Source organism: Aquarana catesbeiana, linkage group LG04, assembly GCF_042186555.1.
Source record: "Aquarana catesbeiana isolate 2022-GZ linkage group LG04, ASM4218655v1, whole genome shotgun sequence".
Lineage (NCBI taxonomy): Eukaryota > Metazoa > Chordata > Amphibia > Anura > Ranidae > Aquarana > Aquarana catesbeiana.
Window position 1 is genome coordinate 224,871,182 of NC_133327.1, and position 72,089 is coordinate 224,943,270.

Genomic DNA, 72,089 nt, shown 5'->3' on the forward strand with positions numbered 1-72,089 from the left:
CAGTACCATTTATCAACAGATCCTAATACCTCACCACAAAGAACCTCTCCAGTACTGTTTTCCTGGAAAACAAACTCATTTTAGTACATGTATCTTTCAATTCACTAGTACAGATAATTATCTTGGCTCAGGTCATTTGCATGTCAATACTGTTTGCTGTACCTTTTCACAGACCTGGTGAGAAAGAAGGGGGGTCATTTGGGTGGGCTGTCAGCAGCTGAGAACAAACGTCACACAACACGACATTGCATACTCCACACACACACTCACACAATTAGCTAGGTTAAAGGTGACCTCTAGACCTCACACATATCAGCATGTTTTCTATAATACCCTGTACTTCTTCTGAAACCCATAACATCTGTTTGGTAAGGTTGAAATTCTTTCAGAGATCCATCCCATTTCGTTTGCCCCTTCTCTGCCTGAATGGACGCATTCTTAGGAGTTTGGAATGGGACCCCTGACCCAGGTGGTCCGTACTTCCTACACCTAGGCCATGTGGCGAAGCGTGCAGAGTACACTTCAAAATCACATCTTGTGGTCCTATATGGATTATGCTTACCGACTTTTTGACTGGAACTGGATAGACAGAATCTCGAGATATGGCCAAATAGGCCACATAAGTGACATTTTATCTTAATTAAAGTGGTACAACATCTCTTAACAAAAGGCTTTGTTTTAGACGACTGAGAATATGGGATGGCCTCTTCTGAATTAGTAGTTTTTACCTGCGGCTTACAAAATACAGGGGCAATTTTTAAAGAGCTCTTACCTTCCTGGGATTTATTCTTGTTGATACATACCTTAGGTGTGGAGGACGTCCCCCTGAATTCAGACCTACCCAAATCCGTTACTTGGTTATCTTCTCTATCTGAAAACTGATCCAACGGCTCCTGGCAGCTGACAGATAATGGTTTCACCCCACCTTCTGCATCCTTCAGTCTCTTTCCCAACTGATGAACGTCCTCCTGTAATCTTTTGTTTTCTAGTACTAATTGCTGGTGGATAGCCTCAGAATTTGACATAGAAGCTTCTAAAGTACTGATGTTACTTTTGGTTATTTCTAGGGCTTCTTTTAGGGATGTGTTTTGCACTTTCAAATGTTCATACTGTTTCGCTAACCACCTGGCCGTAAAGAGTAGCGGCGGTATTCCCGTGCTCTTACTACAGCTTCTTTTAGTAAGATTTAATTTCACATCCTCTCCCATCAGTGGGACAGAAAGTGTCCCTTCTGCCTGGAGACCTTCCTCCCTTAATGCCAGCATGGCCATTTCGTCTCCTTGTCCTGCTACTCTGCCTTCTTCCTGTACCTCCCAATCCCCCTGTAATCCACATTTTACTAAGGTATCAGACTTGTGTTGTGGCTCTACCTTTTTGTCCACCACTGAAAGGTGACAATTCATGTCAGCCCATGAGCACTCAGCTGACAAGGACTGGGCAACTGCATAAGGCCCAAGTCTTGACAACTGCTCCTTGTCTCCCTGAAAATCACTTTCACCCCTTGTTGGGGGTTGTGATGGTTTCCGCTTGTCCCTACGTTCAAGCATTGTTTGGAATGCATTCATTTCCTCTGTTTTATTCGCTGACTCCAGCATCCATATAAATAACGTATCTTTTTCATATGGCCGTGTCCTCTTTCTGTGGTGAGCACGGTACAGATCTTCCCAAGCTTTTGGCTTAAAAGTACCTCTTTTAAAATACTTCTTCCCAGTCCAGCGAGCCCAATCTTGAATATATTTCACAACCCAAGGTCCGTATTTATCTATCATCTCTTCCCTTGGGGTCATTTGATAGGGTTTACCCCATTCAGTCCTCCTCTTTGAAGCGATTAGATTACCCATCCTTTATGAACTCCGGACCTTGAACTGATTCCCCCAACCTTTTTACAGGTTGCCTTTACTTCAGAGGTAGCTACTCTCTGGCCAAGAATTTGGGTGACAGGTCCCGCCCCTGCCAATGTTGCTGCTTTTTTTTTTTTCCACTACTTGCCAGAACAATATTTTCCCTGTCCTGGCTATAGTCCTTCAAAAAAATTAGCCTGGAGATTTCCCAAACTAAATAATAGTTTAATCGCCTCCGTGGACTTTTCTGAAGTATTCCAAAAGAAATGCTTACCGAAAGGCTATTACTAATGATTAGCACAAACTTAGATAATCAGGACCCTATGCGTGCTTGTAGTACAGGAGGTAGTTAACTGATGCACACCTAATTGTGATATGATTTGTAGGAGTTACAACATTACAGATCTAATCACAAAGCTTACGATCCCCAGTTAGTAGTTTACACAGAAAGATAGATACATACATCGAAGATCATTCAGTGTGTCCTAGGCCCACAGGTGCAATTCGATCTCAAAGACCGGGAAGTGTCTTGACCCAGACTCATGCAAGGATCAACCAGAAGCGCTTGTTGGCAGAAAGGCCTATATCCTAATTTTTTCCACTGCCTTCAAGCGTCCAATCAGAGCCCCTTATTCACGCAGACACCCTCCTGCAGTTTTGGCCCAACCGAGCAGGATGCTGCCTTCCACTCTCAGTACAATTTTATTTCACTTATACTGTTCATATCAGTCTCATCAAAGTATTAGTACAGACAAAAGGTTATATATATATACATATACATATATATATATATATATATATATATATATATATATATATATATATATATATATATATACACATATATACACACAATGTTCAAAGAAGCTTGCTAGTTTGGGTGTTCATACAGGGGAGACAGACATACAAGCAAGGACATAAAAGTGCTTACCGTTTTTGGAGTTAGACTTGTCCTCCACCCGCAAAACCACAAATCACTCAAACGTGAAGCGTCCTCACACAGGGCACCATATGTTTTGGAAATATTTATACCTCACTTAAACGATTAACGATACAAATATAAATGATTAAACCTTTGTCTATATAAGAATAAAAACGAACGATAGCAGGGAAAAAAGATAAACAATTACATTTATTTACACAGAAAAGAAAGTTAGAATAATTAGAATTTATCATATATCTCAAGTGATGCCACAAGTACAGTGATGCTTTAGGCTGCCAAGATAATCTAGGCCAAACTCAGAAATGGTTACAATGGACATACACAGGCTATACAATATTCTAATGCCGCGTACACATGAGCGGACCTTCCGGCATACCTGGTCCGACGGACTACAATCCGATTGTGTGTAGGCTTCGGCGGACTTTTTTTTCCCCAAAAGTCGTAGATTTGAAGCATGTTTTAAATCTTTCCGTCAGACGCAGTTCCTGACGGAAAGTCCGTTCGTCTGTATGCTGGTCCGACGGAAAGCCAGCTCGTCTGTATGCTGGTCCGACAGACCAGATACGACACAAGGGCAGGGTATTGCATCTCACGCTCGCTGCAATAGGAAAAACAAATTTTCCTATTGCGGCGAGCGTGGGGCATACCAGGCCCTTAGGTCTGGTATGGATTTTAAAGGGAACCCCCTACACCGAAAAAAACGGCGTGGGGTCCCCCCTAAAATCCATACCAGACCCCAATCCGAGCATGCGGCCCGGCCGGTCAGGAAAGGGGGTGGGGACAAGCGAGAGTCCCCCCTGAACCATACCAGGCCGCATGCCCTCAACATAGGGGGGTGGGTGCTTTGGGGGAGGGGGGTGCCCTGAGGGGCCACCCAAAGCACCTTGTCCCCATGTTGATGAGGACAAGAGCCTCATCCCGACAACCCTGGCCGTTGGTTGTCAGGGTTTGCGGGTGGGGGGCTTATCGGAATCCGGGAGCCCCCTATAATAAGAGGGCCCCCAGATCCCGGCCCCCCCACCCTATGTGAATGAGTATGGGGTACATGGTACCCCTACCCATTTACCTAGGGAAAAAGTGTCAATAATAAAACACACTACACAGGTTTTTAAAATAATTTATTAGACAGCTCCGGGGGATCTTCCTCCGGCTTTGGGGGTCTTCTTCCGGCTTTGGGGGTCCCTCCGATTCCTCTTCTCTTGGCGTCCGGTTGGTTCTTCTCCGCTCTCTCTGGCCTCTTCTCCCGGTGTTCCAGTTCTTCTGCCGGCTCCTCCGCTGTCTTCATGCCACTCTTTTGCCAGCGGAGGCCCGGACTTCTGGCTTTTCGGCGTAGGGGGTTCCCTTTATAATCCATACAAGACTTAAGGGCCTGGTATGCCCCGCGACGGGGCTCGCAAGGTGTCAATCTCGCCGATAAAAGTGGCGAGATTGACTTCCTTTTCTAGTCCCGTCGTACCCGAGTCACGTTCAAAATGAATGGACTTGTCCGTGTGTGGGCAAGTCCATTCATGTGAAAGTCCGCCGTAACTCTGGCAAAAGTCCGTTGGAAAGATGGGCGGACTTAGCCTGCCGGAAAGTCCGGTCGTGTGTAGGCAAGTCCGTCAGTTCAGGTAGTCCGCCGGAAAGTCCGGCGGAAAGACCGTCAGACCAAGTCTGCTGGAAAGTCCGCTCATGTGTATGAGGCATTAGGCAGTTCCTAGGATAAAAAAAGGTTGGAAAGAAACAGGAAGAGATACCAGTATACATTACTCAGACAGTATATCCCCTAGATGGTCTCGGGCTGGACAGAGAAAAACCATTTAGCTCTCTCTCTCTTTTATATGCATTCTTCACCAATCAACAGATGCAACATATTGATTGGGTCAGAGTTGTCTCAAAGTCTGGTTGGCTACATTTGAAGCTTCTTTGCTAATTTGGCTTATAGTTGCCTCCAATTCTAATTGGTCGCATCTGAAGCTGTCCAGAAGTTCATGGTAAGATTTTGCTGGAACATTAAATCCTCCGGTGCCTCACAGTCTATGAATTAATGAACAATCTCCTTTGATCTCCCAGCCCAAACAGTCCCGACAGTAGCATGTTAATGGCCCCCTGGTGAGTTGATTCAATTAACACCTGGGGACCTTTCCTGATTCCCACCAGTGTACTGGAAGCATGTTAATGGCCCCCTGAAGAATTGATGCCTTATGGTCTGCCAATACTCTATGATTCAAATACGGAATTCAATATCTCCATCACACTGTACCCGTAAGATATGCTCACTATGTCAGGATTTGGGCTATTTGGCTAAGGATTGTACCGAAATTCGTTGTAATTTGTGCCAAAAACTCGGTCATCCTTATAGTCAGTGCCCAGAGGCATTACATAACTTGCCAGGATTGGAGGCTGAGTTCCAGAGGCTTGATAAGGAGGATGAGGCCTCTAAAACTGTTGTTGCTCCTCCTGTTGTTTCAGATTCTGTTTCCCCTAGTGATGTGGTCCCCAAGTCTGTCCCTCCTGTGTCTGTTACATCTGTTGCTTCAGATTCTGTTTCCCCTAGTAATGTGGTCCCTGAGTCTGTCCCTCCTGTGGTGGCCCCTAATCCTTCTGTACGTAGATCCTCCTCCAGACTAGCAGAAGCTGCTGGGGGGCAGGTTTAGCGGATCTTCCATCTCAGTCTCCAGTCCCTGTCCCATGAAAGCGCAAACGTGGTCAGGGGAATGTGGGGGTGCTGGATGGGGGTGGGGCTGATGGAAGGGTGTCCATATCCCATGTCTCACCCTTTGTTGAGGGGGATTCGGATGATGAGGGGTGGGAGAAGTTTAGGAGGAAGAAAAAGAAGAAGAGGAAGACAAGAAGAGTCGTCAATTCTTCCTCAGAGTCGGACCCAGGAGGGGTTCCTCTTGGTAATACCTTTTCAGTTTTGTCGGGTGATGAGATGTCTGATCTATCTTTCTCTTTATCATCCATGGATGAGGGGGAGTCGCGTAGTCTGAAGAGAGCTGTTTCTGGTGATGAGAGTGTGGTAAAGGTTAAGAATTGACTACCCCAATCACCATGATGGCAGTTCCCACTATGATAAAGGTGGTGACCATTAATGTCGCCAGCATTAAATCTGCAAGAGCTCGTGATATTGCCTTATTTTTGCTCAGCGAGTTTGATGCCGAGATTTTATTTTTGCAAGAGACCTGGCTCAATACTTTGGCCGATGTCCATCTAGCAAAAAGGGAGTGGAGATGCGGTCCCTTCTTTTGGTCTCTTGCGGCTGAGCCCAGCAGCGGAGTTGCGGTCCTTTTTAAAACCGATATGGTAACATGCCGGCGGGTAATTGAGGTAGAAATGGGGAGATGCATGGTCTTAGACGTCTCTGTTAGGGGGCAGGACCTGCGCCTGATCAATATCTATGGACCGCAGTCAAAATGGGGCAGGAAATGCCTCCTCACAGAGATCAAGCCCTTCCTTTTTTACGTTCCAGCAGGTTGTCTTTGGAGGTGATTTTAACACCATAATTAGGCCTGAAGACAGGAGAGGCTCCATAGACAGGCTGGGTTATGATAGCGTTTTTTTTAGAGATATGGTGAGACAAGCAGGCTTGGTAGATGTGCATATTAAGCACTGCCCTGGCAGCACGGGATTCACATTTCTGAGAGGGAATAGTCAGAGTAGGATAGATAGTGTTTTTTTTTTTTTTTTTTTTTTAAAGGAGAACTCTGCTTTCTCGGTTCCTGAGTTGAGGGCGGTGGAGTTCTCTGACCACTGTATGCTGTCTGTGACTCTGAATGCCTCGGACATTCCACCCAGGGGAAGGGGTACCCGGAAACTGAATTTGGCTCTCCTGGAAGATGTAGAGGTAAGACAATCCTTTGAGGATTTTTTCAGGCACAGGTTTCTATTCTGGACTTTTGCAGCAGTAAGTCAGAGTGGTGGGAGCTTGTGAAACAAAGGGCAATTGGACTTTTCAAGACCATAAGTAAGAAGCAGCTTGGTATGTACATTGCCTACCAGCATTTGCGGAATAAGCTTGATTGTCTTGTTTCGTATAGAGGAGATCCAGGGGAGATCTCTGAGGTGAAGTTTCTTCTTAGGAAGTGTCAATACGACCGGCATGCCTCCTTGGTTCTGGACAGGGACTATGGAAAATATCACTCGCCTGATCCTTACCAGAACTGTAAGCAAGGCATAGCAGTTAAGACAGTCATAGGCCTGAGGGATAGTACGGGTTCCCTGGTGAAGTCCAGATCAGGGATTCTGGAGATCTTCAGATCATATTACGCAGACCTTCTGGGAAGAAAGGACCTTTGTCGGGACAGGATGGAAAGCTTTCTGGATTCTACTCCAGGATTGGTAAATGGTACGTTGCCTTTGATGGATTTGACAGAACCAATTTCAGTGGATGAGGTAGTTCATGCTGTAGAGAAGCTGGCTACCAAAAAATCGCCTGGGCCAGATGGGTTGACAGCTGAATTCTACAAGTGTTTTAAGTCCATTCTGGCTCCCTTTTTAGCAGAGGTTTATAACAGTTGTCTAGAAGAGGGTTCGCTCCCTCCCTCCATGAGGCAATCCGCTGTGATTCTTCTGTCAAAAGGTAAAGACCCCTCAATGATTGAGAACTGGTGCCCCATCAGTCTTCTCAATGTTGATAGAAAGATCCTGGCGAAGATTCTTTTTAGGTGCTTGTCGTCAGTAGCAAGCGATTTGTTGTCCAGTCATCAGCACTGCTCGGTCCAAGGTAGAAGTGCCTTTTCATCGGTTTTAGCTGTCCGGGAGGCTTTGGAACCATGCAGGGCTGCTGGATGGAGAAGGTACTTGCTGGCATTGGATCAGGCGAAGGCTTTTGATAGAGTCAATCACGGGTACCTGTATTTGCTACTTGGTAGATATGGCCTGCAGGGGAGGTTTATAGATTGGCTGAAGACATTATATAGAGGGGCTGAGAGCTTCCCACTGGTTAATGGTTGGGTTGGACGGCCTTTTGAGGTTGGCTCTGGTGTGCGCCAGGGATGTCCTCTGAGCCCCCTGTTATATGTATTCGCAATCGACCCCTTCATAAGAAGGCTAGAGAGTGGATCTTTGTGTGGAGTGCCTTTGGGCATTGCTGGTGTGCTGCCTCTGAAGGTCATGGCCTATGCCGATGATGTGTCTGTTATTGTCTCTGGGACGGAGGAGGCGCAGGAGGTGGTCTCTATGATAGAGCAGTACACGGAGGCTTCTGGTTCTAAAGTCAACCATGAAAAGAGTGAAGTTTTATGGATGGGTGAGGAGGGTGAAAGCTTCGAACTTCCGGATGCCTTCCCAGAGCCCCAGCAGGAAATTAAAGTGTTGGGCATCAAATTTGGTCCTGGTGACTATGGTCATCGAAATTGAGAAAGCAGGTTGGTGTGTGCCAATACCAAAGTAGCAAGCTGGAAGAAATGGAAGCTTTCCTTGAGGGAGAGGGTTGACTTGATCAAAACGTACCTGGTCCCAATCTTTTTATATGTCAGCTTCGTCTGTATCTTGCCAGCATCTCTCTATGCAAGGGTGTACAGCTGTTTTTTTCCAACTGTTATGGGGAAGTAGGCTGAACCTGATCAAACGCAATGTAACTTACCTGTCTAGGCGGGAAGGTGGCCTAGGAATGGTCAACCCAATAGTTTTCTTTTCTCTGCTCTTTTAAAAGTACAATCTTGGTAACATGCTAGCAGAGAACCCGCCGGGATGGGTGGGCATTTTTCAATCTTGTTTTAGGCCTTTTCTGCGATGCTGGGAAGATGGCGGGCCAGTGAAAAGTCTGAGAGTCCGACATGGCAAGCTCCCGGCTTATGTTGCCCCGTGTCTGAAAATACTTCGGCAGTGGCAGGTGACAGTGGAGGATATCAAGTCCCTCCCCAGGAAGCTTCTGGAGAAGAGGATTTTGAGCTCTGCTTTCAGTGTGTCACTGGCCTTAAGGGATTGCCCAGGCTCTGTAATGAGGGAGGGGTTGCATTTAATCAATTTAGAAAGAATCCCCTTGAAGTTTAGGGTTCAAGCCTGGCTCGCTTTCCATGGAAGGCTCTATGTCAGAGGGAACTTGAAGCATCACCCTGTGGATGATCAGGATTGTCCTAGAGTGGAGTGTGTTGGTAAAGTGGAGTCTATGGACCACTTTTTGCTGCAGTGTCCCTTTAACATAGAGGTGTATAAAAGGGCGGGGAGGGCTGTAGGCATCCCTTTTTCTATCGCATGAGTTATGCAGAGTGGGTGTACGGGCATTCCCGACTCGCTGGGATTTTGATTTGGATACACTGTTTTTAGTTAGTATAGTTGTCCGTTACTTCGCATGGAATGCACGGTGCCAGATTACCCTGCGGAAAAAAGGCCTCTCTGTTGTGATGGTGGTGCACGATATTCTGGGTGAGGTTGGGAAAATTCGGGGTCTTGAGAAGGGCAGGGAGCTTCGGGCGGTCTGGAAAAGGGCGTGGAGGAATATCAGACCTGCCTTTGGTGAACTGCCCATCTCTGGGTGAGGAGCTCTTTTCTTTTTCTGTTTCTTTCACTTCCTTCTGTTCCTTTTGTTGGTTAGTATCTTCTTTTTGAAGAAGGGCTGCATGCATAATGGGTGCGGGTTTGTTTCTTGAACTCAGTTTAGATGTCTGGTGTAGTGGTGTGAGGCGTAGTGAGATTATCCCCAATAATTATATTTTTTGTTTGAGAGCAGATTTGCTATATTTTCATTTATGTAAATATTTATGTATATTATATATAGTGATTTTATGCTTATTGATTGCAAGACTTTTAATGAAGAAAAATTGGGATTGCTGGTCAGTAGGATGCATGCCCTTACATTTTGGTCAGAGGTGGGATACAAGCCCTGACATTGGTGGTCAGAGGTGGGATGCAAATTCACTAAAAAATACAAAACATAACGTAAACAAATCCAATATGGATTAACAACATGAAAGTGGCAGTGCCATTCAACAGGTAGGTATCTATAAATTCAAATATGTTGTAACACTCTGTTGCTCAGGCATTGCTTGCCTCAAAGGCACAGGCTGGGATATCACTCTATCTGGTGGTTCACTCTGGGGCCCATATTGTGCATTTGTTGGAGGCACGATTAAATTAACTTCAAGTGATTGATTTCTATATGGATAAGGACTTGGAATGATTGGTTTGAGCTGTTCCATAGGTCTTGACACAGGTGGATAGTGGTTTGGCATGGATGGCATTTGATTGTAGAGGGGGTTCTAGTTGGAGGGCGCATTAGGGAAACAATTGTTGAAGGAATGGGATATGGTATTCTTGATCTGGGGGTCTCATATATGCTTGAGTGGTCAGAAAAACTAGAAGGATAAGGTTTTGGTGCAGGGTTTGAGGTAGAAGAAATGGGAGTAATTATTTGAGTACTAGTACTCTCGTGCGTTGGCTCTGAAACATGGCGTGGCATAGTGAAGGAATGTATGCAATGTTGCACTGCAATCCTCATGTTGAAGTAATGGTCTGGCAAGACCTCTTTGAGAAGAGGAACCAAACTTAGGCCAAACATAGTATGAGGGCATCGTTGGACATCGATTTGTTCAGTGATCCCTGACACTATGTGGAGTAATTTATTTGTCTCGTCTGGGTCTTCCACCTGTTCTGCTGCCCTGCTGCTTCGCTTCCTGCGTGAGGTAGATGTTTGCCTTTGCCTTCTGTTGGAAGGTGTAGAAATGTCAGTATCCTCATTATCTTGCTCCTGAGTAGATGTACCTCGATTGTGTCACCCTCTACCTCCATAGATGATGAATCCTCTATGTTTGTGCAAGCAAATGATACTCCCTCATCTACGTCAACAATAGCAGCATGCTCCTCTCCCTCTTCCTCCTCCTCTTCCCAACTTGCTTCTGTGCTGAAATACAAAAGTTAATACTTGAAATTCTAACTAAAGATGATAGCAGTAGAAGTGAAGGTTAGGGGGAGGACAGGTAAATTAGAGAGGGAGGGTAGAGAGAGGTATTCTTGTATGTAAACTTACTTCCTTAATTCTGAAACTGGCTTGAGAAAATCCAGGTATCTGGCAAAGGCATAGGGACGCTTTGGGGCGGCACCAGACTCACTTCGCGCTTCACGCTCCAGTCTCTGGTGTCTTTGAAGTGTATCCTTGAGGCTTCACCACCTAGTACGTATGAGTTCTTCTGTAATCAAATAAAACATAAACAATTAATTGGTGGTGAGTGGGAACAATGCTCATTACACAGCTGGTCAGTGGGATTTGTGGTCAGTGGGATGCATGCCCTTACATTGGTCATCAGTGGGATACATGCCCTTACCATGTTGGTCAGCAGGATGCATGCCCTTACATTGGTGGTCAGTGGGATACATGGCCTTACATTGGTGGTCAGAGGGATTGGTGGTCAGTGGGATGCATAACCTTACATGGGTGGTCAGCGGGATGCATGCCCTTACATTGGTGGTCAGTGGGATACATGCCCTTACATTGGTGGTCAGAGGGATTGGTGGTCAGTGGGATACATACCCTTACATTGGTGGTCAGTGGGATACATGCCCTTACATTGGTGGTCAGTGGGATACATGCCCATACATTGGTGGTCAGCGGGATGCATGCCCTTACATTGATTGGTGGTCAGAGGGATGTATGCCCTTACATTGGTGATCAGTGGGAAGGAGGAGGAGGACACACCCAAAGAGCTCTCTGTGAGAACCAGCCCTTTTCAAGCCTGGCCCTTGCCTGCTAGCCTGGCCCAGGAATAATGCCTGATCCTGGGGGAGGCCCTGGGAGGGATTCCCCTGATGATATGGGGCCTAGTGAGGAGGAGGAGGAGGAGGATCTGACTGTGGGTCCAGGCCCTGGTATGAATGTGGATGTCTACAGACAGAAGATCATTGATCGCTTTCAAGCAATTAGAAGAGCTGAGGAGAAACTGAAATGTTTAAAACCTGAACATAAAAACTTCAGGGCCAAGTATTTCCAGGCCTGGAGTAAGAATCGTTTGGCCATGAAGCCAGAGTTACAGCAGCTGGAGGAGAAGGTAAAGAAACAATCTTTATTTTTGGAGCAATTGAAAGACAGAAGTGGAGCTTTTGCAGAAAAGTTTAACAATGAGAGGAGATTTACCAGCCAGACATCGGTGAGTTCTGTGGATCAGCAGTCGCAGGTAACAGACAACCCGGCTTCATCTGCCTCTGCATCTCTCCCCCCATGTCAGGCTGGGGGATCGCCAGCGGCAACCAGCCAGGGAGTTGAGAGTGAACATGGCATCCTAAAGTTCATCAAGCAGATGGAGTCACCCCTAAGGGCAGACAGGTCTGTTTATGAACCGGCAGAAGTCCCTGAGAATGAGCAGAGGGGTTACAGACCGGCAGAGCCAGCACTGGTGGAGAAACCCCAGTGCACCATGCTGCCTCCTTCCAACATGTCTGCCGCACCGGCTGTAATGGATGGTGTCCCGGCTGAGGAACAGAAAGGAAAGGAGCTCTGCAAGCAGCTGCCTGTTGGAGTCTCTGCTGTGGAGAAACCCTCTGCAGACATGGAGGGAAAACTCCTGGCAGAGGTGTCATCAGCTCACCAGAGCAATGTGGATGGATCTGCATCATACACCCTTGACATGGATTTTGCTGCTACTGCTGAGACCTGTAGTTCTACAAGCAAGATGGCTGCCAGCTCCAAAGAGACTGTTTCACCTGCACCTGGGCTGATTGATGCAGGTGGGGGAGGGGATCAGCCTAGTGCAGCATGTGAAGTGGAGACAGGCATGGAGGTCTCCTGCAATGATTCACCTGTTGCTGCATTAGAACAACCTTCACTCTGCTCAGCTGATAGTCCTGTCCTGATGGGGGAGAAGAGTCTGCCTGGCGGTGATGTGTGTATGGGGACAGCAGTGAGTGAGGACACGGCAGGAACTATGAATGTGACAAAAAATAATGACAGCAATAATACTGATAAAGCAAAGGATGTATTGGTGGTGGTGGTGAAGGGGTTAATGTGGCTGCTATAGGTAAAAATTACATTTCTCCTGCTCAGCAGAGGAAAGATTCATCAGGTGTGCAATCCAATCTCGTATCTGTGCAATCGTTATCTGCCAAAGTTGTTTTAGATGTTTCTAATTTCAAAGATTGATCCTCTGCAAGGAGGAATATGGGGAGTTATGCGTCTGTTTTGGGGAGTCGCACTAAGGAGGGTGGAGGGAATTTTGTAAATATTAGTGGTCACAATTTGGGGAGGCTTGGTGGTGGGATGGTTGGTGGGTACAGAAGGAGGAATGTGGTTCAGTTGAAGTGGGAGGGGGAGGGGACCCCAACAGTAAGGGGAAGGGTGGCTGAGCTGGTTTTGGAAATGGGGTTTAAAGCCTTGCCTATATATGCTTTGATTTGCCCAGTGGGGAGTTATGAGTATGATTTGTCCTTTGTAAAGCCTGAGGGTCTGGATTTATTTTGGGAGAGGTATAGTAGATGCAAGGGCCTTCGGCAGTGGAGTGGTTTGGTGCCAAAGGTGATTTCGAGACAGCCTCTGATAAAAACGGTGACGATCCTGGTGCGTAACGAATCCATACCAGAGGCTGATTTGATAGTATGGCTACACCGATATGGTGAGGTCCTCGCTCCACTGCGGAAGGTCCTGGATGAACATGGGATATGGACAGGGGCTTGGACTGTGTCACTAAAATTGGGGGTGCTGGGCAATGTAGTTCAACACCTGCCCTGTTCAGCTTTTCTGGGGAGGGATAGGCTGACCATTTTCTACCAGGGTCAGCCTAAGGTCTAAATGTGGTGACAAAGGCCATTTTGCATCCACCTGTACCCGTAAGAAGTGCTCACTATGCCAGGATTTGGGCCATTTGGCCAAAGATTGTACCGAGATTCGGTACAATTTGTGCCAGAAGCTCGGTCATGCTTATAGTCAGTGCCCGGAGGCATTACATAACTTGCCAGGATTGGCGGCTGAGCTACAGAGGCTCGATAAAGAGGATGAGGCCACTAAAGTTAGGGAGGAAACTGTTATAGCCCCTCCTGTGTCTGTTACATCTGTTCCAGATTCTGTTTCCCCTAGTGATGTGGTCCCTGAGTCTGTCCCCCATGTGGTGGTCCCTAAGTCTACTGTATGTAGATCCTCCAGACTAGCAGAAGCTGCTGGGGGGGCAGGTTTAGCGGATCTTCCCTCTCAGCCTCCAGTCCCTGTCCCTCAACAGCGCAAACGTAGTCAGGGGAGTGTGGGGGTGTTGGACGGGGGAGGGGGTGAGGGAAAGATGTCCATATCTCATGTCTCACCCTCTGTTGAGGGGGACTCGGATGATGAGGGGTGGGAGAAGTTTAGGAGGAAGAAAAAGAAGACGACAAGTAAAGTGGTCATTTCTTCCTCAGAGTCGGACCCAGAAGGGGTTCCTCTTGGTAATACTTTTTCAGTTTTTTGTCGGGTGATGAGATGTCAGATCTATCTTTCTCTTTTATCATCCATGGATGAGGGGGAGTCGCGTAATCTGAAGAGAGCGGTTTCTGGTGATGAGAGTGTGGCAAAGGTTAAGAAACGACTACCCCAATCATCCTGATGGCAGTTCCCGCTCCGATAAAGGTGGCGACCATTAATGTCGCCAGCATTAAATCTGCAAGAGCTTGTGATATTGCCTTATTTTTGCTCAGCGAGTTTGATGCCGAGATTTTATTTTTGCAAGAGACCTGGCTCAATACTTTGGCCGATGTCCATCTAGCAAAAAGGGAGTGGAGATGCGGTCCCTCCTTTTGGTCTCTTGCGGCTGAGCCCTGCAGCGGAGTTGCGGTCCTTTTTAAAACCGATATGGTAACATGCCAGCGGGTAATTGAGGTAGAAATGGGGAGATGCATGGTCTTAGATGTCTCTGTTAGGGGGCAGGACCTACGCCTGATCAATATCTATGCACCGCAGTCAAAATGGGGCAGGAAATGCCTCCTCACAGAGATCAAGCCCTTCCTTTTTACGTCCCAGCAGGTTGTCTTTGGAGGTGATTTTAACACCATAATTAGGCCTGAAGACAGGAGAGGCTCCATAGACAGGCTGGGTTACGATAGCATTTTTCTTAGAGATATGGTGAGACAAGCAGGCTTGGTAGATGTGCATATTAAGCACTACCCTGACAGCACGGGATTCACATTTCAGAGAGGGAATAGTCAGAGTAGGATGGATAGGTTTTTTTTAAAGGAGAACTCTGCTTTCTCGGCTCCTGAGTTAAGGGCGGTGGAGTTCTTTAACCACTGTATGCTGTCTGTGACTCTGAATGCCTCGGACACTCCACCCAGGGGAAGGGGTACCTGGAAACTGAATTCGACTCTCCTGGAAGATGTAGAGGTAAGACAATCCTTTGAGGATTTTTTTCAGGCACAGGTTTCTATTCTGGACTTTTGCAGCAGTAAGTCAGAGTGGTGGGAACTTGTGAAACAAAGGGCAATTGGACTTTTCAAGAACATAAGTAAGAAGAAGCAGCTTGGTATATACATTGCCTACCAGCATTTGCAGAGGAAGCTTGATTGTCTTGTCTCGTATAGAGGAGATCCAGGGGAGATCTCTGAGGTGAAGTTTCTTCTTAGGAAGTGTCAATACGACCGGCATGCCTTCTTGGTTCTGGAGAGGGATTATGGAAAATATCACTCGCCTGATCCTTACCAGAACTGTAAGCAGGGCATAGCAGTTAAGACGGTCATAGGCCTGAGAGATAGTACAGGTTCCTTGGTGAAGTCCAGATCAGGGATCCTGGAGATCTTCAGATCATATTACGCAGACCTTCTGGGAAGAAAGGCCCTTTGTCGGGACAGGATGGAAAGCTTTCTGGATTCTACTCCAGGACTGGGAAATGGTACGTTGCCTTTGATGGATTTGACAGAACCAATTTCAGTGGATGAGGTAGTTCATGCTATAGAGAAGCTGGCTACCAAAAAATCGCCTGGGCCAGATGGGTTGACAGCTGAATTCTACAACTGTTTTAAGTCCATTCTGGCTCCCTTTTTAGCAGAGGTTTATAACAGCTGTCTAGAAGAGGATTCGCTCCCTCCCTCCATGAGGCAATCCGCTGTGACTCTTCTGTCAAAAGGTAAAGACCCCTCAATGATTGATAGAAAGATCCTGGCGAAGATTCTTTTTTGGCGCTTGTCGTCAGTAGCAGGCGATTTGTTGTCCAGTCATCAGCACTGCTCGGTCCAAGGTAGAAGTACCTTTTCAGCGGTTTTAGCTGTCCGGGAGGCTTTGGAACGATGCAGGGCTACTGGATAGAGAAAGTACTTGCTGGCATTGGATCAGGCGAAGGCTTTTGATAGTCAATCACGAGTAACTGTATTTGCTACTTGGTAGATACGGCCTGCAGGTGAGGTTTATAGATTGGCTGAAGACATTATATAGAGGGGCTGAGAGCTTCCCACTGGTTAATGGTTGGGTTGGATGGCCTTTTGAGGTTTGCTCTGGTGTGCGCCAGGGATGTCCTCTGAGCCCCCTGTTATATGTATTTGCAATCGACCCCTTCATAAGAAGGCTAGAGAGTGGATCTTTGCGCAGGGTGCCTTTGGGCATTGATGGTGTGCCACCTTTGAAGGTCATGGCCTATGCCGATGATGTGTCTGTTATTGTCTCTGGGACAGAGGAGGCGCAGGAGGTGGTCTCTATGATAGAGCAGTACACGGAGGCTTCTGGTTCTAAAGTCAACCATGAAAAGAGTGAAGTTTTCTGGATGGGTGAGGAGGGTAAAAGCTTCGAACTTCCGGATGCCTTCCCAGAGCCCCAGCAGGAAATTAAAGTGTTGGGCATCAAATTTGGTCCTGGTGACTATGGTCATCGAAATTGAGAAAGCAGGTTGGTGTGTGCCAATACCAAAGTAGCAAGCTGGAAGAAATGGAAGCTTTCCTTGAGGGAGAGGGTTGACTTGATCAAAACGTACCTGGTCCCAATCTTTTTATATGTCAGCTTCGTCTGTATCTTGCCAGCATCTATCTATGCAAGGGTGTACAGCTCTTTTTTCCAACTGTTATGGGGAAGTAGGCTGAACCTGATCAAACGCAATGTAACTTACCTGTCTAGGCGGGAGGGTGGCCTAGGAATGGTCAACCCAATAGTTTTCTTTTCTCTGCTCTTTTAAAAGTACAATCTTGGTAACATGCTAGCAGAGAACCCGCCGGGATGGGTGGGCATTTTTCAATCTTGTTTTAGGCCTTTTCTGCGATGCTGGGAAGACGGCGGGCCAGTGAAAAGTCTGAGAGTCCGACATGGCAAGCTCCCGGCTTATGTTGCCCCGTGTCTGAAAATACTTCGGCAGTGGCAGGTGACAGTGGAGGATATCAAGTCCCTCCCCAGGAAGCTTCTGGAGAAGTTCATTTTGAGCTCGGCTTTCAGTGTGTCACTGGCCTTAAGGGATTGCCCAGGCTCTGTAATGAGGGAGGGGTTGCGTCTAATCAATTTTAGAAAGAATCCCCTTGAAGTTTAGGGATCAAGCCTGGCTTGCTTTCCATGGAAGGCTCAATGTCAGAGGGAACTTGAAGCATCTCCCTGTGGATGTTCAGGATTGTCCAAGAGCTGAGTGTGTTGGTAAAGTGGAGTCTATGGACCACTTTTTGCTGCAGTGTCCCTTTTAACATAGAGGTGTATAAAAGGGTGGGGAGGGCTCTTGGCATCCCCTTTTCTATCACATGAGTTATGCGGAGTGGGTGTACGGGGCATTTCCGACTCGCTGGGATTTTGATTTGGATACACTGTTTTTAGTTAGTATAGTTGTCCGTTACTTCACATGGAATGCACGGTGCCAGATTACCCTGCTGAAGAAAGTCCTCTCTGTTGAGGTGGTGGAGCACGATATTCTGGGTGAGATGGGAAAATTTGGGGTCTTGAGAAGGGCAGGGAGCCTTGGGCGGTCTGGAAAAGGGCGTGGAGGAATATCAAACCTGCCTTTGGTGAACTGCCCATCTCTGGGTGAGGAGCTCTTTTCTTTTTCTGTTTCTTTCACTTCCTTAGCTTTTGTTGGTTAGTATCTTCTTTTTGAAGAAGGGTTACATGCATAATGGGTGCGGGTTTGTTTCTTGACCTCACAGTTTTGATGTCTGGTGTAGTGGTGTGAGTTGTAGTAAGATTTTCCCCAATAATGACATGTTCATGATGAGTTTTGTTTTTGCTGTAAAGTCATTTTTTGTTTGAGAGCAGATTTGCTATATTTATTTTCATTTATGTAAATATGTATATATTTATGTATATTATATATAGTGATTTTATGCTTATTGATTGCAAGACTTTTAATGAAGAAAAATTGCCCTTACATTGGTAGTCAGCAGGATGCATGCCCTTACATTGGTGGTCAGTGGGATACATGCCCTAACATTGGTGGTCAGAGGGATTGGTGGTCAGTGGGATGCATACCCTTACATGGGTGGTTAGCGGGATGCATGCTCTTACATTGGTCAGCGGGATGCATGCCCTTACATTGATGGTCAGCGGGATGCATGCCCTTACATTGATGGTCAGAGGGATGCATGCCCTTACATTGGTGGTCAGTGGGATACATGACCTTACATTGGTGGTCAGAGGGATTGGTGGTCAGTGGCATGCATGCCCTTACATGAGTGGTCAGCGGGATGCATGCTCTTACATTGATGGTCAGTGGGATACATGGCCTTACATTGGTGGTCAGAGGGATTGGTGGTAAGCGGGATGCATGCCCTTACATAAGTGGTCAGCGGGATGCATGCCCTTACATTGGTGGTCAGCGGGATGCATGCCCTTACATTGGTGGTCAGCGGGATGCATGCCCTTACATTGGTGGTCAGCGGGATGCATGGCCTTACATTGGTGGTCAGTGGGATGCATGGCCTTACATTGGTGGTCAGTGGGATGCATGGCCTTACATTGGTGGTCAGTGGGATGCATGGCCTTACATTGATGGTCAGTGGGATGCATGGCCTTACATTGATGGTCAGAGGGATTGGTGGTCAGTGGGATGCATGCCCTTACATGGGTGGTCAGAGGGATGCATGCCCTTACATGGGTGGTCAGAGGGATGCATGCCCTTACATTGGTGGTCAGAGGGATTGGTGGTCAGTGGGATGAATAAATATGTACTTAAGTTTATGTTTGCAAACTTGTGGTGTGAAAGCTTCCCAGTCTGAATACAAAGTTTTACAAATTTCTTCCCAGCCTCTGCCCTTCTGGGCATTATTTTTATATTTGGGTATACAGTTGTCCCATATATATGGCTTGTCACGGACAAGTCTGATGAGCTCCTCATTGTCGATGCTGTTCGGACGCCTGGGGGCCATCTTATCTGTTTGCTTATGGACATGAGACAGGAAACAGGAAGTGAGAGGGCAGTACTGGGAGGAGGAGCTGGAGGTGATGAATTAGCACATATGTGAACCATCAATGCGATTCAAGAACGATTTACATTGATGTCTATAGAGATTAAATTCGCAACGCAGTAAACTCGCACAAGACCCTTTTTTTATCGCATTCGTAGAGGAATCACAACGCATGTATGTAAACGACCGACATTGAAAACAATGACTTTAGGGATGACCTACGAATGTAAAGTGTTTTTGACGCATCGCTTTCATTATGAACTCGCATCACTGTGAACCGGCCTTAAGGACAGATGTCTGAGTCTGGATGCAGCTGATTGTGTCCAGGCTTGGACATTCATTCATGCCACATGAAACCAGCAATGTGAATGTGGCTTTAGACTCTATAACCACAGAGAGTCAAGAATCTCTACTTCAGTAAATCAGTTCAGAACACAAACCACTAAATGTGATTATACAGGGTAACTCTGGAAAAAAAAGTGAGTAGCTGGAGAAATCCATGGCCCAAGGATGAAGCAATGCCGACTAGGGCTAGAGTACTCTGGTAGCAATCAGCGAGGAGCGTCCCCCAGTAACTGGGTCTTTAGAAGAAGCTGCATGCTATTAGGCTCTGGTCTGGCTGCCTGCACTAAAGCACTGACAGATGAGGGACATATACCTGGCTGCAGCCTATTTGTCCAGCTACCTTTGCCTCAGCAGATGTTGTCTCTGCAACAGAGGAATTTATACTCCCTGGATGTGTCTGGGAACCCAAGGAAAATGAGTTTAAGGACCTTGAGCCTGCATCTGAGCATGGTGAGTAAATGGGCACTCCAGTACAAACACCTTACACAATCATGGTCCACTGTTGTGACCATCAGCAAATCTTCTCTGTGATAGTCTATGCTGACAGCGCTAGACTGCATGCATATAGACATGAAGTGGTCAGAAAGAGGCTACAAGGAATCAGCAGCACTGAGATGTAATGAGGGATGAAAAAGGGGGAAAAAGTATTTTATTAAAATGGCAATCGTTTTATAATGATGCTTTAGCAAACTAAGTGTCATTCATGTAGGGTTTACATGCACTTTTAATAACAGGCTGAAAAGACTTTTGTCTGAGAAACTTGTGGGTTTTGGATTCTTAAATGAGATTTGATACACTATATTGTTAAAAGTATTGAGACGCCTGCCTTTACATGCACATGAATATTGAGTTGGCCCACCCTTTGCAGCTATAACAGCTTCAACTCTTCTGGGAAGGCTGTCCACAAGGTTTAGGAGTGTGTCTATGGGACTGTTTGACCATCCTTCCAGAAGCACATTTGTGAGGTCAGGCACTGAATGATGTTGGATAAGAAGGCCTGGCTTGCAGTTTCTGCTCTAATTCATCCCAAAGGTGTTCTATCAGGTAGAGGTCAGGACTCAGCAGGCCATTAAAGTTCCTCCACCCCAAACTCGCTCATCCGTATCTTTATGGACCTTGCAGTCATGTTGGAAGAGGAAGGGCCCACCCCCAAACTGTTCCCACAAAGTTGGGAGCATGATATTGTCCAAAATGTGTTGTTATGCTGACGCCTTAGCCTCCCGGATGGTATTCCCGAGTGTGGCTCGAGGTTAAATTTTCAGCAACATTAACGGTAACCCCGAGCCACAATCGGGATTGCATTGTAAGACCCTGGTGCGGTATACTTACCTTGTCACCAGGATCCTCCGATGCCCCCCCGCGGTGCCTGTGGGCTCTGTCCTCCTCCCGAAGCCTCTCCGTGCCAGGCTCCGTTCCCTGCGAGTATCGTGACGCATGGGGGCAGAGCTTGGCGGCAAATTAAAAAAAAAAGTAAAATTCATAACAAATACAGAACACTGCAATCTTACAGATTACAGTACTGTATGAAATCATTTCACATCCCTTTTGTCCCCAATGCTTTGTCCAAGGCCTTGCATGCAGTTTTATATGATATATACTGTTCTTTCTGCCTGGAAACCCGAGATTGTCCATAACAACCAAAAAGTGTCCCTTACGTCAAAAGTGGTTTTAGACCAGCTAGAAAACAGTGATAGTAAATTAGAACACTTGCAGAATTGAGCGATAGTAAATCGTGGGGAGATTTATTTTATTATTATTATATTATTATTTTTACTAATTATTTATTATATTATAATTTATGATTTTGTGTTTCAAACTTCATCATGCCCAGGATATCTACTAGACTTGTTTGGACCGATTTAAGTGTGTTATTGCTAAGAATTACAGGCCTACAATATAAAACGCCAAATTTCTATGCAAAATAATGGTACCGCTTTCGGACGCAAAAATCTGAAATAATCATACCACCGGGGAGGTTAAGAGTTCCCTTCACTGGAACTAATGGGCCAAGCCCAACCCCTGAAAACAATTCCATATCATAATCCCCAAATGATTTGGACCAGTGCACAAAGCAAGGTCCATAAAGACATGGATGAGCGAGTTTGGGGTGGAGGAACTTGACTGGCCTGCGCAGAGTTCTGACTTTAACCCAATAGAACACCTTTGGGATGAATTAGAGTGGAGACTGCAAGCCAGCCCTTCTCATCCAACATCAGTGCCTGACATCACAAATGAGCTTCTGGAAGTTTGGTCAAACATTCCCATACACACACTCCTAAACCTTGTGGACAGTCTTCCCAGAAGAGTTGAATCTGTTATAGCTGCAAATGGTGGGCCAACTCAATATTGAACCCTACGGTCTTATGCCCCGTACACACGGTCGGACTTTGTTCGGACATTCCGACAACAAAATCCTAGGATTTTTTCCGACGTATGTTGGCTCAAACTTGTCTTGCATACACACGGTCACACAAAGTTGTCGGAAAATCCGATCGTTCTTAACGCGGTGACGTAAAACACGTACGTCGGGACTATAAACGGGGCAGTGGCCAATAGCTTTCATCTCTTTATTTATTCTGAGCATGCGTGGCACTTTGTCCGTCGGATTTGTGTACACACGATCGGAATTTCCGACAATGGATTTTGTTGTTGGAAAATTTTATATCCTGCTCTCAAACGTGTGTTGGAAAATGTGTGATGGAGCCTATACATGGTCGGAATTTCCGACAACAAGGTCCTATCACACATTTTCCATCGGAAAATCCGACCGTGTGTACGGGGCATAAGACTGGGATGCCATTAACCACTTCAGCCCCGGAAGGTTTTACCCCCTTCCTGACCAGAGCACTTTTTACAAATCGGCACTGCGTCGCTTTAACTGCTAATTGCGCGGTCATGCAATGCTGTACCCAAACAAAATTTGCGTCCTTTTCTTCCCACAAATAGAGATTTCTTTTCATGGTATTTGATCACCTCTGCCGTTTTTATTTTTTGCGCTATAAACGGAAAAAGACCGAAAACTTTGAAAAAAAATGATATTTTCTACTTTTTGTTATAAAAAAAATCCAATAAACTCAATTTTAGTCATACATTTAGGCCAAAATGTATTCGGCCACATGTCTTTGGTAAAAAAAATGTCAATAAGCGTATATTTATTGGTTTGCGCAAAAGTTATAGCGTCTACAAACTAGGGTACATTTTTTGGAATTTGCACAGCTTTTAGTTTATGACTGCCTATGTCATTTCTTGAGGTGCTAAAATGGCAGGGCAGTACAAAACCCCCCCAAATGACCCCATTTTGGAAAGTAGACACCCCAAGGAAATTGCTGAGAGGCATGTTGAGCCCATTGAATATTTATTTTTTTGTCCCAAGTGATTGAATAATGACAAAAAAAAAAAATTTACAAAAAGTTGTCACTGAATGATATATTGCTCACACAGGCCATGGGCATATGTGGAATTTCACCCCAAAATACATTCAGCTGCTTCTCCTGAGTACGGGGATACCACATGTGTGGGACTTTTTGGGAGCCTAGCCGCGTACGGGGCCCCAAAAACCAAGCACCGCCTTCAGGATTTCTAAGGGCATAAATTTTTGATTTCACTCTTCGCTGCCTATCACAGTTTTGAAGGCCATAAAATGCCATGATGGCACAAACCCCCCCCCAAATGACCCCATTTTGGAAAGTAGACACCCCAAGCTATTTGCTAAGAGGCATGCTGAGTATTTTGCAGCTCTCATTTGTTTTTGAAAATGAAGAAAGACCAGAAATAATTTTTTTTTTTTTTTCTTTTTTCTTTTTTCTTTTTTTCAATTTTCAAAACTTTGACAAAAAGTGAGGTCTGCAAAATACTCACTATACCTCTCAGCAAATAGCTTGGGGTGTCTACTTTCCAAAATGGGGTCATTTGGGGGGGTTTTGTGCCACCTGGGCATTCCATGGCCTCAAACTGTGATAGGCAGTGAAGAGTGAAATCAAAAATTTACGCCCTTAGAAAGCCTGAAGGCGGTGCTTGGTTTTCGGGGTCCCGTGCGTGGCTAGGCTCCCAAAAAGTCCCACACATGTGGTATCCCCATACTCAGGAGAAGCAACAGAATTTATTTTGGGGTGTAATTTCACATATCCCCATGGCATGTTTGAGCAATATATCATTTAGTGACAACTTTGTGCAAAAAAAAAAAAAAAAATTTGTCTCTTTCCTGCAACTTGTGTCACAATATAAAATATTCCATGGACTCGACATGCCTCTCAGCAAATAGCTTGGGGTGTCTGCTTTCCAAAATGGGGTCATTTGGGGGGACTTTGAACTGTCCTGGCATTTTATGCACAACATTTAGAAGCTTATGTCACACATCACCCACTCTTCTAACCACTTGAAGACAAAGCCCTTTCTGACACTTTTTGATTACATGAAAAAATTATTTTTTTTTGCAAGAAAATTACTTTGAACCCCCAAACATTATATATTTTTTTTAAAGCAAATGCCCTACAGATTAAAATGGTGGGTGTTTCATTTTTTTTTTTTCACACAGTATTTGCGCAGCGATTTTTCAAACGCATTTTATGTGGAAAAAACACACTTTTTTTAAATTTTAATGCACTAAAACACACTATATTGCCCAAATGTTTGATGAAATAAAAAAGATGATCTTAGGCCGAGTACATGGATACCAAACATGACATGCTTTAAAATTGCGCACAAACGTGCAGTGGCAACAAAATTAATACATTTTTAAAAGCCTTTACAGGTTACCACTTTAGATTTACAGAGGAGGTCTACTGCTAAAATTACTGCCCTCGATCTGACGTTCGCGGTGACACCTCACATGCATGGTGCAATTGCTGTTTACATTTGACGCCAGACCGACGCTTGCGTTCGCCTTAGCGCGAGAGCAGGGGGGACAGGGGTGCTTTTTTTTTTTTTTTTTTTTTTTTCTTATTTTTTTTCTTTTTTATCTTATTTTTAAACTGTTCCTTTCATTTTTTTTTTTTTTTTTTTTAATCATTTTTATTGTTATCTCAGGGAATGTAAATATCCCCTATGATAGCAATAGGTAGTGACAGGTACTCTTTTTTGAAAAAATTGGGGTCTATTAGACCCTAGATCTCTCCTCTGCCCTCAAAGCATCTGACCACACCAAGATCGGTGTGAAAAAATGCTTCCCCAATTTCCCAATGGCGCTGTTTACATTCAGTGAAATCTAAGTCATAAAATGCTCGTAGCTTCCGGTTTCTTAGGCCATAGAGATGTTTGGAGCCACTCTGGTCTCTGATCAGCTCTATGGTCAGCTGGCTGAATCAGCGGCTGCATTCTCAGGTTCCCTGTTGAGACAGGAGAGCCAGAGAAAAACACGGAAGACGGTGGGGGGGGGGGCATTCCCTCCCACTGCTTGTAAAAGCAGTCTAGAGGCTAATTAGCCGCTAGGATTGCTTTTACATGAAAGCCGACCGCTGGCTGAAAAGAATGATACCAAGATGATACCTAAACCTGCAGGCATCATTCTGGTATAACCACTCAAAGTCGTGAATGGCGTACCTGAAGACAAAAAAATGGTTAACAATAAAGCACAGTGAACAGTAAAGTATAAAAAATTGCATACTTGAAAAGCAAACATGATAAAACATAATAACAATAAAACATTGCAGAATGGAATACAGTAAAAAAGAGCAGAACAATAGAGAGAGAATAGAGAGAGAGAGAGAACAATAAAACGACAACTATTTTTTTTTATTTTTGTTTGTGTTTTTTTTTTTTTTTTTTTTTACACTTTTTTTTGTAACTGTAACTTTTATAACTGTAACCGGTTCCAGGTTCGGGTCTCTCAAAATGCGATGGCATCTTGGGAGACCCTGTGAAAGTGTGCCTAGTCTGTGCAATGCTGTACCCTACGCTAATACTCAACTAGTGAATGGTAGCGTTCAAAACATTCACCAATGCAAAGACCAGGATTGTCAGGACAGGAGGGACAATAATAGCGGGTGTCACGCCTATATCCGCGCTTGCTGTAGACACAACATCTTTTTTGGGGGGGTTCGTTGGGTAGGGGTACTCGGGAGGACATAAAGAAAATGCCTCTCATGCAGCCGACTGCATTTGGTTGGGGTTGTGAATGGGGGAAGTACGGGTGCTGCAGAAGCAGAGGGTTCCCAATTAGGATTGGCAAATGCAGCAGGAAGGGCACTATGGGCACGACGGGCCTGTTTTTGTCTTCTTGGTGGCAGCGGGACACTACTTGTGCTTGCCACCTCACCAGCTTGAACTGCACTTATGGGACTCGCCACATCACCAAGTGTTACTGCAGTGCTGGTTTGACTACGACCAGGGTGTACTAGGCCACTGGTGCTTGCCAGTTCACCAAAACACTACAAAAAAAACTGTTAGCGATCGCAGGGATCAGGCCTGACTCTGCGAACGCTGCAGTTATGCGTTTAGTGTTTTGTAAGTGACAGTGATCGATCGATACTGCACTTGGGTCGGCTGGGCTGGGCCGGGCGGAGGGGCAAAACGCAGGTGCTAGCAGGTATCTGGGCTGATCCCGCTAACACTGCGTTTTTGGGAATCCTAAATTGCTGGGGACGCTAGTATAGATCTGATCGGATCAGATATTGATGCGTTCAGATACTATACCACTAAGGGAGGTGTACCGTGCGTGCGTGGGTGTTAGCGCTACTGGCACTAACCTGACGCTGCCTGGGGCTGGTGCTTGCCATTTCACCAAAACGCTACCAAAAAAACTGTTAGCGATCGCAGGGATCAGGCCTGACTCTGCAAACGCTGCAGTTATGCGTTTAGTAAGTGACAGTGATCGATCGATACTGCACTTGGGTGGGCTGGGCCGAGCCGGGCGGAGGGGCAAAATGCAGGTGCTAGCAGGTATCTGGGCTGATCCCGCTAACACTGCGTTTTTGGGAATCCTAAACTGCTGAGGACGCTAGTATAGATCTGATCGGATCAGATATTGATCCGTTCAGATACTATACCACTAAGAGAGGTGTACGGTGCGTGCGTGGGTGTTAGCGGTACTGGCGCTAATCTGACGCTGCCTGGGGCGACGCATATCACCGCTGGGCGATCGGGGGGCTAAACCTTTATTCGGTAATAAATGGCGGGTGCCCTGACACTATAAAATAAACAAACTAACCAGCGTCACCCGTAACGGTTATACGGTGATCAGTGGTGAAAGGGTTAACTAGGGGGCAATCAACGGGTTAAAACATTTATTAGGTAGTATATGGGGGTCCCTGTCGCTATAAAACGCTGACGGCGAACCTAAATATTTACCTCCCTAACTAGCGTCACCAGCGACACTAATACAGCGATCAGAAAAATGATCGCTTAGCGACACTGGTGACGGGGGGTGATCAAGGGGTTAAAACTTTATTAGGGGGGGTTAGGGGGGTACCCTAGACCTACAGGGGGCTAACACTCACTGCCCTACCACTTCTAACTGTCACAAACTGACACCATGCAGTAATCAGGGAAAAAAACAAAAAAACAAAAAAAAAAACAGCTTGGTGTCAGTTTGTGACGGGGGGTGATCGGGGGGGGATCGGGGGTGTTTAGTGTGCCTGGCATGTTCTACTGTGTTGTGTAGTGTTTTACACTTACTCAGATGTCTTCTCTCCTCGGCGTCGGAACGGAAACTGCCAAGCCGAGGAGAGATGACATCACATCCTCTGCCTGTGTGTACTATACACAGGCAGGGGATGTTTCTCATTGGCTGGGAGCGATCGCGAGGGGGGGGGCCACGATTGGATGGCCTCCCCCTCATCTCTGATCGCTCCTAGACAAATGCCGACCGCCGCTGGCACCGGGGGGGGTCCGATCGGACCCCCCGCCCGCGGGAAGGCAATCACGTACCAGGTACGTGATTTTGCCTGCCCGTGCCGCTCTGTTCACGTATATATGCGTGAGGCGGTCGGCAAGTGGTTAAAGTGCATGTGCGTGCCCAATACTTTTGAAAATATAGTGTATGTACTCAAAAAATAATAAATACAAAATGTGCTCCTAACTGCAATATTATTCACCTCTAATCACTGTTTTTTTTTTTACCACCACAATTGACATGCCTGCACTAGCTCCCTGGATGGCATGGCCTTGAAGCAATTATATGGTTTACTTACAGGGGATTACTACTTCTGGTATAATTATGATTAGGTTATTACACAATGTAATATTGTCTTCTATGACAGACTTTTACAATAAGGCACTTCAAAGGTTATATTCCAATTACCAGTCTTATAAGTCTTATAAGTTTATAAGGATTGAACAAATTGAAGGCCATTGGAAGTAATAGGATGTTGATGTTTTTTTTTCTTTTTAAATAAAGCTAAACTTCGGACAAACAGCTAGATACACAGTTCATATATATATAGAGGTGTGAACATTATTTTTTGGCAAATTATTTGGAGTTCACCTCCACCAGACAGCACAACAAGAATGGTGGCACTTTAATTTTTGTTAGGCTACATTCCTGTGGCCAAATAGCAGTGGCCAGGAGTGTCCGCTAGCAAGAAGTAGTAGATTCTTACTGGCGGTTGTAAACGCTGCCTGTACACACTGGGGGTTATTTACTAAAACTGGAGTGAGCAAAATCTGCTGCAGCTCTGTATAGAAACCAATCTGCTTTCTGGTTTTATTGTCAAAGTTTAATTGAACAATCTGAAGTTGGAAACTGATTGGTTACCATGCACAACTGCACAGATTTTGTGGGCTCCGGTATTAGCGCAAGTAGCAGCAGCAGAGGTGGTTTTCAGAGTTTTACTCTGTACAGAACAATATCCAGCACTGCACCGGCTCTGATGTCACTTCAGCTCTCTGGAACATACACTAGCAATAGTATACAGGCATACCCCACTTTTACGTACACAACGGGACCAGAGCATGTATGTAAAACAAAAATGTACTTAAAGTGCAGCAATACCTTTTTTCACTTCTAGGGTATAGTGGGGGTGGGGGGGTGTCAGGGGCTGTAGTGGGGGTGTCAGGCAGGAAAGACAAAGCAGGAAGCGCCACCTGAGTGTAGTATTAAAAACCAAGCAGTTTAACCACAGGAGTAAAAACACTCACAGGAAAAAAATGTAAAATAGGCTGAAAATGTAAAATAGGCCGATTTGATGCAAGGGGGGGGGCGCTCCCATCCATCCCCCAGACATTGCACAGAGGACACTGGTGCTGTGGAGAGGCCGGGTGGCATTCTGTGGATGACAGGGAAGCCAGAAGAACCACGGTGGATCGCAGGGCAGATGTGATGTCACTGGAGGCTGGGAAGCGGCCAGAATACACCACAGGAAGAGCACACAGGAACAGGGCAGGCTATGCACTCGGAGCTTAAGCTCCTTCTACTGCAGCTGCAAAATGTCTGTACAGTACTTTTGAGGCACTTTACATACACTCGCGGGTATGTCCGTACTCATGAGTGTACGTGAAGTGATTGTACTTAAAGTGGGGCATGCCTGTACCTGTTATCCAAGGTTTCGGGTAGGAACAATGTAGCAGAATCTCTTATCTCTTCCAGTCTAATGAGAACCTTTGAGGCCACAGACCGCTGACATCCTTCAACATGTAGTGGGTTGTGAGGCATAGTGGGTGCAAAGATGTTGAGAGTCATTGAGCACCAGACACTTCTTGGATGCAAAAGAGGTTTTTTTTTTCTTTTAACAGTTATGTTTATTTTTTGCAAGGGAAAGAGGGTTAGGTCCAGGACACCCTTAAGTAGTTGCAATTTCATTGGACAAACTCCAAGACTTCAATAGGAAGACAGCCATGCAGGGAAAGGCACTAGCATGGTGGAACTTCTGCATGTGCAGGTTTGCTGTCTCCTATGGCAACAGTATCTAACAGTTCCTAACGCAAAGTTCAACAGTTCTCTCAGCTTCACTACAATGTCCAATTGTAGCTCTTCAGCCCCTTGAGCTCCTGGTCTCTCACTGGACTCTCTGATTCACTGACTCTGAATCCTGTGAGCTCCTCAAGGCTTTTGCGGTGGTATCTCCCTCAAGCGTCACCCACGCAAGTCGCAGTATCAACCCCCGCGCTGCCCTCTTACATCTGGATAGGCCCTCACACAGGCTGGCAGCCAGATGCCCCCAGAATAGGCCCAATCTCCAGCCTAGCAGCCCAGGGCAGACGACACACATCCACCCAGACGGCAGTCCGGGTGGCACAGAACATAGATCACCTGACCTCACCCGAATATATAGGTTCTTCCAGCAGGCCAAGGGATTCAAGAAAAACCCCTGGCTATTGGCTGAGATTTCCAATATACCCATAACCTGACCTTGGGTTTCCCTTCTCATATCTAGTACCACCAAGTTCCCGGCCACCTAGTGGTAGAAAAGAAAAGTGCAAAAAGGCCAAAAAAAGGGAGAAATCAACAGATCTCTATCAAGTAACTGCAGTAGCTACTCCTGACAAAGAATTTGGTGAGGAGCTCCCTGACTAAACCTCAGGACGCTACAACAACAATATCTGAGTTTAATCATTTTATGATTTATATGTTTTAAATAAAGAAGGTATTAAGTGGTGAGAATTTTCCTCTTGTTTTGCATCCTCATATAGAGCGTGAGACAGCAGAGGTAACCTGGACACCCTGAAAGGGATTAATAGAATGCTTATTGACCCCATTATCCCATAAGGGGTAAATAGTATCTGGTGAGTGTCCGCAGGATTGGGTTAAGGCACTGAAAAGACCACCCAGGGGAGTTGTTTGAGCACTGGTAAAGTGCGCCACAGTTTTTGGCTTTTTCATTTGCAGAAGATCACAAAAGGACTGTGGACAGTTTGGACTTTGATCATTGCACAATTGGTTGGCACCGCTTAATCAATCACATTTCCTGTCCTGGAAAAGATGTGACAACCTCCCTCACATTTTACCCTACAAGCAGGAAAACTGATTCCTTTTTCCCAGATACTCGCATCTTGTTATGTTCCCACGAGAGCCTGGTTGGAACATACACAACGTAAACACTATCTTGGAACCTTAATATGATATCATTTATGTGATAGCACTGCTAACAACTAATAAGTGTCAGTGCCAAAATAATAATACATAACAATCAATATACATATAAATTCATAAAAGTTCATACGAGTCTATGATAATAATAAATAAATGGTCATCTTCTTAAAGCCAGTATATAACAAACTTTGCCGTGAAGAAAAAATTCCGTGACTTGTGCTCCCTTCACCAGATGCAATGCACCAGGTGGCTCTTGTCCCCATAATTCAGCCATTCTGTTGTAGCTTAGTCTCTTTTGAGATCACCGGACGGCGGCTACTGTGCATGTGCGGATGCCTGGATAGCCAGATATAGTAATACCCGCATCATAGAAACCAGAAATTAGTTCAATGTGCTTGTGCGGGCTTCCGAGTTCATCAGAGCCCACAGCGCATGCGTGAACCGGCAATTATAAACAATTTTTGTCACTTTTGCCTATAAATTCACCCCACCACAATCGCTCAGCTTGCCCTCCAGAGGAAGCCACGAGGATGGTGGCGTAACGTGTAGAGGTAGAGCCTGGCGGTGGTATAGGCTAGTGTTTCTCAACTCCAGTCCTCAAGGCACCCCAACAGGTCATGCTTTCAGGCTACCCATTATTTTGCATAGGTTATTTGATCAGTTTCACTGCCTTAGAAATTACCACAGCTGTTTCATCTGAGGGAAATCCTGAAAAAATGACCTGTTGGGGTGCCTTGAGGACTGGAGTTGAGAAACACTGGTATAGATGCTATTACGTGGGACCTCCTTGATTTTTATTATACATGCTGTTTTTATATACAATAAATGTGAGTGCAATGTATGAAGTTGGGTTTGTGAAGTTTGTTCGAGACTAATACCCAGGTACTGCGCTATTGGAAGCATTCTTGTCTTTTCATGTTTGCTTGGAGCTGCTGGTAATTAGTTTGGAGCCATTTCCTAAGGAGCATCAGATATTATCCAGAGCGCATTTGACCCTGTTTAGGGTGTAAGGAGGTGAGCTTGCATTGCACCTAGTGAAGGGAGCACAAGTCACTGAATTTTTTGTGAAGCACGCCCTTTTTGTTATAAATTTTGTTATACGCTGGCTTTAAGAAGATCACGATTTATTTATTATTATCATGGACTTTTATGAACTTTTATGAATTTATGCGTATATTGTTATGTATTATTATTTTGGCACTGACACATAATAGTTGTTAGCAAGGCTATCACATAAATTATATCATATTGCGGTCACTGTGGGAACACATAGGTGATAGCTGCAGCTTCTTTCAATTATGTTTATTTTTTCAATTATTACTTACCACTAGGGAGCAGTGCGCAATTATTTCATTACTCATATCTTGGAGCCTTGCATCCCATGGACTCCCTGACTAGATTGTGTATGGACTTTAAGACCTTACTTTCCCAGTCCACCAGACCAGAACACCTGCTCCTCCTGATCTACCAAATTCTGCTGAAAGAAACCTATTCGAATGCTCCTCCCTTTATAACAAAATGGGAACAAGAATTGGGCTTGATGACTGATGCAATAGATTGGGACAAGATACTAGTTCTAGTTTATAAGACATACAAGATACATCCATTGCTGATACTGGTTAGAGGTGTTGAGGGGCCCCTCCTCTGGGGTAGTTGTCCCCATATCATCCTCTTCCGGGAGCAGATACTACAGCTGTACAAAACACTAGTGGGAGGAAAATATTGAAATGTGCCACAAATCACAGTGTTATCTGTATTACTGGGGTTCTATAAACAAATTAAAAAGTCTATTGAGGCATTTTCTCACAGCCACACACTCTGTGATTGCCAGATATTGGCGACACCTGGAACCTCCTTCTCTTGCTGAATGGGCTTGTGAAGTGGGTAAAATTGATCATATGAATAGCATGATCACTTGGGATGACAATAAAATGGAATCCTATAATCTCATGTGGACTGTGTGGTCCTATTTCTGCTACCCTTCAAATTTTGAACCTTTCATCTTCCAAAAAGCTTGATGAGATGACAGCCCTGGAGATTGCTCAAGCTGGAACACACTGCACCCCCCCCCCCCCCCCCCACACACACACACACACACACACACACACACATTACTATTATCACATTATTTGTTTTTTTAATTTCTCTCTTTTACTCTCTTTTTCATTTCTCCTTATGTTAAAAACCTATAATGGTTATTACCTTTGTTGGTTTGTTCTTGCTAGAATGGTGGTTTGTTCACTGATAACTTTAGCCTTATACATGGTGGTATACCCCCTGCCATGTGCCTCTTGGTCAAGTCTAGCTACTATGGATACATTTGCTATTGTTATGACCAAGTTTTGGATTATACAATGCATTCATCTCTCTTGTATATTCTATTATGTACAGTATGTGACCTTGTATTCTTTATTCTTTTGAAGACTGGAAAGACCTGTCTTCTGAAACTGTATAACTTGAATGCTGTCTCTTTATTGCTATATTACTTTATTCATTGTATTCATTTGTAATCCTTGGAAAGAAAAATTTAATAAAAAGAGAGTAAACAATAAAGGGTTGGCACTGGCATTTATCTTTGCCTGTTTTGTCTTTATCATAAGCTTTCTCACGTCAAACTATGGTTGCCCTTTACAACTTATTGATTTTATATTTTACTTATTTATGTATTAGGTTTACACAAGAGGAGTCACTGCTGCTGACAGTTTTATGAGTTTACACAGGATTTACACCCTCCACTTTATTTTTGTTACTCTGCATTTTATTTTTCTAATTTTGCACATTTAGGAGGTTTCATATATTTATAGAAGTGTGATTCACCTTAGTTATAATTTTCTCATAAATCAGAACAGTTTTGGGTATTTATGCTAAGAGCAGGTAAAAATACATTTGATACACACAACTGCACAAAAAATACACAACTGCATTAAAGGGGTTGTGGTTTTTCAATGCATTCTATGCATTGAGGTGAAAAACCTCTTGCAGTGCAGCAGCCCCCCCGTGCCCCCGTTTTACTTACCTGGCCCCTCTATTTCTCACGCCGGGGATGAGCACACCTGCTCTAGCCGGTGTCTCATGTCCTGATTGGTTAGATTGATAGCAGCGCAGCCATTGGCTCCCGCTGCTGTCAATCAAATGCAATGACGCGGGCGCCGGGGGGCCGGTCTGAGTCCAGCATTCGTGCCTGTGGACGCAAATGCTGGACTCGGGAATGCGATTGCAAGGTAACCCCCTTGGGAGAGCGCTTCAGCTAGGGGGTTATCTGATGTGGGGAGGAGCCGTGAGAGCTGCTGGGGGACCCCAGAAGAGGATGTTCGGGGCCACTCTGTGAAAAATGAGCTGCACAGTGGAGGTAAGTATGACATGATTGTTATTAAAAAAAAACGATCCTTTACAATCACTTTAAATGGTGGAATTGTATCTTCCTGGAGTTCAGTGTCCGGTGGTAACTTCTACCCTGAAGGTCTTGACACTGACATTGATATAAACAGTTTTATATGATATTTTAATTGGACAGGGTGGGGCTAAAGAGGGAATACTGGGAGGGTGTGCGAGCACCAGAACTGCTTATGTCTCTTAAACTATAATGTCAAAGCAAAGACAATTTGCAGAGAATTTGCAGGCTGAAATTGCGTATATAGATGTTTCTCCTAGCAGAAGTATTGCCTGAATGCCAGGTAGAAACTGTAGAACTGACTTATTACTGTAATAATAATAATAATAATGTTATAATAATAAAGAACATGCTATGCAGGGAAAGGTGATCATTTTCTTTAGGTAAGATTCTTGTTGTGTGATGCAATGCATGTGGCAAAGAACTAGAATGGGTTTGGTAGTGTGAGGATTGTACACAACATGCAGTCTTCCAAAATGAAATAAGGATTACAAGTAAGTGATGTGGTGTTTGCTGTAAGGACACTAAAATATCATCGAGAGGTGCTGACTGCAGCAGGGGACAGTGTGGTGCATGAATCTGCGCATCACTCGGCCCCCCCTTTTTTTTTTTTTGTACAAAGTTTATTTGAGGTGTACAAAATGTACACTTCATTCATGGCAATATACAGTAGTGTGATGCGCTGTGTTGCTGTACATTGCCATGCAGTTTGGCACTGTATGCTGCAATAAAATACAGCATGTCTGCATTTTAGCGTAGCCCTACGCTGCATTGCAGTGTGAATGGGATATATGGGGAACAATTGTTTACTGTGTGTTCTTGTGGTGACAGGCGTTTTATGATGCAGTGAAATGTCTGTCACCTCAATATGCGTGAATCCACCTTCAAACTTTATAAACCACGGATGCTATTTATTTCCTAAGATTGATGCTGCCTACCTTTACAGCAAAACCCACAGGCCACATCCAAGGTTTTGGACCCTATTTCAGTCCATGGGGTCAATTTATTAAAGGCTAATAGCCTGTTTGCTTTGCAAGGGATGTTGCAATGTGCAAGGTAATTTGCCCCAGAGCTTAGTGATTGTGGTGAAATTTCACTTTGCAAAGAATACCCAATCACGTGCATGGAAAAAAAAAAACATTTTTGCTTGCACTTAATTGGATGATGGTAGTCAGCGGAGCTTCACCTCATTCAGTAAGTTATGGGGGGATATTGCCCTTACAAAATGCAACTTCCATTGCAAAGTGAAAAGTCTATTTGCCTTTGGTAAATCATCCCCAATGACTTATTGGGCTTGATATACTAAAGAAAAATAAACTGTTAACTTTGCAAATGCAGTTGCAATTGCAAGGATGTTTAGTGAATGAGGCAAAGCTCTGCTGACTTCCACCATCCAATCATGTGCAAGCAAAAATTCTGCTTCTTTTATAATTTCTTCACATTATGGGTATTCTTTGCAAAGTTAAGCTTTACCACATTCACTAAGATCTGGAGAAAATTCCCTTGCAAAGTGCAACCTACATTACAAAGTGAACAGCCTATTTGCCTTCAGTAAATAAAACCCTTTGACTTTCATTGTTACTCCATTGGATCTACTGTCATGGTAGTATTCCTGCTTATTACTTGGGTTTGTCATTTTGCAAATATCCTTTCATGTCTAATTGTTAATGTTTCCATTCACATAACTAGTATTGCTGCAATAACTCTCTGAAAAGCACTCACAATATGTTTCTTCTCATTGATATGATTTAACTTTTTGCTTCATATCAATGTAAATGCATCCTTTCACCAAACTGGGATGCTAATTGTTGCCGATAGATTAATGGATATAATTGGATAACGTGTCATATTGTGCACTTCCTCATTTACTCTCATCAGCACAGTTCAAATGTTTCCATTTCTAGCTTACTGCTGGGGTGTGGACTGAAGCTTTATGAAGATTACCTCTCTGAGATGTATAGTCATGACTTGCAAGAGGTCATATTTAGCAAAATGATTGCTGCTGGTTAAAAGATTAATTAACCCATAAGATGGAAGTTTGTAAACTGAAGGCAAGTGAACAAGAAAGATATGTATTGCAGTTCACGTATCTTTTGTACTTGCAATTGGGTAGTTTGAGTCCCTCTGATAATGCAGTGAGGTGCAACGGAGAGGGAAAGAGAGAAACTATCTAACCGGATTTAAAGAGTAGAGCACACATTATTTCAAAAGGCCCACTCTGGCAGAGAGTAGAGTATGTGTGTTATGCATGCTTGAGTCACGGGAGAATGCCCCGTATAGGTAGGAGAGAAAGCGCACCTGTTTTTTTGACTCTTATGCCGCGTACGACCGGACTAAAACAAGGAAGTTCATAGCCAGTAGCCAATACCTGCCCTAGCGTGGCTTTTTGTCCTTCGAACTAGCATACAGACAAGCGGACTTTTCGACCGGACTCGAGTTCGACGGATTGATTTAAAACATGTTTCAAATCTAAATCCGTCCAACTTTTGAGAAAACAAAGTCCGCTGGAGCCCACACACGATCGAATTGTCCGACGAAATCCTGTCCGCCGGGCAAAGTCTGCCGTAAAGTCTGCTCCTGTGTATGCGGCATTAGGGTCATCATCCTACAAGGTAGACTACTAGTTCACAAAGCTGTAGTGATCGGTGATGTTGAGCTGTAAATGACTAGATTTCACTGAGAAAAGCCGGACCCTCCTATCAGTTTTTACTAAATACTATGAGAATATGCTTGGATTGTTCAGCCTGGTTTATGGGCCCATCTATATCACGGTCAACCTGTATATTCTTTGAAAAATAAGCCCAAATATTTTGAAACATCCAAGTTGGTATGGCAGCCAGACAGCCTTCATGTTTTTGTCATGAAAGTTTCCCTTTATTCTATCCTATGCATGCAGGTTATTTGATGAGTCAGCACAAGTTGTGGTACCTGTGCTTTTACATTTATTCACGGTGGTGTAGTAAAGGGTCAATCGTATTGTTAATAAAATAAGCACAAGGGACATTACTTACCTTCAATGTGATGTATCCCTTGTACTTCTGCCATCTAGTTCAGTAGCAAACTTTCTTCTCCTGCCCCACCCTTCACTGCTGTAATCCTCCAGTGTGGTGGGAGTTAATAAAACTGAGGAGCTGTCCCAAGCTCTTATCAAGAGGGCCCAACTATACCTGACCTTTCCACCCATTTCCTCCATTAATAGAAGCCATACTACAGCTTATATGAATGCACCATGATCTATGTAGAGAGGGGGCAGACCTTTCAATCATCCGCCAGTCCTCCATTCCTAGACCGAGTTTCATTCATAGAAGCTGTACTGCCCTTTCCACCCCTGCCCTTTCCAACCAGCCCACCATTCAAAGAAGCTGTGGGTGGCAGGGACTGTATTTTTTTTCTCTCTGCAGCAGATGGGGTAGATAAATTTGCCAGCTACAGTCTACAGCTGGTGGTGTGCTGCTGGCAGATGTGCTGTTAGGACCTGGGACACCCTGTGCTATACCATCATCCCTGTTAGTGGAGGCTGCTGCAAGGTAATGACTCGGTATTGCAGTGGCAGACTGAAGTGGGTAAGGAGGAGGGACAGATTTGTGCATTAAATGCCTTGTTAAGCTGCACTGCACTGGTGTGAACTGGAGCCATTGCAATACATGGAAAACACTGTGCATACATTTTTAGTGCTGAAGAAAAAAGCGCATGGAACTGCATCTGGTGTGAACTAGCACTAACATAGATGTGAAAGGATTTCCACCCAATCCAAGTTTTTTGGCTAGATAAGATGACAATTTTTTAACTTTATCACAGTAGACATCCCCTTGCTAATTGCTCATAAGGTGAAAGATCTTTTGGACAGGTTTGAAAGTCTTATCCAACTGCTATGCAGACAATACTAGGATGTATCCCTACACCCTTTCTTCTGTGCTCCGTCAACACAAACATTTTCCACAGGGACAGCCATACAGACTGGATTAGGCAGAATAAAGCCATAGGCAAGGCATTTGATCTTTCCATGCCTTTTACAGACATTGCTGAGAGCTACACTAAGCCACCCCATTTGTAATGTAACCAAGCATACATGCTTATGTGACAGTAGTAGGATCATAAATACAGTAGATATTCCTGCGCTACTCAATAGATTGACTCTTTAACTGCTGCAAGGCACAGAAGGGTTACTCCATAACCACAAAAAAGATAAATAAACAATAAGTAGTTCTGCGCTGTTATGTATAATAGCTAGCTAGTAAATAATCAATTAATCTGAATAATATTACACTATTAGTGTGGACTAAAATCCATAAATGATTAAATACAAAAGTGACTGTGTGCTAAGTAATTCATCATAGTGGAAAATACAAAGTGCTAAATGCAAAATAAATGGGAGGGAAAGATGGGGGGAATTCCAGATGGTGTAGTACCTTTTTAAAACATTTTATTGTTTATAAGCTTCAGGTACTCACATTTCACAATAGCAATACAATTCAATTTACCATGAGCAGCGAGCTCGTCGACGTCACTTCCGGTGCCTGAGTGTACCGACGCGTATCGTCACAGTCATGTGACTTCATCAGGGTATCTGTGATCTGTTGTTAAAACCATAGGTAGCCAAGCAACTACCATTTTAAGAAAGTTAGCAAAGATGGATCCCATATTTTTCCTGGTTCAAATTTCGTTTAAGTTAAAGTATTTTTTAATACAAAATTGGTTATACTTTCCTGCTCTTTCCAAGGGTATTATACAGAAAGCACCTTGTTCCGCCCTTCTAGCAGCACCCTGCTACTGCTATCAGCTTCCCTCTGCTTCGGGTTGTGCCTCCTTAGCAAGGTAGATACTAAGAAGGCACCCATGCATGCACGTTACCAAGCCAGGCTGTGTGCATCCATAGACACACACAGCACCTGTAAGCCATGCCCCCCTGACTAACAGCAGCAAGATCCTATGGCTCCACTGCCCTCAGTTTTTTCTGTGAAGGCAGGAAGTGAAGGGAGTGGCGCTCAAGCTGGAGACAGCACTGGAGCGGTGACATGGAGCCAGGTAAGTGTTAATTAACAGAGGTTGTTAAGACAGATAGTGGTGTATTTTTTTACCTAATGCAGATTAGGCATTATTAAAGGTCATTCATTTTTTTTTAAAATAACAAACATGCACAGAGCAGCCCCAAACCTCCTCCTCAGTTGTCACCCACTGACACTCTTTACCCCTCCTCTTGTGTGTCTACCCCCTTAGTAAGCGCTTACTTGCTATCAAGCTAGGCTCTGTGTGTCCAAAGGCACACACACCATGGCTCAGCCCTGCCCCTGCTCCCTCCTCGCAGGATTTGATTGATGCAGCAGAAGCCAATGGCTCCCACTGCTGCCTCTGTGCCTGTGAGGGGAGAGAGAGAAAGCACAGATGCTGCTCTTGGTCATGGGGCTAGATTGAAGGCAGAGCCAGGTAAGTATTTAAGGGGGTTGTAGGGAGCTGAGTACTTAATGTTTTTTTTTTTACTTTAGTGCATAGAATGGATTTAGGTAAAAAAAAAAATAAGCCTTTAGACTTGATTCACACTTTTTAGTGCTTTTTGCATTTTGCAGATTTGTACTACAGAATGTGTGCCATAGGAAACCATGTTAAATGGACGGTAGTGCAAATCTGCAAAATGCAAAAAGCACTAAAATTGCATATGTGTGAATCAAGCCTTAGAACCATTTTAAGGTAAAAAAAAAACTTGTAGATTTTAGAACTACTTAAAAATGTATAATACAGAAATCTAGAAACATGTCTACAGTGTATTAACCGACAGTATTAAACCAGCTTACAGTGTTTTACTCAACTCAAGAAAATATAGTTAGAATCCTATTTTTCTAGTTACCTTTATGGAAACCGGAACAAATGGCAACGAAGGACAATGTTTATGGTTTACACACAAGGAAAGAGTGAAAATACATCATGGTGTTGTGCACATTCTCTTCACACAAAGAGCAGGTAACAGATGGTCCCTGAGAAAACCAAAATTGAAGAATATCAACAAGGAAAAGAAATAAAGATAAATATATAATAGCAAAAACTCACAACACATTCTGAAGTAGAAACAGCTAGTCTACGTCATCTCTTTGTATTCAGAGTGTAGTATGTACATATTGCAAACAGGGTTTCTGATCACAGGTGTCATTCATATTTATCCCTATCATTTTAATCATTACGACTAGAAAAAGAGTTTCATGGCAATATATTTTCTTTACAGATATAGGGATTTTCTTCGTATTCCTTACAGTGTTCATGGATGACCACATTTTTTAAATTTAGAATGCAGAAAATTAAAGATCCAATTACCTGAATAATATTATACACTTATAAGATTGTGAACTGGTTGCAAATATTTTCCAAAAATGTTTCAACACTGACTTATTGTTGCTTCATTTAAAAAATTAAAAGAATAAAAATATAGTTGACCCAAAGTCAAGACTAAAGTTTAAACAAACGGCAACCACCCCAACCTATAACTGGCCTTTGCAGCAAGGAGTACATGGAAGGGCATGTAAAAAAAAAAAACATCAAAGAAAAATTCCCAGCTCACTTACCAACTTGCCTGCAACAAACCGAATTGTCCTGTCTAAAAGTTCACGTTAAAACCAGGGGTTTAGTTTGCACACATTTGCAAATATATGTGTAAGCTGCGGGGCCACTTTCACAGCACCCTAGTGTACTGCAGTCCTACCTCTATACATTTCAAGAGCCTCCAAATTTGGATCACATATAATAATGGATAGATTAAGGGCAGGTATGCCTGGAGGGAGCCTAGCCCTACTTAAAGGTATATGAACACACTGGACACCCAGCAATAGCACAATGGCAGCGAAGGTACCCAATGCATCCTCTCACCAATTCTCTAAGGCCGCGTACACACGAGCAGACTTTTTGGCAACAAAAGTCCGACGGCCATTCCGGCGAATTTTCGTCAGGCTTTTGACGGACTTCCAACACACTATTGAATGAACGGACTTGCCTACACACGATCACACCAAAGTCCGACGGATTTGTACGTGATGACGTACGACCGGACTAAAATAAGGAAGTTGATAGCCAGTAGCCAATAGCTGCCCTAGCATGGGTTTTCATCCATCGGACTAGCATACAGACGAGCGGATTTTTCGACCAGACTCAAGTCCGTCGGAAAGATTTGAAGCATGTTTCAAATCTAAAGTCCGTTAGATTTTCGACTGGAAAAGTCTGCTGAAGGTCCGATGAAGCCCACACATGATCGGATTGTCCGCCGGACTCGGTCCGGCGGACCGGTCCGGTCGAAAAGTCCGCTCGTGTGTACGCTGCATAAAAGTACTAACAAATGGCAACCATCCCAACCTATAACTGGCCTTTGCAGCAAGGAGCACATGGAAGGGCAACACATGTCAAAAACCAGCCACGTAAGACCACTTACCAACCAGCTTGCAACAAACTGAAATGTCCTATCTTACAGTTCACGTTAAAAACAGCTGTTTAATTTGAACACATTTGAAAATATATGAGTAAGCTGCAGGGCCACTTCACAGCACCCCAGTGTACTGCAGTCTAAATTCTATCAATTTTGAGAGCCTGGAAAGTTGTCCTTCCATATGCTCCCTGCTGCAAAGGCCAGTTATAGGTTAGGGTGGTTGCCATTTGTTTGTACTATTGGTGGATTGGTGAGGGGACCCACTGGATACCTTTGCTGCCATTGTGCTATTACTGGGTGTCCAGAATGTTCCTACCTTTAAGGAGAAGTAGGCTCCCTCCAGACATACCTGCCCTTAATCTATCCATTAATATATATGTGCTCCTACTATGGAGGCTCTCAAAATTTATGGAGTTAGGACTGCAGTACACTAGAGTGCCATGAAGTGGCCCTGCAACTTATTTTTAAATGTGTGCCAACTAAACTCCTGGTTTTAATGTGAACTGTTAGACAAGACAATATGGCTTGTTGCAGGCTGTTGGTAAGTGAGCTGGGAATTTTTCTTTGTTGTTTTTTGTCAAGACTAAAGTTATCTAACTAATTTTGAATATTAGCCAATAGTCATGTGAAACATCAACAGCAAGAGCTTTTGGATCATGCTAAAGATGACATGAAAAAAATAAGCACAGTTTGGTCATTTCTAAAGTATTCATCCAAAACTGTCAATATCCAATCACCTCGAAGTGAGTGATTAGTGTTTAAAGTGGAATCATAACTTTTCAGCATGGTGACCTTTGAACTTTTAGAGTTGTATTGCAAAACGATTCTCATAGTGGGCCATAAACAATATGTGCAAATCAAACAAACTGCAAAGCAAGGACCTCACAGTGCAGCTCTTAGAAATATTCTTGTTTTATAAATCACAGAATGAGAAGCAGGATGACATGGTATCTCAGCAACAACTTGACAACAGATGTAAAATGCTTCCTTGGAGAATAGAATGCACATCATTTGTCTACAGCATAGGTGTTTAACATTCGAAGCCACTCCTAACACAAATTAATTTTCTCATACAAATCAGTATGTTATATTTGGATCGTGTATTTCTTGATATAACTTCTCATATGCATTTTCTTAATTTATGCTCATACATTAGTAGAGAAGAACAATCCCCAGTGGCAATGGATACAGTAACATTTGTGTACACGATGACATGACACCCAATCTCTTTTATGACGTATGAATTTGTTCTGCTGCTGGGGAATATGTTTTATGTCCTTTTAAGTTCTTGTACCATGGAAAATTCTGTGTAGTAATGCACAGCTATGCAAGATTTTAAATGATGTGATATGCAATGTTCTGCTACTATTCTGCTCCACCAATATTTTAACTGATTTTCCCTTTGATCTGGTTTCATTTGTCAGTATCTGTAGTGGCTGGATTCATGTTTTTTTACCTGACGTATTTTCAGTTCAAATCAATGGAGACTCATTAAAAACATGACAATGAATGAATATTGTAACAGGCATTAAAATGAGCTTTGGAGCATATAAATGTGTGTCAGAACATAGAATGCTCATCACATGTGCAAATGTGCACATTAATGGGTGTTAATGAGTATATTGTGGGTTGACATGTATTATGTTGTACATTGATGTGCAAAGTAAGGTGCATGCCTACAATGTGCACATAAATGCACAGCAACAACCACTGAAGCAAATCAACCTGCATTGAAATGCATTTCCATTCATGTCAATTAAATGTATGGGAGAAAAATGGAAATGGAAAGCTAAGAATTCGGGTTCATCTTGAAACCTCAAAAAGTCTATTTATGCTGTACTTGTAAGGAAGATAGCATAAAAGGTACCTCTTACCTCTCATACTTGCTTCTCCTGCTGTACACTGCATCACTGAATACTGCCCTGGTCCCATTCATGTCACTAAAGGGCACATTAGTGACCAGCAGGTCAGCAATAGGCAAGAGAGGTATATGCTTTCTTATTTACAGAATAAGGCTTATTTACAAAATGTAGGCTTTTACATGTGGGCATTGCCAGGTGTGGCCATTTGTGAAAAATAAGATGTGTTCCCTATAATAAAACTGTTAGAATTGAAAAGTGTATTAATTGCTCCACAATGAAGGTAATTTAGATGCTAGAAGGCCCATGTAAAAAAAAAATATGTGGGAAAGATTAAGCGACAGCTTATTTTTGTTAATTCATTTGATGTGTGGATAAGGTGACTTGACAAGTGGCCACGCCCGAAACGCATTGTCATAACAACAGCTTTCATCTTTACACTCCAGCCACACTTGCATTCCATCCCCTGCTCAGACCTCTCCTTGGCCATGGCGTTTCCGAGTGTATGACGTCACACCTGGGTCGCCTGTTCCTGGATACAGGCTGCTTGTCTATCTCGGCTGTTCTCTTCAGCGAAAGAAGGTTTCACTGGACCGAGCCATCCTTACATCCTTAGGATTCCTACAGTGAGGTACAGTTATTCCCCCTACTGGGGCCTTCACTCTATCTGGACACCACCACCCACTGCAGATATGTCCTGTCTTATGTGATACTTGATATATGAGCATCTGTATTAACCAGTTTTTTAGCGCTAGCATTTTTATATGACAACTGCAGGAACCGGCCGAGATTTGAACCATGCATGGGCAGGCTGAATGTATCCAAGTTGGTCAATAGATTAACTTGGGTACAACCAGTCTGCCCGATTTTGCATATGATTATTGATAGCGGCTGGTATAGCCACTAGCAATAATCACCGTCTTCTCCCGGTGGGGACAGCTTGCCCCGTCCCCTACCAGGAGACACTTTTGTTAGGAAAAAGACACTCCCCTCTGGGTGATCAATTTACATTGCAGGGATTTCAACAAACTTTGTTGCAGATTCCAACCTTTTTTATTCTAAAGAAATAACTGTTTGTCTGTGTCCACGTGCCATCCCTTTAAATTTACCCATTGGGAGTATTTCACCAAAAATGAAATTTTTGTGGCACGGGATGTCCAATATCTGACTTGTATGTTTGTATAGACTTCCAAGAAAATCAGTAAGCCAATCCCACAAGCAGGACATTACATTTCCAGGGATGTTCTGTACACCATCTGTGTACAGACTGCCTCCAGGTTGCCATATTGCATTGTATTTCACAGAGAATGATAGTACTGCAGATTTAAAAGGAAAGGTAACTTTGAATAACATTCAATTATAATATGACATGTGTAGCAATTGTATATGCAATGTTATTTTTTTTTTATTTGCTAGTTTTGTTTTTTACAAAAGTGAAGTTACTCTTTAAAATCCTGGGAGAGTTCTTTGCCATGAGGTGCCATGTTGAACTTCCAGTGACCAGTATGAGAGAAATAACACCAAATTTAACACACCTGCTCCCCATTCACACCTGAAACCTTGTAACACTAATGATTCACATGACACCAGGGATGGAAAATGGCTAATTGGGCCCAATTTGGACATTTTCACTTAGGGGTGTACTCACTTTTGTTGCTAGCGGTTTATAAATGAATGGCTGTGTGTTGAGTTATTTTGAGGGGACAGCAAATTTACACTGTTATACAAGCTGTACACTCACTACTTTACATTGTAGCAAAGTGTAATTTATTCAGTGTTGTCACATGAAAAGATATAATAAAATATTTACAAAAATGTGAGGGGTGTACTCACTTTTGTGAAATACTGTATATACTGTACATACTGTATATATAAGTATATATTGTTTTATTAGTCACATTAACACACAATTCTCCCCTGTTTATCACGTATCTACAATGCTGGTCATACAGGCAAATGACTTACCAAGAATGACAGCTATGGAGATATCTCCCCATTCTCCATAGTGCTAGCGCCTAGTCTTGTTTTCCTGATGGACTAGAGGAACATATGAATGGTCAACATGTTTCCCAAAAAAATGGACTTTTGGCACTAAGCCAAGATTTCATCAAGCTGGAAAATTCCCATGATCAACATGTTTCCCCCCCAGAAATGGACCTTTGGCACTGAGCCAAGATTTCATGAAGCTGGAAAATCCCCATATGATAATGTAATAGCAAGCTCCTGTGATATTAAAACTACAGTTAGGGACATATGTAGCACTTAACAACTAGATTTTCTTCTGAACATTTCATTGGGTGTTTAAATTGATCAGGCCATTCGTTGCCACCAATGCCTTTATTAGTACAGCTAGTATGTGTAGTTTGTGTCTCTCTACTATGATAAGGCACTCTTGTGATGTAATGTATCAGTTTCTATTCTAGTTTTTTTTTTCTTGGATACTAATCCTCAGCCAGTCTGCCAATGCCTCTGCTCCTAATGTGCAAAAAGGACACCCACTGCTTGATGTGTGAGGCTGATAGTTTTCCAACTACTTTTCAAAAATGTGATTATGCAATTCCCTATTTGCAGATCTTCTCTCTGTCAGATTACTAACAACAGTCTTCCCACCCAGGCTAAGTGCCAGCGTAGCCAAAAAAGTACTAGACAGATATGAATTCTAGTTCCTGTATGTGTGGAATTACAGTATTCGGGTCTGAAACAACCATTTACAAGTCTTCTCTGCTTTTCTGCTTCCCTGGAAAATATTAAAGCCTGCAAGTGAATCTACTACAAATTTTATGCGCAAACAACTTTATTAATATAAAAATGCAATAAAAATTGTATACGTACATTTGAACACAAATAATATATATTTTATTGTGCCCTTTGTAAGCTTAGCTTGACACTTAACTTTTTTATCCAAACTCTACATTTTTTTCTTAACTGAATATGTGACACTCAAGTCAAGTATAAAGGGAACATGGTACTGAAAAAAGAATTTTAAAGTTTACCTTTTGCATCATGTTATATCTTAGACCAGCTTTATATTGAGTAACATGTAACAAAATGTAAATGTCTCCCATACCAGCCTCAAAAGCACCCCCCCAAGACAGTGGGCGCCCCCCCCCCCCCACACACACACACACACACAGCTGCTGTCACATTTACAATCAGCATGGCTGTATGGGGTTCCGCTTGCACAGCTTTTTCATTCCTTCACAGATATCAGTGAATGAATGAACTACAAGTCCCCTCTGCCACCACAGACTTGTAGTTCTCAGTGGTGATAATCAGTGCACTTGCAATCCTTTGACACTTTCTCCAAAACTCGGATGGCCTGTACACACATTCGGATTTTCCAACGGAAAATGTGCGATCGGAGCTTGTTGTCAGAAAATCCAACCGTGTGTGGGCTCCATCTGACTTTTTCCATTGGATTTTCCGACACACAAAGTTTGAGAGCAGGCTATAAAATTTTCCGACAACAAAATCCAATCGTGTCAATTCTGACCGTGTATGGACAATTCCGAAGCACAAAGTGCCACGCATGCTCAGAAGAAATTCCGAGACGGAACTGCTCGGTCTGGTAAAATTAGTGTTCGGAATGGATATAGCACTTTCGTCAGGCTGCAATGTTGTAAATTGTTTAATGCAGCGCACTCTCTTCTTCTTTATAATACTAGAAGAATGAAGTTGTTTTGCTGCTCATACTCACACAGAGTTCTCACAAACTTCTTTCTTTATTATTTATCGTGACTTCATCAATATAATATTTTTATTTGTCACATCTACCGAAAAAATATTTTTTTTTTGATGTTTTTTTTTTTTTTAAAGCCTGATCTTGTGTTTTATTTTTCTTTATTTTTTTTAACTCCAGAATACATTTGGGTGTGTTTTGTGTGTCAAGTTACCACAACACGATTATTATCTTGTATTATTTAATCTCAAGGAAATTGTTTGGTGTTGGTGTCCCTTGTTAATTTCACATTGTAGTTTTGAAATGTATCTGCCTCCTCACAAACAAACTTTCCTTTTTTGAAGGAAAACACACATAGGCGAGTACAATAAATCAAACAAAAAATGTATTAAGGGATCATAACCAAAGAAAGAGGGAGGCAACACTGGAGAAACAGCAGAAATTGGCGAAGCCTTCAGCCCCAGGGCACACGTCAACTATTTGAATGCAAAATTGGTTGCCTAAGGAGTCCATATATAAGGGAGTACAATCTGGTCCAGAAGTCCAAGAGATCATGAACAGCAGCAGATGACATACATGTCCCCAGGCTGTGGTCATACAAGAGCCTGCATCTTTTGTCAGACCAGACTGAACCCAGGTCATCACCCTCTTGCCTTCCTTCCATGCTTCCTTCCACGCTATGTCTGTGGTGGTGGAGTTGTGGCAGGATGAGGAGGAGTAGGAGAATGGTCCAACTCACACAGGTGGGTATTGGGTGTTATTTCACCCTTCACCCCCTTAGTTAATGTTTTATAAATGATTTCCTCACACATGAGGCGTTGGCCTTCCTGCATGTCCTGCAGTTTGGTGGCAGCCATGCAAGCAAAGGCCTCTTCATGAGTGGGGGTGGCTTTGAGGGACGCAGAAGCCTCCTAAATCAGCCTGAGTGCTGAATCCTCCACGTTACTCCCCTTCTTGGGTCATTTGTTTGGAAGGCAGAGGGGAGGAACCTGCGATTCTGTGAGGCTGCTACTGGGCCCGGCCACCTCCTGGCTACCACTTACCCCGCCTACTCCTGGCTGCCACTAACCCCCGCCTCCCCTGCCTGCCACATTCTACAGCCTCCTCCTGTGTACCGCATTCCACAGCCTGCTCCTGGCTGAGGTCTTCCTGTGTATGAGAAAGGGACATAGTTTTAGTTTTTTCTTCATCAATCACACACAATTTTCATCTCATGACTGTTGCAAATTGAATGTTAACAAATATAACAGACTATCATTCTTAGATCAGCATTTTTCATTCTTGTCCCAATTATTTTTGCCCACTACTGTCTATTGATATGTAAAACACTTTATTAAATCAGCAATTAGTGATCAATAATAACATCTAGTAAACATCATTTATTTATTGACCAGAAATCTGTAGAACAATGCTATACCTGACTCAAACTGGGCTCCTCCACTTCTTCCTGGCTGGAAGTCCCAGGTTGGACATCGGAAGCCTCAGCTGGGGTGGAAGATAGAGTGGAAAGAAGGGTTGAGAGGGATTCCCTGACTTCAGTCTGGTCTGACAGAAATCGCAGTCTCTCATAATACCACAGCCTGGGGACATAAACGTCATCTGCTGCAGCTCCGGATCTCTGGGAATCCTGGACCTTCTTGCGCTCCCTAAGATAAGTGCTCCTCAGGCCACCAATTTTGGCTTTTAAATAGGAGATAGTTTTTTGTGGTGACCACCGGCTTCACCAACCCCATTAGTTTCTCCAGCGCTGCCTGCCTCTTTTGTTTATGATTATATTGCAGGTATTTCACCAGCCACAGACAGGGCAGCTCCCTGTACTTTTCTATGAACAGGGGGAGGAAATTGTGGTCATTGAAGTCATCCATTTTATCTGCAAGACACAAGACAAACCCTAATGTCAGGCTAAAGTCTCCTAATCTTGTCCCAATATAGGCCTCAATCTCTAAACAGTATAGGCCCAAGTTTAAATGTTACCTTCGTTATCACGATCAGCACTTCCGATACTCCTTCCTCCGCTCACAGATCGTACGTACTACGCACGCGTGTTACGCTTTATATACCCTGCGCATGAAACTCCACCCGCCCCTGAGGTTCTTTCTAGTCTATTCCCCACCCCTTCTCATTGGGCGCAGTGGGGAAGAGCACATGGTGGAGACAGAGCAGGTGCATGCTAATTACACCAACGAGGAGGAGGAGGAAAGCCCGGAGCCAGAAACGTCACCATCCCGGAAGAGACTATTTAAGGCATCAAATATGTCCTTTGTAGAAATGGTGGAAATGGTCGACATACTGAAGAGGGCTGACTATGACAGGAAGTATGGACCTTACCCCAACCCCAATGTCAGAAAGGCCAAGATCATGGCGAAAGTTGTGAAGAGTCTGCACCGTAATTTTGCGGTATGGCGATCCAAGGGTCAACTCAGGAAATGGTGGTCGGACCTCAAATTAAGGGAGCACGATCAGTATAGAAGGATCAGGAGAGTGCTGCAAAAAAGTAAGTAGTTGTCCTGTGTTCCTATTCTTTATTGTAATTACGTTCGTGCTGCTCCATGTGCTTTTCTTTACTGCTGTACAGTTTAAAATGGCAATTTTCATGTTCATGGACACATTATTCATTCGTAGGAAACATTGTTCGTTCGGCCAATAAAACACCATGTTTTGTCCAGATGCATTTCAATACATTTTTTCTGGCCTAAAATTCTCTTAAAATAATTTTGGTGTCTAGATGGGTTTGTAACTAGAATGAAATGCAAACTAGATTCTGTGTAAGGAGAGGACACTCAGCAGCTGTTTACACATCTGGACACTGGAGCACTAGTGTGGGACACAAGAACACCCTTTTTATTGGGGGCCCACACAGGTGTTCCAGCGTATACTATAGGGGTGTCTACATCTGTGAAGCTTGTACAAAACAGGCAAGTATTCAAGCTCGACAAAGTGAAAAAATATTTCTTCATCTTGGAACTCTGCCAAAACAGACAATTCTACCCCACTTCCAAGCAATGTTTCATATTCCTATTTCTGTCATAAAATATCTGTGTGCTAAATATACCTATTTTTTTTACATAGGGGAGAAAAGACTCGGAGGACACCACTCATCAGAGGAGACCACGGACCCCGCACCTCAGGAAGAAGGGGAAATCCTACACACACAACAGGAGGAGGAGGAGGGAGACGTGGTGGCAATTGTCACCACAACAGGTGAGTGTCTGCGACCACAGGCTCAGGTAAGAGATGGATGACGGCATATTTATAATACATGGTGTGGTTTTTTTTCTATATTTTTTAGGTGATCGTGATGTTGTGGATGAAGGTCATTTCACCAGTGAAAGTGCCCAGATCCTGATCAGGGAGATCATGGGGTGTAATAGGGACTTGGAAAACATCAAGCAAAACATCAATGATGTTCAAAACAAAATGAAGAACATCATTGATGTTTTAGGGAGAGTTTAAAACCCCTCGAAATCCCTTACTTATTTCTGCTTTTTTTTCCTGAAAATTTTTTGCACATTTTTTGACGTATTCTTGAAAAGCCAAATTTTGAAGATGCACACAGTGTGTCAACATGTGCTATCTGCCATCACGGGAGATCAATGTATGCGTTTTGGGGGTGCAACCCCTTCCTCAATAATAAAGTAGCTGAGAGGAAGGAGTTGCACCCACAAAACACGTCCATTGATCCCCCATGATGGCAGCTAGCACATGTTGACATTCAGCAATTTGTGTGCATCTTCAAAATTTGGCATTTCCAGGGGTGACATCACCCCATCTGCTAAATGCAATATCAAACACAGTTCATAAATACGCATGTGTGATATTGCCTTCAATTTCTACTAAAGTTGAACTTTGTAAGTTCCAGATTTGTGTAATTCTTGTTGGTTTTAAACATACCTGTTTTACCTTAAAAGGAAATTTCTACTTTTAATGCGACCTAAAAAATTGTTATACAACAAACATGTTGGTTTGTTTTAAAAGCCTTTTATAAATGCACATGTGATTGTGCTTTGATTAAAAAGATCGAGAATCAACATTGTGTGGCTTCTTCTTTCAATGCTCAAAAGCATTTTTTGTTGTAAAATTGGTGTTTTCAGTGGCAATGGGGGTTATTTACTAAAGGCAAATCCACTTTGCACTACAAGTGCAGTTTATGTGCAGTCTCAAGTACACTTGTAGTGCAAAGTGTCTTTGCCTTTAGTAAATAACACCCAACTGTGCTTTATAATTTTACACAATCACGCCATTTTCACGACTCCCCAAATTTCAGTCAGGGTTAGCTAAAAGAAAGGCAAGCAGTAAATCTAAGCAAATATTTGTTCAGTTTAAAAAAAAAAATATTTAAAAAATGTCTCAGGCATTGTCTGGGATATTGATGGCCCCTCTACCCGCAAAGTATTCCATGTATCTTATACGGACCTTGCGGGCACTCTGAGGGGGCAAGCCAGGACGGCCAGCTTCAAGCGCCGTCAGGGTTGGTTCATTGAGATTAATTCTGGCTTCAGGCCCAACTGAGCCAGCATAGTTCACAGAATTTCTCCTTAAAAAGTTGTGGAGAACACAGCAAGCCAGGATGATGTGATTGAGTTTATATTCCGCCATGTGTATCGGTGTAAGAAATAGGTGGAACCGGCTGGCCATTATTCCAAATATGTTCTTTACCACTCTTCTGGCTCTGGCCAGTCGGCAATTAAAAACCCTCTGGTCTGGAGTGAGGGTCCTCATAGGGAGTGGCCGCAGTTGGGGGGGGAGGGTTCCAAATGATTTGGGACCCAAAAAAAAGCCTCTGGCACTCTGCCAGAATTTAAAGCACAAATCACATTTTTACACATTCTAGGGGCTGTTTAGGGTAAAGCACTACTATGGAGCTGACAAAACACATTGTTAAGTGACTACACAAGGTGATTATAGGCCCAGGAGAGCATGCTGGGGAGGTAAGTGAAGGCAAATATGTATGAAGGACAAAAAAAATCCAGCATGCATGAGGACAAAGGGGACATTCACAGCATATTACAATCATGGTAATTGGGGAATGGGGAAAGAAATACAATATATTAACAAACATTAAATACAATAAAATGTGATGTTAAAGGATAAAAATCGTACCTTAATATACTCCTTCTGCAGGACCTGGATGATGGCAGAACAGGTCTCCGGGATAATGATCCCCAGAGCCTGAGGGGAGATGCCTGTTGAGAACTTGAGGTCCTGCAGGCTTCTCCCCGTCGCCAAGTACCGCAGGGTGGCGACTAGCCTCTGCTCTGGAGTGATGGCTTGCCTCATGCAGGTATCCTGCCTGCTTATATACGGGGTCAGCAAAGCCAACAAATGGTGAAATACGGGGTCCGTCATCCGGAGAAAGTTCCTGAAATCATCCGGATTATTCTCACGGATCTCACGGAGCAAAGGCATGTGACAGAACTGGTTATGCTGGAGCAACCAATTCTTGGTCCATGAACTCCTCCTCGCCCTGTTCATGGACTGGGCTTGTGTCAAAGTAAGGACCCCAATACCAAGCCCCTGCAGAGCACGAACTCTACGTACACGTAACATGGCTAGAAAATGGTCGGCTGCTCAGAACGCAGTAACAGAACGCACTGAAGAACAGCAAGGCCTGTGAAGAGCGACCTGAAAATCAGTAATGAATGAACAAGAACACAATAACAAAGTCAATGGTAACTTGCTGCATACACTGAAGACCAGATACAAACCCACAAGCACAAACTAAACAGCAGAAAACGATCTGAAAACCACGAGTCTGAAAAAGCGTGAATCGTCTTTCACCAAACTTTTACTAACACGAGATTAGCAAAAGGAGCCCAAAGGGTGCGCGCTTGGTACTGAACTGCCCTTTTATAGTCTCGTCGTACGTGGTGTACGTCACCGCGTTCTTGGCATTCGGAAATCCCGACAACTTTGAGCGACTGTGTGTATGCAAAACAAGTTTGAGCCAACATCCGTCGGAAAAAATCCATGGATTTTGTTGTCGGAATGTCCGATCAACGTCCGACCGTGTGTACGGGGCATAAGGCTACTTTTACACTGAGGCGCTTTACAGGCACTACAGCGCTAAAAATAGCGCCTGTGCAGCGCCTGTAAAGAGCCTCTCCTGTATCTCCAGTGTGGAAGCCCAAGTGCTTTCACCCTGGAGCAGTGAGCTTGAAGGACGGTCAAAAAAGTCCTGCAAGCCGCATCTTTGCAGCGCTGTAGGAGCATTGTATTCACCGCTCCTAAAGCGCCCCTACCCATTGAAAACAATAGGGCAGCGCCGCCAAACCGCCGGCAAAGTGCCAATGCAGCGGCACTTTGCTGGTGGTTTTAACCCTTTATTGGCCGCTAGCGTCGCTAAAACGATGGTAAAGCGGCGCTAAATATAGCGCCGCTTTACTGCCGACACCCACAATGCCCCAATCTGAAAGTTGCCTTTCTGACTGGAGAAAGGGTTTGCAGGAGCCTGACATTGCACCATGATCCATTGTAAAAAAAACAACTAATAAGAGCACAATTTTTTCCTGCAAAACATGTGCATTTGTTTATATATTTTTTTTAGTTTTTAACAAAGTTTATTCAAACTCATATAATTACAAGCATGGCCAAAGGCCAAAAAAGTAACCAGTATAGAGTGTATAACACAAATACAACAATGAGTCAAAACAAGGAGACAAAACCATGTGAGAAATTAATGCTAAAGCGTAAATAGAACCAATAAGCTTCAAAAAGAACCATTCAGACTCTATTTAGAGGGGTTGAGTGAAGGTAAAAAAAAGGTAAAAAACCGGTATTCCGTTCTAGGCCCTCCCCAGTCCTACCCGCGCACCCCAAATGGGATCCTGCTGTGCGCGGGGCAACTGGGTGAACTCCCAAAAATCTCAGGGAGTGGGCCGAGCCACTGACCAAACTATCAAACCCCCATGGGAGTGAAATACCAAAGGTGAGTCCGTTACTAAGGAGAATAAAGTGACCAGGGTAGTTTGATGCTACCCATATAGGGGAGTGATTCCCTATTCTCACATGGATCAATCTATTTGACTGGGAGCTCATTCTGGAGTCTTGCTTTTTCCATACCATGTGATAGATAGAGTCAACTAAAAGCCGTGTCTGAGAGAGAAGGAAGAAGAGAGAAAAGGAGAGAGGGAGGGAGTGGGCCTGAAGAGGTAGAGTGGGAGTAAGAGGAATGAGGATATCAGAAACCTTCGCGGAGGGAAAAGGAAGGTAGGTTGTTATATGATTTAAACGGGATTGACAGGGCCTCTGCATATTTAGGGGAGTAGTGAGATTCCTATATACTTGGCCCAGGGCTCCCAAGTGAGTCTGAATTTTTCTGACGTATCCAGGATCGCGTTCGAGATTTTCTCCTGTGACATTATCCAGGAAATCTTCTGTTTGGTCTGGCGGAAGGATACCGAGGGGGATTTCCATGAGTGGGCTAATGTGATCATGGCCCCCAGAAGGATGAAGTGGATTAGAGAGCCGGTAAATTTAGGTTCATTTGAGATTCGATTATTAGGAAGCGCTATAGTGGGGTCCTGTTTTACCGAGAATCCAGTGGACTTACGGATGAGGTTGAAGATTCTCTGGCTGGCAAAGTAGAGAGGTGGGGTAGTAGTGACACAATCTCTACCTCATCCAATCTGAGAATTCCTCATATTAATTGAAAACAATACAAGGTGTTCTGTGAATGGTGGTTGTGCCAAGCGATCAACCCCTTTTGGTTACTATACAGAAGAGCATCTGCTTGGCACAGGATCCAGAAGATTGGTGCTATCACTATATTAGCTGTGACTACTACAGCAATTTGCAGCTTTCACAGTGATTGTTCAGGTATGAGATATGCATACTTACTTTGATCCAGCCAGGCTTGACCAATGTAACTATGCAATGAAAATCATACCCTGAGTTCAGTTTTAAGATATGCAACAGATATGATCAAACCCAAGCATTAAAATTCTAGCCATCAACTACGTGTGTGCTGCATTAAAGCATAAAGTACGATGAAGTAGTGCTGTAAACCTTTGTTCCCTTCAAACATCCATTTGTATGAACAAGAGCCTCCTTTTTTTTTTTTTAAAGCTCACATGTGTGGAAAAGTTAAAGTGAACGCTTGTTCACATCACTTTATCTCATGGAGTAGTTGTTAAATCAGACCCTCAAACAGCAACAAAAGTAGCTAAAATTCTGGATGTGTATCACAAACCTGTTTTGTGCTGCAGTGGAAATAAAAATTAAAAAATAGAGTGTATTGTTAAATATTTATTGTTCATGATTTAAAACTTAGAAAGGTACTGTCATATCCACAGATTCCATCAGAATGTGGCTGATTTAATAAAAGAGTAAAAGCTGCTCAGCTACAGTAGCAAAGAAGAATAACATTTGCAAGGAGTAAAATCATGCAGTTATCTATAAGCGTCTGTTTGTAAATTGCCATTGCTAAACACTTCTAAAGAATCCATTAGTTTAATTTTTATCATAAGGGTATAAAAGTTCCTCCTTAAAGGAGAAGTCCAGCCAAAGCTCTCTGCTCACGGAGTTCTGAAAACCGAGTGATTGGCGGTGTTAAAATGTTCAATATGCAGAGTCAATTTAATTAAAAAAGAGAACCTGCTTCACATATGGTGGGAATGCCCCCAAATTAGGAATTATTGGAACGGGTTTTTTTCCATGATGCGCAAAATAACAGGCATTGAACTCGAACAACAACCCTCTATCGCCCTGCTGAATGATGTTCAAGGTGACATGCCACGCCAAATGAAATGTCTGCTTTATTTTATGCTGCTGGCGGCTAAGATCACCATTGCCAGAGCAACTCTGTTAAGTAAGCCAAACCCAATGTGTATACAGCGGATCTCTCCTGACATCAGCAGATGTATTTTATAATCTCCTTTGAATCCTTGGGGTTGTGATCCTATGTGTCATGTTAATTTTGCTATTATCTGCAATCTATTAAGTGATCTTGCTGACCTGTATATTGGCTTGTTTGATTTGTATTACCACTTGCTCCTCAAATAATAAAATCTGTTTGAATGATAAAAAAGTGAACCTTTGTTCACTTTGAATTCCGAATGTGAGGAAAATTCAACAAGTATGGTTTTTGCTTGCTAAGTGAACATCCCTTACTGCTTTAGTAAATCAACTTTTTTGCCTGTTGGACACACATTACTTTATTCTTATCTCACAAACAAACCAGAATGCTGATAAAGAAGTATTGGGTACGTTTTGTTTGCAAGTAATTAATTGACAGGAATTACAGGTACAACATACAATATGAGTAAACTATATAAGTTCTTATTAGTTGGTCTTGCAACTGTGTCAAGAGACATTCTCCTGACAATGTTGTTTTATGGTTTGAGTTTAAAGACATTCAAACATCTCTATTTTGACAGCATAATATGGTGACTGTCAGAGCCAAATTTAGAGTTTGTCATCATAAATATGTTTAAGTACCTCTGGCTGGCACCAAGAATTCACTCCAGTCTCAAGTATTTATGATTGTAAATTTCACCTTATGAGTCATTTTAAGCCTGTTTCAGGAAGCTCCCACGCAGTGTTAAAGGTGTATTATTTAATCATATACCGCTTGGAAACTAAATTCTTGTATATCTGATGTCGGCTGTAAAATGAAATGCCATTCACTCCTTCTTTTATTAAAGCTAGAGGAGGCAAGTTTGTGCTAAACCTAAAAACCAAAAGTTGATATACTGTATGTAATCAATTTTACAGTCTGAATTGTCTATTATTAATTATCTGTTATCTGTGTAATACATGGTTCTAGAAAAGGCATATTCATTAAAATATTGCAAGCAGAACATATATAATATAAATAACTTATAGCAACACATCAGATATTGGCCTTCATTGATTTGAGTACACTAATAATGCTAATCTGATGAAAACTAATATCTTTTTGCTGCTGTGACTCACCAAATATAATTGGTTTGGGCATCCTACTAGGAAAGAGGCCCTTAGTTTAAATTGTATATGAATATGTAGTATATATGGAGTTGATGAATAAGTCCTGAATAAAGAAAGATGTCTGTGTTGTTCACATTAACCGATCAGATGAATTATTTTAGTTTAGAGTCTGTGCTGCAAAAAATTTAGGTAGACATCTGGGATCTAGTTGTAGGTAGCACAGACACTTTAGAACTTGGGTTTTGTTCACCTATAGGTGATTAGGAATGGTGGGCAGAATTGCCATGATTCTGCCTGCAGTTTTAAATTAGTACAATGTGCGTTTGAGTGCCATTCATCCTGAACGGCACCCCAAAGTCAGCACAATTTTTACTGTGATTTTTGCATGGCAAAATGCACAAGAATCACTGCAAAATGTGCATGTAAAATCTTGCTGGCTCAAGGCCAAAATTTGGTCCCAGAACTTATTTGGCACAGCAAACACCTATAGAACACCCCTTTCAAGTAAATGTGCTGCTCTGTGTGTGACGCATGTTTCTGTGTGTGAATCATGCTTTTTAAATTGCGAGTGGGAAAACAATTCCTATTGACATGCTAATATGAAAAAGCAACTTGGCTGTAATACTCAAAGGCAGCTCTAGGCTTTGTGAGGCCTTATGCTGCGTACACACAATCAGATTTTCCGACGGGAAATGTTGGATGTGAGCTTGTTGGCTGAAAGTCCGACCGTGTGTATGCTCCATTGAACATTTGTTGCCGGACTTTCCGCCAACAAATGTTGGCTAGCAGGTTCTCAAATTTTCCGGCAACAAAATTTTGTTGTCGGACTTTCTGATCGTGTGTACACAAGTCCATCGCACAAAATTCCACGCATGCTCGGAATCAAATACGAGCCGGAAGTGCTCGGTCTTGTAAAACTAGCATTCGTAATGGAGATATCACATTCGTGATGCAGCAAATTATGAAATCTCTCAATGCAACGCATTCTCTTCTTCTTTATAATACAAAAAAGTACAAAGTAAAGATAGTGCCCAAGGGTGTGGAAGTATCTGAAAGTGATAAACAGGTACATAAGTCTGTAAAAGTGTGAAAAAACCTAAAAGAATGAGTAAATAGCAAGTGGAAAAAATAGACGAAATTTTTGACTCAGAAAATGAGCCACAAAAATAGTCCAAACCAAAAAAGGAGGGCCTTACTCTAATGCTACATCAAAGTACCACCAGCAGTTGTTCGTAGCTGGTGTGCAGTAACCCCAGAGGGAGATTGGTCAAGTGAACAGCTCACTGCAGTGGGGAATATAAATATATGCCGCCAATGCCACATTAGTGAACCAATGGGGGAGAAGGAACCGCACCTGAACTGAGTGAACACTCAGTGAACGTCATCATCCTGTCAGGTCACCTAGAGGCTAAGTGACAGATGCACACCGTTGGGATCAGGAGTGCACCGCAAGGTAGTGGGCCCTATGGCTGACTGCTGCGGATGGGAGTCAGGGTGGTAAGGAAGGCAGGGCCGCTGGAACACCAACACGGATCCCACCGGGGTTAGAGCATAAGATTCCCTAGGGCGCGGAGTCTAAGAGCCAGCAGAAGTTCACCAGGGCCTCTAGTGGTGAGGATGGACTGAGCTGCAACTGGCTCCAGGTCGCGACCCCCAGGGTCCCCCAGCTCACACCCACAGTAGGCAACAGGAGGATAGGGATAGTAAGGGAATAAGCCAAGATCGGGGCCACAAGCAGACAAAGACAACAGAGTTCACGCCAGGGTTCAGGGTCACAGGCAAACAGGGATAGTCGGGGACACTCCAAAGGTCAGGGTCACAAGCAGACAGGGAAAGTCGAGAACAGGCCAAAGTCAGTAACTGGAATCAGATGTAGGAAACACAGCAAGTACACATGAAAGCTAACACACAATGGTTGATCAGCACTGCTGGCTTGCAGTGCACAGGTTAATATAGGGTTCCCTGATAGGGCCTGGGGTGGGGCCATGCTTAGAAGAGAGGTTGTAAAACCAGCCAGGTGTGAGTGGCTGGCCTCTTAGTCTGATCACATGAGGAGAAGGTAAGCTGACAGAGAAAGATTACTGCATAACCATGACAGTACCCCCCCCTCTTATGAGGCCTCCCCCTCCCCCGCCTGGGCCCTGGCTTAAAGGGAAACTCCAGATGAAACCTCCTCAACAGACAAGGTGCAAAGATCTCAGATGCAGTGATCCAAGACCTCTCCTCAGGACCAAACCCTTCCCAATGTACGAGGAACTGAAGAATGCCTCTACGGCGCCGGGAATCCAGAACTTGACTAACCTCATACTTAAGATTATCCTCAGAGACCGAAACTGAAGTAGGGAAAGGACGAGAGGACTTATTGAGGGCGGAAGGCTTCTTAGGAATGGGTAAAGGCATAAGAAGACCATCAGGAGCCTGAGCAGGGTCCCCCAGACCCTTAAAGATGAGCTGGACATCCAGCACAGGATCATCAGACTGGGCAGAAGTCAGTGGATCCCTGAGACCAGGTTGGTTAGAAAGTAATGTGTCACAGATGTCAAGCTGGATAGCTTCCCTGGGCATAGGCTGAACTGGTGCAGAGGCCGACTGAACAGCATTGCCAGGTGCAGCGACCACCAGAATCGCATCACAGGGCATAGCGACTGTGGAACTGGTGGACGAGTCCGCCTGGGTGTGCGTCCAAGGGGGTCCAAGGACAGGCAAAGGTAAATGAGCCAGGATCCGTCCAGCAGTCCAGTCAACGTGTGGAGAATGGAACCGTAACCAAGGAAGACCTAATATGATAGGAGATGAAGCCTTAGGTAAGACAAGGAAGGATAGCCACCCCTGGTGGAGTGTCCCTACCGACATCTTAACAGGGAGGGTCTGGAAGTGGATAGGGCCCCCTGGGAGAACAGTGCCATCAATCGCCAAGACCACCAATGGCGTTGAAAGGGGCAAAAGGGTAAGTCTCATTGAAGATGTAGTTTCCCAATCCATGAAATTGCCAGTGGCTCCGGAATCCAGATGTGCCGAGACTGAACGAGAGGAAGCGCCGACATGAAAGAACACAGAAAGAAGAAAATGAGAAGGTGAAGGTGATATTTCAGGGTCTAATACTCCACCTTCCAGATGTATTAACCTTGAGCATTTTTCCGGATGAAGAGAACAAGTGTCACAAAAATGACATTTGGCCCCACAATAGAGGCACAGGCCCAGAGTTCTGCACCTAGCGCGTTCTTCGGGAGATAACTTGGTCCAGCCCAGCTGCATAGGTTCCTCAGCAGGCAGGTGGTGCTCCTCGGATCAAAGAGAAGGGACTGGGAGCTCAGGCTGCCTAAGGAACGGGGAGTGCTGGCGTATTTTTTCCAGGGCCCTCTCCTGAAAGCGAATATCAATCTGGTTACACAAGGTGATGACACCGTCCAGATCAGCAGGAAGGGATCTTCCTGCTAATTCATCCTTCACTCTGTCAGAGAGGCCATGTAAAAACGTTGCAACTAGGGCCTCATTATTCCAGTTAAATTCGGTGGTGAGGATACAGGACTGAAGAGCACACTGTCCCACAGAAGCGGACTCTTGATGGAGACGTAAAAGTGCGCTAGCCGTTGAGGAGACACGACCCGGTTCCTCAAAGATATTCTGAAAAAGTTTCAAGAAATCAGACAGGCTAGAAACCACTGGATCATTCAGTTCCCACAGAGGGGCAGCCCAAGCTAGCGCCTCGCCTGACAGGAGGGATATAATATAGGCGGAGAGAAATGGGCCGGAGCTGGCAGTTGTAATGAATGTGTGGCTGCGACTGGTGCGATAGGTGCAGCAGCAGATAGCGGTTGAGGTTGTTGAACCGGGGGTCCTAATGAGGCCTGAAGCTGTTCAAAACGGGATGCCAAATCTTGAAGGAATCGCATCACCTGGGTCTGATGCCATTCCTGGGTCTCGAGTCTGTGAACTAAGCCCTGCAAAGGATCATCTGCGGATAGGAATGTTTGCCGCATCCGCTCCTGACGAGTGGGAAAACCCACAAAACGCGTAGAGCTTTACTTGATGCCACAGTTATACCCCATACGGACTGACATTCATTCATCCATTACTATTATACTCTATGATGTCTTTATATTATTTGACAGATGCGCAGACACCATGTGGGCGCATGTGCCAGCATCAGGGCATGTTGCTTTTGGCACGTGCATGTCCCCTTTTTTTATTCATTAATTTATACATCTACTATTTCGATTATGTGTTGTTATGCATGTACTTTTCTTACTTATTATGCTCAGCCTCTGTGCACACTTTATGTGTATGTGTATATATGAAATGAACAATGGTTTAATGTCTTGAGATCAATGTTATTAAAAATACTTTATATCAACTCACCTCCACTATTCAATTGCTTCATCTAAAGTCCCAACTCCCCCTATTTTTTGTATTCATTACTGGGATGGAGGCACCTTTGGGTGCTTCATATAAAGTCCCAACTCCCCCTTATTGTACTTCTTCTTTATAATGCTATAATAATGAAGTTGCTTTACTGCTGATATTCACAGAGTTCTGACAAACATATTTTTTATTCTTTATAGTGATCTCCAGAATAATCTTTTTTTTTCTTTTTTTTTTTCTAGTGATCTCCATAATTTTTTTATTTATTATTTATTTTTCTCATGATCTCCAGACTAATCTTTTTTTTTTCTTTTTTTTTCTAGTGATCTCCTTATTTTTTTTTCTCGTGATCTCCAGAATAATCTTTTTCTTTTTTTTCTAGTGATCTCCAGAATATTTTTTTTTCGTTTTATGTGTCAAGTTACCACAACACCATTATTATCTTGTATTTTTTAACCTCAAAGATACAACTATGTTGGTGTCCCTTGTTAATTTGACATTGTATTTTTGAAATGTACCTGCCTACTCGCAAACACACTGTCCTTTTTGAAGTAAAACACAGCCAAGAATTTGTCAAAACCACACTTTTTTTTTGCTAGACCACACCAAACCCAGGCCATCACTCTTAACACTTCCTTCCGCGCTCCCTTCTATGCTGCTGTGATGGGTGGGGTGGCTTTGGTGTTGGTGGTGTTGCTGGAGGTGGTGGAGGAGTATGGTCCAACTCACACAGGTGTTTTTGAGAGGTGAGTTCACCTCTCGTTCCCTTGTTTAGGGCCTTCAGAATAATTTCTTCACATATCGTGCATTGGGCCTCCTCCATGTGTTCTAGTTTGCTGGCAGTGACACATCCAAATGCCTCATGGACACCAGGGGTCATGGTAATTGCAGCAGTAGCCTGTTTTAGGAAAGCAGCCACTGACTCCTCCAGGTTCCTTGCCTTCCTGGTCCTTTTGGTTGGAGGGCGGAGAGGAGGAGCCTGGGAGTCCGTCAGGCTGCTTGCCATGGCCTCCTCCTGGCTGAGACTTTCCTGTGTGTGAAAATGGTACATAGTTTTAGGTTTTTGGTCATCAATCGCACACAATTTTGAGCTCATGACTGTTGCAAATTGAATGTTAACAAATAGAAAAGACTATCATTTTGACCCCAGCATTTTTCATACTTGTCCCAATCATTTTTGGCTACTACTGTCTATTGATATCAGAAATTTGTGATCAATAACATCTAGTTAACACCATTCAATTTTTCACAAGAAATATGTTCAACAATGCTATACCTGGGTCAAGCTGGGCTCCTCCACATCTTCTTCCTGGGTGAAAGGTCCAGGTTGGACTTCAGGAGCCTCAGCTGATGTGGAAGGAAGTGTTGATAGCGATGGCCTGGGTCCTGGCTGGTTGGACAAAAAAAGCAGGCTGTACCACAGCCTGGGGGCATATACATCATCTGCTGCTGCTCCAGATCTCAGGGAATCCTGGACCTTCTTGCGCTCCCTATTATATGTGCTCCTCAGGCTACCAATTTTGGCCTTCAAATAGGTGATATCTGCTGTGGGATACACAGGCTTCACCAATTCCAACAGTTTATCCAGCGCTGCCTTCCTCTTTTGCTTGTTCAAATAGTCCTTGCATTGACTTGCCAGAGACATGGCAGCTCCCTGTACTTGTCTATGAAGCTGGGCAGGAAGTCAGGGGCTGTGAATTTATCCACCATTTTATCTGCAAGACACAACACAAGACAAACCCTAATGTCAGGCTAAACTCTCCTAATCTTGTCCTCAATCTATAAGCAATATGGGCCACTAACCACTGATGTCCCAAGTTACAATTGCACCCTCGTTTGAACGATCAGCGCTAACGATCCTCCATCCTCCACTCACAGATCGTACGTATGTCGCCCGCATGTTATTCTTTATATACACTGCGCATGAGTGAAACTCTGCCCCTGTCCTTCTTTCTAGTGTATTCCTCGCCTCTTCTCTTTCGGGGCAGTGGGAGAGCACATGGCACAGACACAGCAGGTGTGTGCTGTTATCAGCAACGACGAGGAAAGCCCGGAGCAAGGCAGTTCCCGATCCAGGAGGAGATATAAGGCCTCAAGTTGTCCTTTGAAGAGATGTTGGAGATGGTGGACATCTTGAAGAGGACAGACTATGATGGGAAGTAGGGATGAGCTTCGAGTTCGAGTCGAACTCATGTTCGACTCGAACATTGGCTGTTCGCAAGTTCACCGAACAGCGAACAATTTGGGGTGTTCGCGGCAAATTCGAATGCCGCGGAACACCCTTTAAAAGTCTATGGGAGAAATCAAAAGTGCTAATTTTAAAGGCTAATATGCAAGTTATTGTCATAAAAAGTGTTTGGGGACCTGGGTCCTGCCCCAGGGGACATGGATCAATGCAAAAAAAAGTTTTAAAAACGGCCGTTTTTTCAGGAGCAGTGATTTTAATAATACTTAAAGTCAATCAATAAAAGTGTAATATCCCTTTAAATTTCGTACCTGGGGGGTGTCTATAGTGTGCCTGTAAAGGGGCGCATGTTTCCTGTGTTTAGAACAGTCTGACAGCAAAATGACATTTTGAAGGAAAAAACTCATTTAAAACTACCCGCGGCTATTGCATTGCCGACAATACACATAGAAGTTCATTGATAAAAACGGCATGGGAATTCCCCAAAGGGGAACCCCGAACCAAAATTAAAAAAAAAAAATGACGTGGGGGTCCCCCTAAATTCCATACCAGGCCCTTCAGGTCTGGTATGGATATTAAGGGGAACCCCGGCCAAAATTTAAAAAAAAAATAGACGTGGGGTTCCCCCTAAATTCCATACCAGACCCTTCAGGTCTGGTATGGATTTTAAGGGGAACCCCGCGCCAAAAAAAAAAAAAAAAAGGCGTGGGGTCCCCCCAAAAATCCATACCAGACCCTTATCCGAGCACGCAACCTGGCAGGCCGCAGGAAAAGAGGGGGGGACAAGAGTGCGGCCCCCCCTCCCTCCTGAACCGTACCAGGCCACATGCCCTCAACATTGGGAGGGTGCTTTGGGGTAGCCCCCCAAAACACCTTGTCCCCATGTTGATGAGGACAAGGGCCTCATCCCCACAACCCTGGCCGGTGGTTGTGGGGGTCTGCGGGCGGGGGGCTTATCGGAATCTGGAAGCCCCCTTTAACAAGGTGACCCCCAGATCCCGGCCCCCCCCTTGTGTGAAATGGTAAGGGGGTACATAAGTACCCCTACCATTTCACGAAAAAAGTGTCAAAAATGTTAAAAATGACAAGAGACAGTTTTTGACAATTCCTTTATTTAAATGCTTCTTCTTTCTTCTATCTTGCTTCATCTTCTGGTTCTTCTGGCTCTTCTGGTTCTTCTGGTTCTTCCTCCGGCGTTCTCGTCCAGCATCTCCTCCGCGGCGTCTTCTGTCTTTTTCTCCTCGGGCCGCTCCGCACCCATGGCATGGGGGGGAGGCTCCCGCTCTTCTCTTCTTCTCTTCTTCTTTTCTTCTTTTCTTCTCTTCTTCTCTTCTTCTTCATTTTCTTCTCCGGGCCGCTCCGCAATCCATGCTGGCATGGAGGGAGGCTCCCGCTGTGTGACGGCGCTCCTCGTCTGACAGTTCTTAAATAACGGGGGGGCGGGGCCACCCGGTGACCCCGCCCCCTCTGACGCACGGTGACTTGACGGGACTTCCCTGTGGCATTCCCCGTGACGTCACAGGGAAGTCCCGTCAAGTCACCGTGCTTCAGAGGGGGGCGGGGTCACCGGGTGGCCCCGCCCCCCCATGTTATTTAAGAACTGTCAGACGAGGAGCGCCGTCACACAGCGGGAGCCTCCCTCCATGCCAGCATGGATTGCGGAGCGGCCCGGAGAAGAAAATGAAGAAGAAGAGAAGAAGAGAAGAAAAGAAGAAAAGAAGAAAAGAAGAAGAGAAGAAGAGAAGAGCGGGAGCCTCCCCCCCATGCCATGGGTGCGGAGCGGCCCGAGGAGAAGAAGACAGAAGACGCCGCGGAGGAGATGCTGGACGAGAACGCCAGAGGAAGAACCAGAAGAACCAGAAGAGCCAGAAGAACCAGAAGATGAAGCAAGATAGAAGAAAGAAGAAGCATTTAAATAAAGGAATTGTCAAAAACTGTCTCTTGTCATTTTTAACATTTTTGACACTTTTTTCGTGAAATGGTAGGGGTACTTATGTACCCCCTTACCATTTCACACAGGGGGGGGGCCGGGATCTGGGGGTCACCTTGTTAAAGGGAGCTTCCAGATTCCGATAAGCCCCCCGCCCGCAGACCCCCACAACCACCGGCCAGGGTTGTGGGGATGAGGCCCTTGTCCTCATCAACATGGGGACAAGGTGTTTTGGGGGGCTACCCAAAGCACCCTCCCAATGTTGAGGGCATGTGGCCTGGTACGGTTCAGGAGGGAGGGGGGGCCGCACTCTCGTCCCCCCCTCTTTTCCTGCGGCCTGCCAGGTTGCGTGCTCGGATAAGGGTCTGGTATGGATTTTTGGGGGGACCCCACGCCGTTTTTTTTTTGGCGCGGGGTTCCCCTTAAAATCCATACCAGACCTGAAGGGTCTGGTATGGAATTTAGGGGGAACCCCACGTCTATTTTTTTTTTAAATTTTGGCCGGGGTTCCCCTTAATATCCATACCAGACCTGAAGGGCCTGGTATGGAATTTAGGGGGACCCCCACGTCATTTTTTTTTTTTAATTTTGGTTCGGGGTTCCCCTTTGGGGAATTCCCATGCCGTTTTTATCAATGAACTTCTATGTGTATTGTCGGCAATGCAATAGCCGCGGGTAGTTTTAAATGAGTTTTTTCCTTCAAAATGTCATTTTGCTGTCAGACTGTTCTAAACACAGGAAACATGCGCCCCTTTACAGGCACACTATAGACACCCCCCAGGTACGAAATTTAAAGGGATATTACACTTTTATTGTTTGACTTTAAGCATTATTAAAATCACTGCTCCTGAAAAAACGGCCGTTTTTAAAACTTTTTTTTGCATTGATCCATGTCCCCTGGGGCAGGACCCAGGTCCCCAAACACTTTTTATGACAATAACTTGCATATAAGCCTTGAAAATTAGCACTTTTGATTATTCATGTTCGTGTCCCATAGACTTTAACGGTGTTCGCATGTTCGAACGAACTTTTTTCCTGTTCGCATGTTCTGGTGCGAACCGAACAGGGGGGTGTTCGGCTCATCCCTAATGGGAAGCATGGACCATACAGAAACCCAAATGTGAGAAAGGCCAAGATCATGGCTAAAGGATGTGGATGCAGAACCTGAGGATGTGGATGCAGAGGTTCAGGAAGTGCTGGGTGAAGTGGTCGAAATGGTGTCGACAACAAGTCAGTGTCTGAGACCACAGCTTCAGGTAATAGATGGATGCCTGCATATTTATAATACATGGTGTGTTTTTTTATTTTTAGGTGATGTGGATGTTATGGAAGAAGAAACTCACTTCAGCAGTGCAAGTGCACAAGTACTCATCAGTGAGATCATGGTGTGTAATCGTGATTTAGAAAAGATGAAGCAAAATATCCACGATTTTTAAAAAAAGACTGAGAAACATAATTGATATCTTAGGCAAAATCTAAACCAAAAAAAAATGTAAGTCGTTGTTATTGTTGTACGTGTTTTAAAAGTTTTAAATTAATTGCAAAGCCAAATTTTGAAGATGCACACAGTGTTTTGTGGGTGCAACCCCTTCCTCCAAACTAAAGTAGGTGAGAGGAAGGGGTTGCACCCCCAAAACATGTCCATTGATCCCCCATGATGGGATCTAGCACATATTGACACACTGCAGATTATTTAAAAAAAGAAAAAACACTTTGAACTACAAGTGCAATGCTTGAAAACACTTGAAAGTGCATTTGTAGGGCAAAGTGGATTGTCCTTTCTGAAATGAGGCCCAGTGTGTCAACATGTGCTAGCTCCCATCATGGGGGATCAATGGACGTGTTTGAGGGGTGCAACCCCTTCCTCTCACCCACTTCTGTTTGGAGGAAGGGGTTGCACCCACAAAACGTGTACATTGATATCCCATGTAACAAACTGTATGTTTTGTGGCTTTAGCAAAATAGATGTAGGGAAAATACACACATTTTAGGCATGGGATCATGAGGGAAATCCAAATGTTGAGTCCCAATTTGTGTGCATCTTTAAAATTTGGCTTTTACAGGGGTGAGATCACTCCATCTGATGAAGGCAAAATCAACACAGTTTTGACATACTAATGTCTCATATGGCCTTATCTTTAGCAAAGTTGAACTTTGTAAGTTCCTGAGTTGGAGATGTGTATGGTATATTTTTAAACATGCCTGTTTAGCCCCAAAAAAGGGAAATTTATGTCAAACATACATGTTATACACCAAGATGTTGGTTTGTTGAAAAACCATTTATAACACACATGCGAAAATGTTTTATACTCAACAATGTGTGAATTCTTCTTTCAATGCTCAATATCAGTTTATTTTTTAAGTTGGTGTAGTTACAGTGGCAATGGGGGTTATTTACTAAAGGCAAATCCACTTTGCACTACAAGTGCACTTTCAGCGCACTTTCAAGTGCACTGAAGGTGCACTTGTAGTGCAAAGTAGATTTGCCCTTAGTAAATAACCCCCACTGTGCTGGAAAATTTGCCAAAATCAGGCCATTTTAGGGACTACAAGCAATTAATTCATGGAGTTGAAAAGGATGATTATTTTTATCATTAATGCATTACATACATTAACAACAAAAACATAGTGTGTGTGTAGCAGACCAATAGCACAACATAATAGTTAGCTAAAGAAGAGATTGTAACCTCATGTATCAAATAAGTTACATTTTCACTATTGAAGAAAATGGCCAAAAATAAAAGGCCATTGGAGAACCTAGGAGACAGATAAGAAACACAAACAGTAATTCAAATGAAATATGAATTTAGTTTTTTTTTTTTTTTTAAATATTTTACACAGCTTCCAGATTTTCTGGTATTTCAATTGCCCCCCTACCCACGAAGTACTCAACATAGTTTTTCCATACTTTGCGGGCGCAAACCAGGACGGCCACTTTCAAGCGCTGTCATTGTTTGGTCAGGTGAAAAGTCGGCCTCAGTCATAACTGAGGCAAGATAGTTGGCTGCATTCTTCCGCAGGAAATTGTGAAGAATGCAGCAGCTCAAGATGATGTGATTTTGTTTGTATGCAGCCATGTTGATGGCCGTAAGGAAAAGCCGGAACTGGCTAGCCATTATGCCAAAGGCATTCTCGACCACTCTTCTGGCACAGGCCAGCCGGTAATTAAAAACCCTCTGCTCCGGGGTCAGGGTCCTCATGGGGGATGGCCTCATCAGATTTTCCCCCTACGCAAAGGCCTCATCTGCCACAAAAACAAACTTGAGGCCCACAATGTTATCTTCTGGAAGTGGCCATTCCTCCATCAGACATATGGCCATTCTTCCCTACATCCGGATATAGGAACTCATAATTCGCTGTCACCACCGCCAACATCACAATACTACTGTACCCCTTATAAGTAGTATGACCTGCAGTTGGGTGGTGGGACAATCTGGACGTGCTTTCCATCAATGGCACTACTGCAATTGGGAAAGTCCCACTGCTGGTGGAATTGGGAGGCCACAGTCTGCCATTCCTGTGGTTTGGAAGGAAACTGTGGAGTCAAACAAGAAAAAAATAATTAGTACTTTTGCACATAACATTGCAAGCAGATTAGACACAAACATTATTGGCCAACATAAGTATAACATTTATTAAAATGAGTATTTAAAGACAAAAGTATAAGGTCCACTTATCAGATTCCTCACCCCCTCTGATGGCCCATTGTATGTAAATTGTATGTAAATGTATAACATTTTAGGGTGGGGGGAGATGTTTTGGACAGGTAACCCTCTCCACTTCATTGAGAGCTGAACGCATAAATAATGTGTGTTACTTTGGCCAGCCCCTCCTTACTTACACTATTGGCAGCCCACTGGACAGGTAAGAAGTGTCATAATCCAAAAATATGAATACACACTGTCCAGCACATTTTTACATTTTTACATTCTGCAATTACTTATCAAGATAATATGAGAACAAAACTTTAAACAGTACCATTTGAAAGTATTCAGGCAGGCACTTGCACTACATGCTTTGGTTAATTCATCCATAAATATGACCACAAAAGAGGTAGGTATAGTGTGTATGGGTTTGGCAAAGTCAGCAGATAGAGTATTGGCATCGGTTGACTTAGCGGTTGGGGGTTCCAAATGAGTTTTGCCCCCCCCCCAAAAAAGCCTCTTGCACTCTGCCTGAATTTAAGAACAACAAAAACATTTGGACACATTTTAGGGGGTGTTTAGGGTAAGCACTACAATGGAGCTGACAAAATACATTGTTAAGTGACTAGGCTAGGTGTGTATGGGCCCAGGATAGCATGCTGGGGAGGTTAGTGAAGGCAAATATGCATGAAGGACAAAAAAGGAGCAGTAAAAGCTTACAGGATGAATGAGGACAAAGAGGACATTCACAGCATATTACAATCTTGGTCCAAGAACTCCTCCTCCTCTGTTCATGGACTGGACTTGGGTCAAAGCAATAACTCCAATACCAAGCCAAACAACAGCACGAACTCTACGACGAGTACGTAACCACAACATGGCTAATAAACGAACGGCTACTCAGAACGAACTGACAGATTGCACTGAAAATCAGAAAGGACTTGACAAGAATGAGCTGAAAATCAGAAACAACCAGACAAAAACGCACTGAAAATCAGAAGCAAACTATGAATAGAATGCAAAAGATTTTGATGTAAAGGGGAACTCTGATGTAAGAGGGGGCTCTGGTGACCAGAGATCACCTTATATCAGATTGCACAGCATTCCCCTTTACATCAGGGTCTGCAGAGTTCCAACTTGCATTTAAAACGGAAACTCTAATGTGGGGGGGACTCTGGTCAGAGATGGCCAGAGATTGTGCGGCCATGATACAAGAGATGGTCAGAGACTGTGTGGCCACGATACAAAAGAGATGGTCAGAGAATTTATGGCCATGATACAAGAGATGGTCAGAGACTGTGTGACCACGATACAAAAAAAAATGGTCAGAGAATGTGCGGCCATTAAACAAAAGAGATGGTCAGAGACTATGTTGAGATGATACAAGAGATAGTCAGAGACTGTGTGACCATGATACAAGAGATGGTCAGAGACTGTGTGGACATAATACAAGAGATGGTCAGAGACTGTGTGACCATGATACAAAAGAGATGGTCAGAGACTTTGCGGACATGATACAAGAGATGGTCAGACACTGTGCGGACATAATACAAGAGATGGTCAGACACTGTGCGGACATGATACAAGGGATGGTCAGAAACTGTGTGGACATGACAACTCCTGCCATGCAAAACAGTGCGGGCTTTGGGAGAAGGCTAGGACAGCGTTAGAGCCTGACATTGGCTGCAGCTGATGAGATGTTCTCAATGTGGGGGGGGTTCAGTTGGCTGGAACCTCCATGGCTTTACCCCAGTGTGTGCCAGCCTCCTCACCCTTCCCACCTGGGGACACCCAGGGCCGTCTTTAATATTGACTGGACCCTGGGCAAACATTTTCCTGGCTCCCCCCACCCCTAGCAATTTCGCTCTCCACCCAACATCCCAAAATACAAACACACACATACACTTATCCAAAAAACTTTAATAATGTAAACATAAAGATCTGGTTCACACTCACTGATTGCGCCAGGTTCACTGATTGGTTGCTAGAGGTTACTGTACAATATTACCACTCAATGATTGGTTTCTAGAGGTTACTGCACATCATTACCGCTCATTGATTGGATGCTCTCACTGGGTGGCAGGGCAGTATTGTGGTGTGTGATGAAACTGTTGGGCTACACTTGGTTGAATGACAGGATGGCAGCATTGGGGTGAGAGGCCAAGATCATATCTCCCCTATAATAATAGGGGTAGGGTGGTAGGATGCGGGGTAGAGAGGGATGATGGTAATGTTGATGGCAATGGGTGGGGTGGTAGGAAGCTGGCAGTGGGGTACAGGGGGGTGGAGATAAGGATGATGATGGGGTAGGGTGGTTGGATGCTAGTGGTGGGGTACAGGGGGATGATGGGGATGTTGATGACAGGGGTCAGGGTGGTAGGATGTCAGAGGTGGGGTATGGGGATGATGATAGTAGGTGGGGTGGTAGGAACCTGGTAGTGGACTACAGGGGGGTGAAGATGATGGGGTGGGGTGGTAGGAAGCTGGCAGTAGGGTATGGGGGTGAAGATGACACAGAGTGGGGTGGTTGAATGCTGGCAGTGGAGTACAGGGGGGTGAAGATGACAGGGGTGGGGTGGTAGGAAGCTGGCAGAGCAGTACAAAGGGGTTGAAGATGACAGGGGTGGGGTGGTAGGAAGTTAGAAGTGGAGTACAGGGGGGTGAAGATGACAGGGTGGGGTGGTAGGAAGCTGGCAGAGGGGATCAGGGGGATGAAGATGACAGGGGTGGGGTGGAAGTAAGCTGGAAGTGGAGTACAGGGGGATGAAGATGACAGGGTGGGGTGGTAGTAAGCTGGCAGTGGACTACAGGGGGGGTGAAGATGAAGGGGTGGGGTGGTAGGAAGCTGGCAGTGGAATACAGGGGGTGAAGATGACAGGGGTGGGGTGATCGGAAGCTGGCAGAGGGGTACAGGGGGATGAAGATGACAGGGGTGGGGTGGTAGGAAGCTGGCAAAGGGGTACAGGGGGATGAAGATGACATAGGGTTGGGTGGTAGGAAGCTGGCAGAGGAGTACAGGGGAGATGAAGATGACAGGGGTGGGGTGGTAAGAAGCTGGCAGAGGGGTACATGGGGATGAAGATGACAGGGGGCGGGGTGGTAGGACGCTGACAGAGGAGTACAGGGGGGTGATGAGAGTGGGTTGGGTGGTAGGAAGCTGGCAGTGGAGTACAGGGGGGATGAAGATGACAGGATGGGGTGGTAGTAAGCTGGTAGTGGAGTACAGAGGGGAAGAAGATGACAGGGGTGGGGTGGTAGGAAGCTGGCAGGGGGGAACAGGGGGGTGAAGATGACAGGGGTGGGGTGGTAGGAAGCTGGCAGAGGGGTACAGGGGGGGTGAAGATGATGGGGTGGGGGGGTAGGAAGCTGGCAGTGGAGTACAGGGGGATGAAGATGACAGGGGTGGGGTGGTAGG